This window comes from Botryllus schlosseri, chromosome 10, assembly GCF_051294905.1.
Source record: "Botryllus schlosseri isolate E-star chromosome 10, Bs_hap1, whole genome shotgun sequence".
Taxonomy (NCBI): Eukaryota; Metazoa; Chordata; class Ascidiacea; order Stolidobranchia; family Styelidae; genus Botryllus; species Botryllus schlosseri.
Genome location: NC_137245.1, coordinates 27126271 through 27182545, shown reverse-complemented (window position 1 = coordinate 27182545; position 56275 = coordinate 27126271). Strand labels below are relative to the sequence as shown.

Sequence of the window (56275 nt, the reverse complement as noted above, 5' to 3'; positions counted from 1 at the left end):
TCTCGTTCCAGAAAAGAAAAGCGTAGTTTGTTTACTATTCATCGACCTGATTTGGCAAGAACTCCTGGCGAAAGAGCTCACCGGGAACAATTGACAAATTATATTTTATCTTTAAGAGCTCTTCCTCCGGCGAAGGTTTACTCCTCTTTGTCAAGTGTAAAAACCGCTGCTAAACATTTGACCGATAATTACAAAGGTAAAATTTCTAGTTGTTCAGCTGTAGTTACTAAGCTCTGATAACTAATATAAGCTTATATGCATTATTAGAGTGCTGGCTCATGACCGAGTAGGATGAAAATTTGATAATACAGAAAAGAAATGGAGTGTTAGATGATAGCATAGTACCCGAATTCAGGTTTGAATTACTATTAGGCTACATAGCCTAGTCTGAGATATTAGTGACATTACGAGTTGACATGAATTTTTATCTTGAAGAATTGTGAGTTTGCGGATAAACTCGAAAATTGGAAAGTAAACTAAATACACTATACCTGTTGATTGCGGTTCCAACGTCAAGGTTGTTGTTACAGAAGGACTCTGAAGCTCGTAAAGAGCCCAAGAGGATGATGGCCCTGCCAACAATGGAGGGTCTTATTTTCACCTCGCGTAATTTGATAGGGCTGTGCGAGCAGTTGTTGCGGTAGATGCCTCGTGTGGCTCTTGGCACATTCACCCAAGATGTTTTGGAAGCATTCTTCGGGAATTTGGTTTGGTTGGTAGCCAACTATGCAATAATATGTTAACAAAATCCTAATTTCTCAGAGGCAACGTGGCAGACGCTGTCAAAATCCCGATATTGGCCAGGCTGCCTATGGCATTAATCACCTTTCACAAAGCAAGGTGATTAAACGATCGGCTATCTTCAACAACAACAAAAAAGCGAAGTTCTCGAAACGGTAGTCATATCTTGTTTGTTTTTTTATTCGTACATCATATGAACAATTGAGCAATACAATGCGATTTACAAATATGTCTTCTGTCCAATTTTATCCATTCTTGTAAGAGTTTGCGCTTGAGTGTTTAAGAGAGGAAGGTGTCGTCATAACTTGTAGCAGTCTTTTCATCAGCAACCCACTTCGTCAAAAGCGGGCGATATCGCCACCCAGGAGGCGATTGTCAAGGTTGTAACCAAGCCAATTTCACTAACAGTTTCGCATCAAGTCGAAAAATTTCAAGTGACTGTTCAGTTTCGAGTTCAGAGTCTTGTTCACTTTTTATAACTCTGTTTGGTGACATCGAATGATTCGCATTGTTTTTCCTCACTTTCAGCAGCTTCTGGTAGCAAGTACCAATTACCCAAAAGCGTGATTTGATTACTTAAATTACAATGTAATGTCGGTCTTGGCCGTCTGAGTCTCGAGTCATATGACAAGGTCCAGTCAACTCGAGTCATTACAACCCCGGCGATGGCACGTTAAAACGGCTATATTGGAGTCAAGTCTGAGAAATGACCTGAGTCTGAGAAATGACGAAAAAGGTTGGGAACCACTGGTCTAGAGCATGTAGCCTGTATAAGAGGCATGAACAGAACACTGAAAGAATAGTAAGCAGACAAATTGAAACTGACAAATCAATGAAGTGGCATGCGTCAGTAGGCCCGAGAATCTATAGTGCTAGCTACTATTTCTCAATTGGAACTAATTGCATTTCGACTTGGATGTTGGGACTCATTGAAAGAAGTAGTACGATAGGCACAGTCTTATATCGCAAGGAAGTGCTACAACGTAAAACAAAATCTAGTCGGCATCTTTTGAAAGGAACAGTAGGCACAGTATCATGTTGCAAGGAAAGTGATACAAAGTCAATAAAATCATCTTGTTGTCAACTCAAAATGTAGAGATTAACCAAGTGTTGAACTTTGTGAGAGAGATGCTACCTTCTCATCACCTATTGCGATAGCTGACTGCGGAGTGAAACTGCTCCGGTAGTCACTTTATCGTGCAGACGTTCAAACAGTCTCTTTGCGAAGCTGTGTGAAAAAACTCGGATCATCAATGACGTTACGTAAGTGACGAGCTGTCTTATATCCAACTCAGATGCATCCTCAACACACAGGTCGTAAACCCTATGAATAAAAGATTCATAGTACTGACCACTGAAAATGGCGATTTTGGCATTTTCGAAATTGATGAAAGATGGGTGACGGTTGGCTTCTTTACAGAATGTCAGATAAACATGTTCCACATAAAACATATACTCTTCTGTAGGATACATTAAACACCCAGCCTTCCTCTCCATAAATGAAATAAAGGAGCCACGCGGTTGGTCGTTGCACAGCAGCTTCACAATGTCGAAACGAAAGCGCTCACGTCCAGGAGGTCCTCGTGCCTTGTTCAAAGTGTACCCAGCAATGTACTCAAGAGTTTCACTCTCAAATTGCTGAATTGAACCACCTTTAGTTTCATCTTCTTTGACCGAACCCTTCATTATCATTAATTTCATTGCGTCTAGAAGAAACTTTGACGCCTCAATCCTAGATGTATTTTCATTGAAGTAGTCCTGTGCGTGAACTGCTTCAGTTGGATAATGCCGTATCACAGTTGCTGATTCTGGTTTCGATACAAATTCGCGCCAAAATCCATCAATCTTCTGCTTTCCAAATTCAGAGAGTGTTAGTGCACTACTGACTTGCTGCTGAATGAAGTCAGCAGGCAGACTAGAATCGGAATGGATGGCTCTTGTGCGTTTCCCAATTTTGCTAGCCGGTGCTTCATTTCCTCCACCGTCCTCCATGTCATTGTACAACAGATCTTGGATCACATCGTCAGTCAGAAGTGATTCCCAATCAAATTCGCCTACATCAGCCATGTCCGAAAATTTACAACGATACCCACAATTATTCGAATCCCTGTAGAGAGTATATTGTATAACAACAATTTTCATGTAGTCATGTACCGTATAGCCATATTTAATGCTTTAAAATTGTATTCACTTGCCCATCTCTCTAGCACTGATTATGTAGCATCAACCGAATAACCTTGGTTAGTAACCACACGGAGTAGCTATTCGCTTAACTAACCTCATGGATAGATATTCCTATTCAAATGCAGAAATTACCATCCTCTTCCACAAGCTCCCAGCAAAACAAATCGAGCGGCGTAGACAGTCATCAGAGCGTGACGCCCGGCAGTGTCGCATCTACGGTTTACCTTAGTTATCTATAATTTGACGGTCATTTTTGACCGGCTTGCCAAGCATTAAATTTGGTAAAACGGGTATCAATCGAAAGCTGACCCTGCACTGATGACGAAAATATAAATTTTATTCCGCTCGCCGCCCTGGAACCCCCACAATCAGCCTCGAATTTTTCATTGTTATGGAGGTTGGCATTGGGACGCAACAATGCTTTCTGGCTCTTTTTCTCTTGAGCTACTCTCTCGTTCCGCCAGACAGCATTGTTGCGTCATGAGCCACTCTCTCGTTTCGCCAAGGTCGTATCGATCATTCCTATCTGATACCGGAAACTCTGCATGCATATTTTCTGTACCACCATCATTGCCGTCTGTTGTTATGCATTTTGATTGGATTAGGCTTACCATATTTTGGAAATCTAAAAAGAGGACCCTTTTTCGGAAATTTGCAAGTTGCAAAACCGGAGTAGAATTCTCAAAAACCAGTGAATTTCTCCCACTTTGAGATCGGTTGACTAAAAAAAAAGGTCATCTTTTCGCTCTGAGCTAAAGTCACCGTTTTTCACTCCGAAATACCCGCCAGAGCTTCACTTCTGTGCTAATTTGCGGCATATCACTCGCAATTTGCTCTAAAACTGACCTAAATTTTCAAAAAAGAGGACAAAATCTCAAAAAAGAGGACAAAAGGGCGTCCTCCGAGGACACTTTCAAAAAAGAGGACAAATCCTCTTAAAAGAGGACGTATGGTAAGCCTAGATTGGATGAAAATATAGACTCTCTCTCTCTCGAGTATATGGGGCGGCGAATGAGTATTTCGCATGATTGGTGCGCCGGTTCTTGATACACCCAGGTCTCCAAGTCGTGTCGGCGACGTCCTATCTTTTCACGATATCGCAATCTTGTGTTTTGATGAAAATTATGATAAGATGATGAACGTTACACCATATCTGCGATGCCACGTCCTTGTTCGAATTTTTGTACCGCGGCACATGACCACTACAAGATAACATTGTGAAGTACATTTCTAGTACTTATGAATTGCACTTCCGTCATTATCATTATTTTATCGCCGCAAGATTGAGATATAATGAAAATATAGACGCACAACTTGGCCTACAGCACGTAAACAAAGGAGAGATCAATATGTCAGGTCGTGTACGATAAACTTTAGGGCTGGCTACTATCGATTAGGTAGAAATTGTTTGTATTTCGAATTGATTGTGGGCATGCAGGATGGCTGCTGGATAGCCGGGGAGATGCTGTTGCACACTACAGGTCCGGGATACTTGATATTGCAACTGGTCAATATTTACCTGTGTCATGTTTAGTTTGAATTCCATGTTTGAAGTTTCATACGACGACGAATAAATTCTCTCTCACTGCAGCTCATATAATGACACAACCGCCGAAGTACAACACAGTGACACATATCCAACAAGTTATTTATTTATTGCATCTCAATATACTCAGATAAACGTAAAATACTAAATCCCCTTGAAGCACCCGGGCTCGAAACCATCTCCACAATTTTGTGCTATATGTTTCAGGAACATGCCACGCTTCTTGACGACGAACTGCGACGACTCCAGTTCGTATAACGTCGATAAATTGCCTATGACACCTTGGACCAGCGTCTGAAAGGAGCATGAAATATCAGGTCCCACACAAAAGATAACATAACAGTGATACCGGTAGTACAGTTGGAAAACTGAACAACCTGAAAATGTTACGCTTTTCAATATCAGATTAGAATTAGAATTATAGCTAGTATATTTTCAAAATCAGATTAGAATTAGAATGACTGAATTCGCAAAAACTGAGCATGAGAATGGTAAATGTGTGTACAACAAACTTGGCTCGTTTAGCACTATACAGTTTTCCTGTAGCATTTCAAGAAACCAGAAATTAGGTTACAATTAAAGCATAGAGAAATTTGGCAAATTGGATTAGAATTAGATTACCGACATTTGGCTCTAATTAAAATTATCTCGTCCTAATCTGAATCATTGTGGCCAATAGTGATGTGAATTAGTGTTATTTCGAAATTTCAGTAGTGAACTGATAGTTAATAGTTTCGACTCCAGTCAAGTCGAGTCATTTTCAATTCACCATAGAGTCAAGTCCGAGTCCAATTCAGCTAGTAGAGGGTCGAGTCCGAATCATAGGGTTTTGACGCGAGTCCAAGTCGTGATATAGAATGGCTCGCACTCACAATATAGTAATTTTCCTTAGTCTTCACAGTTCCGGCCCTATTTTCAGAGTTATCAGGAGTGATAGACGAAATACCAATCATGTGGTAACTTTACTATTCTTCGAAGTTACAATGAAATGTCTGTCTTAGCCGTCCTGGTCTCGAGTCAAGTCAATTTACGCATTCGAAAAAATGACTTGAGTCAAGCCGAGTCACCAAAAATCGATTCATGACTCGAGTCATTACAATCCTGATTCAGGAAAACCCAGAAATCGGATCAGAATTAGAATGAGAGCATAGAAACATTTCACAAATTAAAATAAAATTACATAACCAGCATTTTGCTATAATTAGTATAATTAACTAGAATTCATCGAATTGTCCAAGTCTGGGTGATATCAATACCTGATGTCGGTTGATGTTCTGAACTTTACTCCGGGCCTCTCCCGTGTTTTGATCAGCAGTTCCACTTTCCAAAACACTTATCGCTTCTTTCAGTTTGCCCAAGTACAGCAAGCATACCGCTTTATTATTGATAGCCTGGAACAAAAACCGTGATACAAAACAGGCAACATATCACAGATGCGTGTACTCACGGAAATATTATGCGGGTCCAAATCTAACACACTTTGAAAGCGCGAAAACGCATCTCTCCAATTGTTGGTGCCGATGTACATATAGCCTCTGAAAATATATTACATTTTCCAAGATGGAACGAATAATGATCATACACTGAATCCTTTCGAACACATCCATCACATATATAGAATTATTAGGAGGCAGGGTTGTAACGAGGTCACAAGGTTCAAGTCACGTGTCAATTTGAATTCCATAGTTTTGACTCGAGTCAAGTTGAGTCATTTTCAATCCGTCACTGAGACAAGCCCAAGTCAGGAAGAAACGGGTAGAGTCTGGGTCATAGTATCGAGACTCGAGTACAAGTACAAGTCATAGTGTTAACCAGGGTTGTAATGACTCGACTCGAGTCTTACTTGACTCGAGTCACGATTTTCTGATGACTCGACTTGACTCGAGTCATTTTCTCAAAATACGGAAATGACTCCACTTGGACTCGAGTCATTGCGCGTGATTCGAACCAAGTCCTATGACTCAAGACTCAGACGGCCAAGACCGACAATTCATTGTAATTTCGAAGAATAGTAAAGTAACCCCACTATTGGGATTTCGTCTATTGGTACAGGTACTTGAAAATGCGACCAGAAACTGCTAGAAGTGAGGAAAATTATTATATTATAAATGCGAACCATTCGATATCACCAAACAGAGTTATAAAAAGTGGGTTTAACAAAACTTTAACCGGAAACTGAGCAGTCAACACAAAGACTTGGACTCGAGTCATAATACCATGACTCGGACTCGACCCTCTTTTCGCTGACTTGGACTTGGACTTGACTCAGTGGTGAATTGAAAATGATTCGACTTGGCTCGAGTCAAAACTATAAAAGTGGAATCGCGACTCAAGTCGAATTATGACTCTCGTCATGTTGTAATGCCGATGGGAAGTTCGTGAAAGCTACAGAACCGATCACCAAATATGCCATCACAATTGTTGATATACAATGTTCTTTCCAATTCTCTAGTAGTTGCTCCCGATTACCCCTGACGAGTATCAGTCGAAAATATTCGGGTTTATTTGATTTTGAATATACTATACAATTGTATATTGAAACTCTGTACACTTTCATCAAGCTTTTCTGTATTATTTAGATAGTAAAATCATACCCATTCAATAGCAGTTGTTCCTTATAGACGGGGTCGGTGCCGGCCTCTTTCTCCGCTATCAAAAAGTGTCGCTGGGCGACTCGCATGTCGCCGATATGCAGATACAGCCGTCCAATTCCACTGTGTAATTCCACCGCGTCTCTGTAGTAAGAAGGCTGATATAGCAATGGGTCCTCAATGGAATTCAGTCAATTGTAAAATACATTTATTAAACACAAGCTGCAATCGGCGCTGGTCAATGTAGTAAGCAATGCTACACGAGTAGAAGTAGCGATTTCAAAGAGGTGTCCAAACTAGTTAAGTGGAAGTATAAAACGATACGATAAGTCTGTAAATTTCTTCAAGGGGAAGATTTGATCGGAGTTTGCAAACTTTTAGCAGTCAATGGAAACATTCAAAATTTCGAGATGCATGTTAACCATTAACCAAAATCACAAACGACACTACAAATAGGTACAATTTTCAAAAATATATTCAGTCGTCGTGATACACGAGCTATATCACCAGATTCTTACAATTCCACCCATAAAAGAGATGCAAGCATGTTCCCAAATTAATTTATACCTTACAAAACCCAATGCATAAAAAATAAGTAATTTTCTCTAAAAACAGAAGTCAGAGAAAGAGTAGGCAAAAAAGTTATGCAAACTTGAATAGTATATTCATATTGAAATGAACCCGAATTTGTTTGGCTGACACTCGTCAGGGTCAGCAACTAGTAGAGAATTGGAAAGAACATTGTACATCAACAATCGGATTACAACATATGACGTCACCGGCACGAAGTTTTGAATAATCTGGCCGAAGATAGCGCTCAAGCTCACCGTACTAAAAATCTCAACTAATTTCCAACGATTAGCCTACCCCTGACGAGCATCAGCCGAAAATATTCGGGCTCATTTCAATATCAATATACTATAGAATTGTGTATTGAAGTTCAGCCCCTCCAAGAAGCTCTTCTGATAAAAATTATTCCATAACTACCCCATAGTGTTCAACATTCAGAGTCTGAAACGTAAGTAGTTTTGGATAAAAAGCAGTTTAGTGAAGTGCGTGAGTTTAGTGAGTAGAGATAAAAAGATCAAGTATGCAACTGAAGTAGGCTAGCCTACTTTGAAACAGTTGAAGCAGCGTACTTGGTTACTGACAACATCTTGCTGTAACGCGAATTCCTTTCAGTAAGAAGAGTAGGAAACAAACTCACTCTGGGCTGTAGGTAAGAATCCGTTCGTATGTCTTCACAGCCAGGACATAATCTTTCAATTGGATCAACGTGTTACCTAGATTGAAAAGTAGGAATTGGACTGGCGCCCATGGTTGACATGCGACTTGGAGCCTTGCGGCTTGGTTTCAACCCTGGTTTACAGCCTTCTACAGTGGGAAATAGCATCGAAACTATAATTCTCATTGGTAAATAAGCTCCTAGTGACGAGGAGCTTATAAATTCAACATTCTGGAAAAGCATCTCTCATCACACTAGAATCTTAACACACAATTCAGATTCAAGTCTTCGAATCTTTGTGCCTAACCTTAGTCACAACGAAACCAACTGACCTATGCAGTAGAGAATATTGACTTTTCGCTTCGTCCAAAACGATACCGAAGCTTCCACGTCTGAAGGCTCCAGAACCAGAGCCTCTCCCATCTCCGTCTTCCCGCTTTGCAACGAGCAAATTATCTTCTCGCAGGAAGAAAAAATGTGATGCAAACGTCGCAGGCTTTCCTGCGGCTTCTCGACGTAGCGCGGAAATTCCGCGTGCAAAACGCGAAACTCGAACGGCACCATCGAGCCCCGGCGACCTGAAATGCAATGGGAGAATCTCATAGGCATAGGCGCCGAACGCTAATTTTCCTTAGGCATGCGAGTTCGATGACGTCACAAAGGAATGACGTCATGATCCGACGGAATTGATAATTAGGGATAATAGAGCATCAATTCATGAGAGTCAAGTGCCTGCATAAATGCCGATTATGCAATATCTTCGTGTTAACAAACTTGCGCGTATGATAAGCTTGTCAACGAGTCCGGAAGTGCTGTCAATTAGCGAGTTCCTGATCGCTAGCGAACAATTAAATACGCCGCTTACCAACGCGTATTACGTAACCTCGGCGACGATTTGCGCAAGGCAAAATGTCAGAGTTGTTATGGAATCTGTTCTATAATGGCACGGACTTCAGGTTGTTCAAACCTTTCTCGTCTTTTACAACTCAAGCCTTGACAGTTGACACACATCTTCTGATGGTTATGTTTAGGTATTAGCGGAATTCACTTACGCATGCACGGCGCACTCACAATCGCACCTGTCTGCGGACATTCGATGTTATTCAGGTCTGCGATGTCGCTCTTTAATTACAATCGCTAACCAACAAACACCTAACGGCATTGTCACCAAGCCATCGAGAGATTGGAACTAACGCATGGTAGGCTCGAGAGATGGGAGCCAACGCATGCTCGGCTCTAGACGTGATAGTTGGCCAGCGATGATATCTTTCGTACCAGGCCTGTTGCAGATGCGATTGTGTAGGCAAGCGATAATATCGTGCGCGCCAATGCAGATGCGATAGTGCAGGCAGCGATGGCACCGGGCCTACTGCTGATGTGATTTCATGCTCAAGCAAGTGAAACTAGGCATGTCGGAGACACGATAAAGCAGGCAAGCGTCCCAAGAGATGATTGCCGAGTGCACGGCAATCAATGACACAATTTCGCGATCATCTCAGCGGGAGATCGCGTTACATTGTGCACAGACAAATCTCGTTAATTGGCAACGCGCTTGTAGCTAATTGGCCGCGCGCAACGGGTTACCTCACTCACATAAGAGGTAGCAGGTAATGTCGTAAACGGAAATACATTACGATTCGTTCTAAATAACACAATCGGGGTTTATGCCGATTCATGCCAAACCGAATTCTAGGCATGCGGCATGCCTAAAAAAATGTCTAGGCATGCCTGGCATGCCTTGCATGCCCAGGTTCGGCGCCTATGCTCATAGGAGATAGGACCTTCGCGTTCGTAACAGGTCCCTAGAATTGGCAGACTAGAAAACTAACCCTTTTTTCAAATTAGATTAGAATTAGAATTGTACCAACAGTTTTTTCAGCATTAGGTTAAAATTAGCATAGCTGAACTCGCGAAAACTTAGACATTGAACCAAGTTCCATTCTTATCAAATCATAGTCCGTTATTACGAGCATGAGAATAGCAAATGTCTGTACACCAATCTTGGGTCTTTTCGGACAATACAGTTTTCCATGGAGCATTTTCAGCAAAAGCAAAATTTTTGATTAGAATTAAAATGACAGCATAGAGAGAGAGAGAGAGAGAGAGAGATAATTTTATTCATTATCGCAAAATAACAAAACAGGCAACAAAATAGCATAAACTTCAGAAACACGCGGACACATAAAGAAAAAATGGTTACAGTAGCAATTTCAAAGCAAATTAAATGTTTACGATGTACAGTTCATAGAATGAGAAGCCAATATGCTTAATGATTGCAAGATGAAGCTGCAGCGAAGTGATCTGTTGATCATTTAGAAATATTTCACAAATTAGATTAGAATTAGAGCAAAGAAACATTACACAAATTATAATTTCGGCATTTGGCTCTAATTAGAATTATCTAGTTGCCCAAGTCTTGTAGCCTAAAGTGCTAAAAACTTGTAAATCTCGAACTACAAAGGTCGTAAAACAGCCGCTCTAGAGCATAGTTAAAAATCTAGAAAATCTTCAGCTTTTCGAAATATAATTAGAAATAGAATGATAGGATTGATAGCAACATTTTTTTTCCAAATTAGATTAGTATCAGAACCACTGAATTCGCAAAAAAATACAATAAAAACCAAGTTCACTTCATTTCGAATCAAAATCACGACAATTGCAATTGTCTGTACACGGATCTCGGTTAATTTTGTATTATACCATTCTTCTGTAGCATTTTCAGGAAAATCAAAAACCAGATTACAATTTAAGTTATACCATAGAAACATTTCAGGAAAGGAAGGAAGTAGTCTATTTTTGTCCTTGATGTTTTTCCGGCATATACACCGACTCATGATACACATACACACGATCTGCGCATATGCATACCATGAGTGCATGATGTGCATATGCTGCTGGACAAGAGAGGTGCAGATGTAGCCATTACGGCTTTCTAAGTCATACACCACCCCTCCATGCTATCCCAGTAATGCATGGGTGCCAAGCAGGGAAGCCATGGATACCAGTGTTACTAATCAGGTCTTTGGTCTGACCCGGCCGGGGATCGAACCCACGACCTACCGATCAAGAAGCCGGACGCTTCACCATTACGCTATCTTGTTTCACAACTTTACCAGCATTCTAGAGCAATTAGACAACCATAATTATCCAGCAGTTCCAGTCAGGCTGTGATTACAACCAAGGTTCAACATTGATTGTAAACATCTGCCAAAGATTTGATAGGGAAGCAATCACTCATGTCTGCATACCTGGGTAGATTTTGGGGTAGTACTCGTAGTACATGTCGGGATTGTCCAGATTTCCAAAATGAGCCAATTCTATCGCGGCCATTTCGTAGAGTTTCAACTTCACCAGGATGTATATTCGGTAATACCAGAGCTGGTTGCAAGAAAATAAGCAAGATTATTAGTAGCTTTCGAACCATAAATTGGTATCCAACGAATACGGCACAGCACAATGATTCGAGTGCTCGGATCTGAACCGGGTGTTAATTCTAATTATTCGAAGCACGTCGTACCAGGGTTGTAATGACTCGAGTCACGATTTTTTGGTCACTCGACTTGACTCGAGTCATTTTTTCAAATCCGTAAAATGACTTGATCTGAGGCAAGTTGTGTATTGACTCGACTTGTACTCGAGTCATTGGGCATAACTTGAGACTAGGACGGCAAAGACAGATATTTCATTGTAACTCCGTAGAATCGTAAAGTCACCACATTATTGGCATTTCGTCTATCAGTCCTGATACTTGGAGAATAGGGTCAGAAAGTGTTAGGACTGACAAAAATTACGATATCATGAATGAGAGCCATTCTATATCCCTCGAGCAAAACTGAACAATGTACATAATGACTTGGACTCGGACTCCAGTTACAACACTATGACTCGGACTCTGTGGCGAATTGAAAATGACTCGACTTGACTCGAGCCAAAACTATAAAAGTAAGATGGACTTGTGACTTGATTATAACCCTGCTACCACGCACCTGAAATATCCGCCGCACTGACCAGAGATGATAAGTTTGCTTACCAATAACGTGTCCGGTGTGTTTCGAGTTACTTGTGTGGCTTGGCCGAATCCTTGACCCAGATAGGAAAGAAGATTTGCGCAGAGATTGGCAGCTGATCTATGATTGCCTGTTTCCTGAACGAGTGATAAAATGAGTAGGCCTACAGCACTACCGAATGTGACTCCAGTCTTGTAGGGTTCTTCAAAAATACCTTTTTTTTGCGGGTTCCGGGGATTCTCCGAATAAATTATTAGGTTGTGTATACATTGTTTCTTTTATCATTAATTCATTTTGTAAACAACGCACACCACCGAATTTGGCTCGATTCCAACTGCTAGATGCAAACGCACAGGAGTTTGAAAATTTCGAATTTATTAAATTTAAATTAAATATAGGCCTATTATATTTTCAAGTTGTACCGTCAACCCCGTGAAACTGTCAAGTTGTTTAAAAGAACAATGCTTACCAATTATTGCTCACTTCTAGTCGGTAGTTATTGCAATTGAAAATTTTGGATTCGTATGATTGCCTAGTCCAGTGGTTCTCAACCGCCGGTCTGCGAAGACATTCCTGCCGGTCTGCCAGGTATATTACAATTTTATACCATAATTTCAGGATGCAATGTTGAAGGCGTGTCCATTGTTAAAATAAATCAAAAATCAAATTTTAAAATGATTCAGAACTTCATGATGTAACATTACGGCTGGGAACATGTTTGATTTGACTTCAAGTTCAAGACGTGTCATTAGACGACATACGAGCAATAAATACAGAACAGATACGAGCTGACTCATCGCTAAACAGCGCAGTTTGCGCGATCATTCGTTTTTGATACATTCATTTTGTGCAGAACCGTAACTGGGCCCCCCAAACGGTGTCAGCCATTACCGCACCACGACATACCAACGCATAATAAAGTTTGGGCTAACATTGGACTCCGAAAGGTGTGCCAAAATTCGGCAATGAGAAAACCGATTCAGTCATGAATGATCAAAAATTTTTGCTATTGGCGCGATTGAAGCTACATAAACTCTCTGCTTACACTGAGTAGAATGAGTGTGCTCACAAGTACAGGTGAAATCATCCACCCGATCAAAGCCCTCTAAACGTCACTCTCTAGAACTATATAATTGCAGAAAACGGTTGCGTACTGTACATTTTGGCTTCATGTCAACTTTGAAAGTTCACCGGTCCGCAAGACATTTTTGGAAATTTTACCGGTCCGCGAGGTGAAAAAGGTTGAGAACCGCTGGCCTAGACGGTGGGTAAACCTGGAGCTATATTAATGAAAATCTCAAATATCTTCACTTCTACGGGTTGGAATCGAGTCAAATTTGGCATGCAGCGTTTTTTGGGCAACTTAACAATTTAATCAGCGAATCTCCTGAATCCAGAAAAAAAATTTTGAACAGCCAATGGAAAAGCGTCCCCAATTCTTGCATTTTGGAATTGAGATATAAAATTATAATATAATTGGCGGACATAATTGCCATTATTTCGTCACACTTGAGTGCATTTGGTAGGATTATAATTTCCACAACATTCGACAAAATAAGTTTAACATACCATCAATTTTTCGACGCCAATTTTATCCTGGCTGACATCATCCAGAGTGAGGTTCTCCCTTCGGATCACATTCTCCGAGCCCGTCAGCTTCACAACCAGCTGTTTAACAGGATCCTCTGACAAAACATATCCGATTTGGGGCGAACGGAAATTTCATATTCAAAGTGAGAAACACCAACGAATCACAACTTGATTACACATACACAATAGGGCTGTTCAAAGATACCTTTTTTCAAATTTCACTGGCTGCTTGATAAAATGGTTAGGTTGCTTAAAAAACACGGCACACCAAATTTTGGATCAATGTAAGAAAAAGTTTTGGTTCTATTTAACAAAAATAGATATCTTTTTTTTTTGAAATTGTACTGGCTACACCATGAAGTTGTTAGGTTGTCTGAAAAAACGATTCAGAACAAATTTGACGCAAAGCTGTAGGTAGAAACGAAGCCATTTGAGTAAATTCAAAATTTTTAAACTCCTGCGCATTCACATCTACCAGTTGGAATCGAGCCAAATTTGTTGTGCAGGTTTTTTTAGGCAACCTGACAAATTTAATCAGTGAATACCCAGAATCTGGAAAAAAAAGGTCAAGGATCAACGATGAGAGCAGGATTATAACCATCGAATGTATGCAAACGTGTGCGTACTCTACATACGTAATTGATTGCCGCTAATACTTGAAACATAACCGGCGCCATTATAGAACAGATTCTATAACAACTCAGACACTTTGACTTGCTGAAATCGGCGCAGAGGCCATGAAATACGCGTTGATAAACGCGCATATTCAATTGTTCACAAGAGATCAGGTACCGTAAACCGGGGTAACTTTGGACTTAAGGGTAACTTTGGACACTAAGCAATAAAAGATTTAAATGGTTATTGGTGGAAAAGGGTTGCCGCTGGGTGTCCAATTCTTTTTCATAAGGCAACAGTACCACAGGTAGTCCCAATAAAAGGTGGATTCATTTCACTACCAGATAAACTTGACCCAACATTGATAAATTAATGGAGGGGGTCAATTTCATCAAAATTTATTACCGTTAAACTTCTTACAACCAGACATAGTTAGCATGTGATTCATAGATTCAAAACTTGGCAGCACATACCTCTAAGTAGTCTTAATCCATGGCAAAAATCTCAGTTGGCTCACCCTCAGATCAATACAAGAAAATGTGATGTCCAAAGTTACCCCGTAAAAGTTTATCAGAATGGGGTAACTTTGGACAGTGGAAAATGTGATATTTAGAACTCTAGAAAGTGGCTGCTTCATCTGTGTCAAAGTGTATGGTCAACTCTATTCCTTATTACCGGCCTGATGGCTTTTTAAAATGGAATGAGAAGGTTAATAAATTAGAGTTTGCCAGAATATGAAAAAATGGGTAGGCAATGAGCTGAGAGATTGTAATCGATGTAAGCTACTTCAAAAACTTATCACATACTCCTAAAGATGCGCCTGCTGAATATGGGATATCATAAATCACGACAAATAGGCTATATCCATCAAAGAGGAGATAGGAAAGGGAAAGTGTATCTATTAAAGAACAGTAGTATATTTGAAATCAGCAATAAATCACGTTAACGTGTTTAACTTTTGCTGTCGATTGCTGACACTGCCAGTGAGATATCCCTTATCACCATACGTTATTTTATAAGTCCCAATTGGCGAAGGCATGAGGGAAAAATTGAGATAAGAGATGAATAAGGGCCCATTAGCCTTCATAAATTACCTATTTTTTTTGGGGGGGGGATTAGGTAAAAATCATGCAATAGGCCAGACATATACCATTTTGTTTCAGTTTTAGCCACTGCTCTCGTCAACTCTTACCAACTAAGCCTCATTTACGAGGTTTCATAAACAATTGAGTGTAAAGGCATACAAAAAACTACATTGTCCAAAGTTACCCCACATGCAGGGATAACTTTGGACACGGATAATTTACAAAAATAAGGTACTTATTTATGACCATGAAGATTTTGGATTAGGTAGTTCTAATCTATGCTCCATGACCCCTAAAAAAACACAAAACTTGCCTCCCCTACACCCCAGCATTTCCGAGATACCAAACGGAATTGTTCAAAATTGTCCAAAGTTACCCCGGTTTACGGTACTCGCTAACTGACAGCACTTCCAAACACATTGGCAAGCTTATCATACGTGGAAGTTCGTGAACACGAGGAGATTGTGTAATCGTCATTTACACATGTACATAACCCTAATGAATTGATGCTATATTAATAAATTGGAAAAAATCGAAACCCCATTCTCTTTTATTTCAAACCTCTCTCTTATTTTTTGGCTGGCTACGCGCCTGAGTCCGAGTCATGGTATTATCACTGGAGTCCGAGTCCAAGTCATTGTTTTTACTGCTCAGCTTCTAGTTAAGTCTTGTTAAACCCACTTTTTATAACTCTGTTTGGTGATATCGAATGGTTCGCATTTATAATCTACTAATTTTCCTCTCTTTTAACAGTTACTGGTCGCATTTTTAAGTGCCATTACCAATAGACGAAATGAAATCCCAATAGTGTGGCTAAAACTTTACTGTTCGTCGAAATTACAACGAAATGTCGGTATTGGCCGTCTTGAGTTCAAGTCAAGTCATCAGAAAATCGTGACGCGAGTCGAGTCATGACTCGAGTCATTACAACCCTGGCTGAGAGACTTACCGAGAAGTTCGCTGGTGGATAATCCTGGTCTGGTCGTCCTGTCCGGTCCCAGTTTCGGAGCGATCTGATCTGTGAGGCAAGACAGCAGGACGAATGTCGTGGATTCAGACGGAAGCCACGCGTCTCTTCGACGGTCCCGGGCACTGTTGTTGAGCGCGGCAGCAAACGGGTCGTCTACAGAAACAATTCTTGAGGTTGACAAACATACCATACATATTCACAATATCAAATCTGACATATGACATGAAGGACAGAATATGAACAGTGTGTGCTAAATGCTAATCAGTAAGGCAAGTTTTTGCAACTTTTGCAACTTTTTTACAGCTTCCGGCAGCTTCCTACATACTCGTAAGATATGTAGAATGCTGTTTTAAGCTGTTTGAAGGAATCTTATAGTGCAACTTTTTGCAACTTTTGTCCATTTTTTTCATGCAACTTTTTGCAACATTTTGCAACTTTTTCGATTTTTCATGGAAGTATTTTCGATTTCGGTGAAATACACGGCCAAATGCGACTGAAACACCGTAAATTAGCATCGAAGTAACGCTTTTACGGGTATTTCAGGAGCTGAGGCGGAAAATTGACCTTTTTTTTTAGTCAACCGAGCAAAATGTGGTCTTTTGCAACTTTTGTCAAAAATAAATGAATAAATGCAACTTTACACGGATTTAACTGCAACAAAAACTTGCCCTACTAATCAGTAATGGCCTCAGTTTCGCTTTTTCGAAGCACTGTTCGGTACATGCTCGGAGTACATGATCATTAGGGCTCTTCAAAAACAACTTTTTTTCAAATTTTACTGACTGCTTGATGAAATTGTTAGGTTGCCTAAAAAAATGCTGCACACCAATTTCGGGTCAATTCCAACTTACTTATAGGGATTTCTATATAACAAAATATTTTGAATTTATTTATTTATTAAAAATTTTTTTTTTTAATTTTACTGGCTACCCCATGAAATTGTGAGGTTGTCTGGAAAAACGATGCACAACAAATTTGGCTCAATCTCAACCAGTAGAAGCGAATTAATGTTCAAAATTTAAGATTTAAAATCACAACATGTACGGTAGATAGTTCTATAATAAATATTTAAATATCAGGCGAACCCTGAAGCTGAAATACGCAGGTCAAAATTCAAACCAACCTTCGTCCATATCAGTAGTATGTTCATCAAAGAACATTCCCGGTTGGTCATTCGAAAACAAGCTCTCCGTCCCAGCTACCGGCGATTTCTGACCATAATCCATGTGCGACTCCTCACTTATCTCAGCAGGTTTCATTTCCAAGCTGGCCGACACATTTTCAATAGTCAGCCCTTCCGTATCGGATACTAAACCTGAGATTTTATCATCCGAGATAGACGACACCATGTCGGAACGCAGACTTTCGTCGGGACTGACTGAGAACGATGTCACGCTGATAAACGACGGGCTTGCGATGATTGGGTCCTTTAAATCTTTTTCGGAATCCGCGGACTGCGTACAATCGGTATCATCTGTTAACAGACGCGGCCAAACTAGTCAGTAGGCATGTGCACAATGATTTGAGTCAATCAGTGAGAGTTGATATGGTCGAGCACTGAAATTACACGCTCCTTGCCACTAAGAGTCAATTTATCAACATAAATTTAATGAAAATTAAAAAAAATGAATTTGTCAAGTTTGTCTTCAAAAACGACGCATAACAAATTTGATTCGATTCCAAACTGTAGAAGCGGAGTCATTTGAGTTTTTCGTTGATAATTCTTGGATTATCCTTGATCGGCGGATAATCCGAGAATTATCTAAATTACTAAAAACCGCCCACAACGACACGGAATCTTGACGTTAAAGCGGGTCTTCCGTGTGCTGAGTTGTAAAAATGACATTTTTTTGGTCAACAAGACAGTATTTCCTCCAACAATTTTAAAATATGGTAGGCTACCTGCTTTCTCGTGCAATATTACATATTTTGTGAATTGTAAACTGCGTCCTATTTTCGGGATCGCAAGATACGGTAAGCCCAGTATCACGGCATCGGCTATGAAACATGTGAATAGATGACATATGTGAAGCCGTGACCAACCCGTAGCTTTGTCACAAGGTTTAATGAAATAGGTATGGTCGAAAAAATGGTTAAAAAATATCTTTACGTCGATTGGAACTGGGATTACTCACATTGTGGTCGCATGAAAGGTAGGCTACTTATTTGAACTTTCCGTATCATCCATACTCTTCAAAATGTGTGACACTCGAATACTAATACACTAACTTGGAATCAAATCCCTCACATGCTCGAATTTGCCAAGTCCAAATCGTCGTCATTGTGACTTGAGTAGCGGTAGAAGTAACGTCGTAAATTTTAAGTCAAGTACAAGTAGCTATTTCAAAGACATGTCAAGACTGCTTCATTTCCAGTGTTGGGCGGACTCAAGTTATGACATGACTCGAGTCAGACTCGGAGTCACCTTTTTTGTATGACTTGACTTGACTCGAGTCACTCTGCAAAAATGAGTTGACGTGACTCGGCGCTTCAGAAATGTCAATTGACTCGTGACTCGGAGCAAAATTTACGAGTCAATTTCAAGTCATCAAGTAAATGGTGTCGATTAGCCCTTTTAATGGGAGGAGTGGGGATCACTGGTGATCCAAGTTTAAGCTCACCTATCCATTTCTCCCAAGATACATGTCGTAGCAGGTTGCTTTTGGTTTCTATGGTAAGCCAGCTATCTTCTGATTTATATGATACCTAATTTGAAGATATAAGGCATGACAATTTTTGAGTACCGACGATCTTACATGAGAAGTTCGGCCGAAAATACGCATGCCAAAAAGTAGCTATTTCCAGATATTTTCCGAGTGGAAAATATAGTCAAAAATTCTGCCAGAACAGAACTGTCAACTTGTACGGCATTCTGCGTAAATTTTTCACCGTTTCGAACATCAAACCTTGTTCCGGGGAGTTTTCTGAGGATGTTTGTTAATTGTGGTCACGCTTTGATGATTTTCAAGAACATAGTCAAGTTCAAATCCAAGTTCCTGACGGTATATGAGTCATAAACTGGTTTACTATGCCTGCAAGTGGTTGGATATGACAAGAGAAAGTATACCACGTTGTCGCGTGGCATTAACTGGGCGGTGGGGGTCCGATTCGATATTAAACCACTCAAATGAGCAGTGCAAGTTGGCAAAAACTCAAAAAAGTAGAAGTAGGCCTACTTCATTACTAACCACCTTTGTCTGTTAATTCCCGCCCAGCTGAAGGTGTAGGGACATTCGCTTGGTTCAAATTCTCCCTCGAGCCAATTTCAGAATCGTTCAGTTCTTCAACAATGAATGAATCGACCGATTTGCACGGAGGCAATGACTTTGAGTTATCGCTTTCCGCCTCAACTGCTTCATCTGATTTTATTTCATTTTCAGGTTTCTCTGTAACGCCTGCAGTTTGAGATTCCGATAACTTCGAAAATATATCATCTCCCGAAGTAGGTGATCCCTCCGCAAAAACATTACATAACTTGGGCTCGCTGGATTTTCTGTCGCCTTGAGATTTCACCGGGACGTCGGTCTCCGTTCCTGCTGTTTGATCTTCTGTGAAAACGTCAGCCCCGCTCGGAGCGCTCCCGTCGTTGAAAAGGGTACATACTGGGATTGGCTCTGCTGAGATTTTCTCAGAATCATCAGCCATATTTATTATCGATTTTCAATACATACGGAGGCGGTCAAACCATAGGCCGGGTTGAATAACTAGAAAACTTTCTGCTTTTCCGAAGTAGACAAGGATTATAGCAACACAGTTTTTTTTCCAAATTATAATAGATTTACAGAGTTTGAAAAAAAACTTTCAAGTGCAGTTCATATCAAATCAGAGTTTGTCCTCATAAGCCCGAAAATGGCAAATGTCTGCACACAGTGCTTGGCTCATTTTGAACCACACAGTTCTCCATTAGCATTTTCAGGAAAACCAGAAACAAGATTATTATTAAAATCAGATTAACTAAATTAAATTACCGGCATTTCGCTACAGTTACTCTAATTAGACAACTAGAATAGGGTCCATCAAACCACTAGGTGTTGCCAGACTTTTGGTGGTAACCGCCTTTGTTACGTATGCGGTTGCCGTATTCAGAAACCTGTAGGTTACTTTCTCGATTGTTTAAGGGTATTTTATATGGAAATAATGGCTACAACATATTCTACGTGGACCGTGAGCTCGTTATAAAATGAACTAAAACTTCGGAAAGCGTCTACGTAAGGAAATAAGGCCGATTAGATAACTAGGTGAGAGTATGAAATTGTCAACTAAATGTCGGCTACCAGCTCAGCACCAGAAGTTTTCGAAGTTTTACTTTACTTTATAGTGAGCTCACGGTCCACGTAGAATATGTTGTAGCCATTATTTCCATATAAAATACCCTTACACAATCGAGAAAGTAACCTACAGGTTTCCAATAACTGCAACCGCGTACGTAACAACGGCGGTTACCACCGAAAGTCTGGCGACACCTAGTGATTTGATGGACCCTATTATCTAGGTATCCAAGTCTGTGTCAAAGTACGGTAGTCAGCTTTCCTACTTAAGTGAAAGTTGCATTATCAAAGACATGCGAAAACTACTTCAAGCATACCACAAGTCGGAAATGAAAGTTCAGAAAGTGCACAAGTCGAGGTGGGATACTTTTGAAATTACACAACGTATCCTTGCGACAACTAAAATGACTGTCGACAAGGGTTGTAATGACTCGAGTCACGATTTTCTGATGACTCGACTTGACTCGAGTCAATCTGCCTATTGACTCGACTTGAACTCGAGTCATTGCGTATGACTCGACCCAAGTCATATGACTCGAGACTCAGACGGCCAAGACTGACATTTCATTGTAGTTTCGAACTATAGTAAGGTTAGCACACTATTGGGATTTCGTCTATTGGTACTGGTAGGCCTACTTGAAAATGCGACCAGAAACTATTAAAAGTGTGGAAAATTAGAATATTATAAATGCGAACCATTCGATATCATCAAACAGAGTTACGGTATATAAATTGGCTTAACAAGACTTTAACTGGAAACTGAGCACTGTGAGCAGTCAATACATTGACTTGGACTCGAGTCATTATACCGTGACTCGGACTCGACACTCTGCTCTCTGACCTGATTCGAGTCAAAACTATAAAAGTGCGATTGACTTGTCACTCGGAGCCTTGTGACTTGATTACAACCCTGCTGTCGACACCACAAATTGAGTTAATTTCAAGAAGGCTATATACATCCGCCACCATTTTACCTCTAGAAGCTATTTCGTCCAGTTAATAGGATACATTCATTTACAAAAGTGATACAAACATCCGAAAACTACTTTCTGCTTTGCAGAAGTGGAAGCGTAAACATTAAGTAGTCTTCTGTCGAAAACTGTTTAGTAGAAGTGAAAATGGCCCAAAAAAGAACCACTTGATACGATAAGTTGCGCAAGCAGGCAAAAGCTAAATGAGTACCGTACTCCAAAAAAAGTAAAAGTACTTCATTGCTGACCATTTCTGTCAAGAGAAATGTAGATATTGCAATGCCTTGGATCATTCAATGTCGGTTTGGACAAAGTTTCTTTAACATCAGCATCAATCAATGTTTCTGATTTCTGTGATCTTCAAATCAATACTCAATCTAACTGCATTTGCCACAGAACTCATCAGAAAACGCCATAGGCATAAATAACTAAATGACAAAAATATATATTGGATTAACATAAATAACAATCTTACATTACTGACAAATAAAGGTCGTCAATACTATAAATTCCAAGTAGGCGATATGAAAAATCGGACAGTGGTGATGATACTGAATTCATCAACACTACAAATCAAATCATGTCGACAGAATAGGCAAATAGTTTGCCACTGAAGAGGCTAACACATAACTTCACTGATACCGCTCACTCAGATTAAAAGTCTATGGCGCAATACGGTGCCAACCGTATTACTAACTCTGACATGACTCAAGAAATGAGATAACTGTCCTGACATACAGAATTTTCATCACCAGAATGTGTTTTCTTTCCTGAAACCAATTGCTTCTTACTATACGGTACCCTACATAAAATACTTCGATTTTCCTTGCCGTCACATCAGAGCCAACAGAAATCTATCTAGCGACCAAGTAAAGTTTGGCTTTTCTTGCAATATAGCATGAGCACAGTCCAGGCTGCCTTATCACTTGTCTGCAATAGCTAGCAATAGCTAACGGATATGGCCAGACATTTCTAACAATAAACCGAACATTCAAATCCAGCCTAGTCAATTGATGATATTAAAAATACGGTAACTCATTAACTCGAGGTTAAAAAATAGGCCAATGTCTCATTTTCAAAATTTTGCTGATCTCTCATTTAGAGAATCCTATCCAAAAACAGCTAATGCAAACAAACTCAAATACTCAATGATAACAAATCACCACATCATTAATACTGTCATAATGACTGATATACTCAAATAATCAGCTGGATTCAGAATCGAATCACTCATCAGGCACTAGATTTTGCCCAGCCACACTGATAATAGAGATAAAGAACACCAATTACGACATAGAACCAACAGGAACATCATGAAGTTGAACTGCTTCAGACGGTGCTGTTGCAGTGTGAACATAACCTGGTGCAGATTGTGGCATAGCGGTTACATTTTGAACATAACCCGGAGGCATGTTGTAAATAACAATCTGCCCATTTGGCAACTGATAAGATACCATTCTCTGTGCATTCATTGGGGCTGGAACACAGCAAACACCGGCGCAGCAGTAAGCCGAGTGGACCACCAGGGTTACAAGTCCGACAAAACCACTCACAGCAATTACAGAATGAAATGCTATTAAATCTTCACCATCACGAAATCCTCCATCAATCAGAGCTGCAAGCGCTGACAAAATCACTTGAACGATCATGAAATTAGCGGCAATTATAGTCAATGCTAAATTCGCATTAAACACGCATTTGGACGGATTCGATTTAGCCAGCACACCAAAAATGCCACAGATTATCAAGAAAATTCCACACCATATGCCCTGGGAAACATACGTGAAAGTTACACTGTAATACGAAACAGCCCAAACGATGGATAGAGCAGCACAAACGCAGGATATTGCCCCAAAACAGATTTCTATCGTGCCAAGGTAAAACAACATCATCTTGTGCCTTTCCAAGGGATTGCTCTGTTCTGAATACATTCCTAGACGCCGGCTTTGCTCGTGCTGATATAATCCATGATAATCTTGAAGTGTGCTGCTGCTGTTGATGCTACTAGAACTATTTCCTCGCTGATAAGAGTATTAAAAATTCACTGGACGTGACCATTCTGCAGAAAATAAACATGACCTATGACAATGAAATTTACCTGTTCTCAATCATCGGATAAACATCAACTCAAAACTGATAATGGAAATTTGTATGTAACACATCGCGATAAACATTTTTACAGTCCATTCCGGCACATCCCTGTAATCAGTTTTAAGATGAATAATTCTGACTAAAAATATTCCGCCTGCTAACTACAAGAAAGTCGACATAATTTAAGTCAACGATTGATCAACTGATAATTCGCTAATCAACCATCAATTTTGCTGTTAAATTATGTTGTTGAGATTTTATTATGATCAATCAATCATACTATTTTCATCGTTTCAAAACATCACAAGACTGCGATACAATGAAAAGATAGGAAGGTGTTGAAACAACTTGGAGTAGCCTTCAAGATCAGACACCAACCTTAGCATACTGCTGAATTTAGTTCTTTTATTTGGACCAATTGAAGAAAAATTCCGGTAATAGGATTTGTGAAATGTTTCTCTGCTCTAATTCTAATTCAATGTTTGTATACTCTAATTTTAATTCTAATCTTATTTCTGGTTTACCCGAAAAGCTACATGAGAACTGTATTGCGCAAAACGAGCCTGGCTTGCTGTAGGGTAGGGTTGTTCAGAAATAACTTTTTTCCAGATTATGGGGATTCACTGCTCAAATTGTTAGGTTGCCTGAAAACGCTACACACCAAATTCAGCTCTATTCCAACCAGGAAAATTTGACGCAGAGCCAATTGAAAATTTGTTATAAAAAATAAAAATTAAATTTTTAAATTTTACTGTCAACCCCCTAAAATCATCAAGTTGCGTAAAGGAACGATGCATAACAATTTTTGCTCAATTCCAAACAGTAGAAGCGTAGTTATGAAGCGGTTGAAAGTTTCAAATTTGCAAAAAATAGCAGAATTATCAAGGAAAAACTCAAATAACTTCGCTTTTGGAATTGCGTCAAATTCGTTTTGCATCGTTTCAACTCAACTCAACAATTTCATGAGATTCAGAGTAAAATTTGAAAATAAAAATTTAAATAACAAATTCCAATTGCCTCTACTGGTAGGAATTGAGCCAAATTTGATGTGTAAAGTGTAACATTCTTTTAGGCAACCTAGCAAATTAATCAGTGAGTCCCCGGGATCCAGAAAAAAAGGTGTTCTTGAACAGCCCTACTGTACAGACATTTGTCATTCTCGTGCTTATAAGAATGAACTGAAGCCGATTCAATTTCAAAGTTTTCCGCAATTCAGTAATTCCAATTCTGATCTAATTTGGATAAAACTGTAACAATAATTCTAATTCTTATCTGATTTGGAAAAGTTGAAAAATGTTCTAGTTGTTGAGACAACTTTTCTGAGATAACTCGCAACTTGACACATACCAAATATCTCTCCAGATTCGATTGAATAAAAATAACGTCCCCAATGCCCATCGCTCCATACAAATTGACTTTCCTTTTTTCATGCAAGACATAATACATAGGCCTAGTCATAACAAGGAAATGAAAATGTCAAAAGATATATATTCCGCCTCAATTTTCTCCATACCGGGACAGCCCAAAACGACGGGATGAGACAGTGTACTTGTAATCCCAGGTAATATTTAAATCATATAGAACAGCTCCAAGGGTCCTATAATCTGTACAGCATACAAGTACATACAAGCGAGTTAAAATATGATTTTTGTAATATAACTTTGTATTCACAACAACGATTCTGAAAATATCAGAATATGCAATGAGAAAGACGCAAGAAATAAAAGCAATCAGACAATTATAAATCACGTCAAAATCAGGAAGCACAGAGGACACGATACGCAATTGCAGGTCAATATACAAAATATAGCTTCAAGGCCTTCAGGTATAGAATAAGTTGATCAATGTCAATAAGGCAATGATTTCAATTGAATGCAAATATGATCGGAAGTTTAATTGAATGCACTGGTCATATAAATTGCCGACTCTGTATGGCTTAGGAATATGCAATATACTATGTTATCAACATCTAACAACTGAAGATCTAGCCCGTCTTATTTTCAAAGGCTATAATGTAACAGCATCTAACGAATATATCACAGAATGTCAATAAGCTAGAAGTCCTTTATAGTTGGGTGCCTCTTGCACGCTAGTAACCATGGTAATTTTAGAAAAATGATTTTTAGAGATTTTAAAGCAGAAGGACTAATGTAAATCTACAAATGAATATTAATATATTCACATTGAAATATACAGGAATATGTTCGGCTGACACCAGTCAGTAACAAGTACAGAGTTGCAAAGAACATTGCATACCGTATCAAACGATCGTATCGTATCACTTCAAGTCTGCAACCATACAGCATTGTGGTATACATTAGTATACTACATATAACGAAGGTCCGTTTCACCAAGATTCTGAAACATTTCAAGACTAACAAATTGGAGAATTCAGCATTGGACAGAACCGTACGTAGTATATTTTTGCCATTGATATTATTACGGCATAAACATCGACTCATATAACTTGGACATATCAGCAAAGAAACAGAATAACATATGCTCAGATCGCATGAAAGATGCTATTTTGTGGATTGGCAGGTCACATTTCATTGTGTATAATCTGGGAAAAGAGACCAATTGCGCAAGGTTTGCTTTGTAGGGCTTCAAGTGGTACTATTGGGTACAGAATTCATCCTTACAACTGTGCAACATAAATGAAACGCTATAGTGACAATAATAGAATTTTTGTGTCAATTCCAGATCAATTTGTAGTTTCAATTGCACATGCAACAGACGCCGATTCAATAGCCTATTGGTTCATGATAGATAATATACTCAAGACCTTTTGCATACAAATTAATACCGCTGGAAAAACGAGATTTACTTCATTTACATAAAACCTACTCCACAAAACAGATACATTACTTACAAAGGCCTTGTTAAAAGGTGAAACAATCATTTAATATGACTTCGTAGGAGCAGGAGGATCCGTGGTATAGGATGGTGGTTGTTGCATGTTGCCAGCTGTAGAAGGCATTGGCTGCATGCCAGTATTTGGCCAAGATGGCGATATATTCATGGACATATTCTGTTGCATGGGAACTTGCACTTGCTGTGGTGCCATATAAGTCACAGAAGTGTTGGGGTAAATAACAACTTGCCCATTCATCATTTGGGCAGGCATCAAGCCTTGGGGAGTGGCAACAAAAATTTGGGATGGATTACTTGTACGGCCACAGACACCAGCACAGCAATATGCAGAATGTATAATGGTGATGATAAACGCACTAAAACCTGACAAAGCAATCAAGGAATTCAGAGCAACCGCGAGTCCATATCCATATCCATCAACAACCGCCGCTAATGATGAGAGTATAACCATCAGACCCATAAAAACAGTGGCGACTATGCTCATCGCCAAGTTTGCGTTGTACATGCATCTAGACGGCTTCGACTTTGTCATAATCCCAAGCACACCACAAGCAATTAAAACACCGCCGCACCAGATACCATGACCGACACTTGTGAAGATTCCATAACGTCCGACCGCAATCAGTGCAGCAATCGCGAGAACAAACGACAATCCACCGAGTACGACTTCTGCTATCCCCAAGCTGTATAGGGTTGATTTGTATTTATTCAACTGACTATTAGGTGCTGGCTGATACCGTTGTTGGCCAGGAATCGCAGCGATATACTGCTGATTTGCCTGTGGTGGAATATTCATCGTTCAATTTGAGAAATTATCGCGTTGAGGGAGCAACCAAGTAATGTCCAAAAGTTTGCTTGCTTATAGGTTACAGTTGTGTATAGTTTGCTGTTCCGCGTTCCAGGATTTCCGTCTTCCAGTTCAAGCTACTCCGCTTCATAAACAAAACACCACTAACCAGTCATAAATAGTCTAAAACGCCATGTTCCACACAGGCGTCACAATCGTTACCAATTGATCCCAACCACAATACGAGCAATCACAATCATGCTGGCCGATTATAATGCGTCATATAAAGTCGTGTGAGGGAATACGTGCCGAAATCATCGATATTCCGATTCAAAACCTCTTCCCCGGATTTTTCCTAAAAAGATTCGCGCCGGATTCACGTCAGATGACAAAAACTCTTCTAGTTGTTGTTGTCTGATAGATATAGATATGATATTATTTTTCATCTGCAGCTGCACCATCGAGATGCTTTATTGACGACGGAGATGCGATACGACCGTAAGGTCACCTAGTCTACACTAGTGATCATAGCCTTAGGCTATGCTAGTGATGAGCGGATATTGATTTCTGAGAATCCGAATCCGTCCGAATCCCAAAAATCGCATTCAAAAATTCATGCGAATCCTAAAAATCCGAATAACTTTTTCCGAAGAATCCAGACTGTAAAGCCGAGCTAAGATACAGCTAAGGCATAGCCTTTTCAAAGGATAGGCCGGGTTAACTGTTTTATATTTGCTTGGGCCTTTGACAGAACAACTTCAGGGTGCTGCAGCTGTATATGGTATCTGACAACAGTGTATATTCACGCCCATATTCGGATACGGGTGTATATCACGACAGCAACACCAGGACAGCCTCTCAGTTAAGTACCAGACAGCTACAGCCTATATTGGACAACTATTCCGTCTGAGTTATACTTCCCAGAGACATATTCCTCTAAGTGTTACAGTGCTAAGGTGGGTGTCAGATTCCATAGACTACTCCTTGTCGCTTCGACATCTTCCTGTCTTTTCATTGTATCGCATTTTTTGTGGTGTATTGAACTGATAAAATTGCTAGTAAACCAATGATGATGCTATCACTGTCTGTTTTGAGTTTCCAAACTGCAGATTTGTTCTTTTGGCGTGACACCAAAAGTCTTGTCTTGTCGGAACAATCCAAGAATATCCGTAGCAAAAGTTACAACTATCCGACAGTAGCCGAAACAAAATCTCCAATAGAATCCGAATCCGATCCGACTGTCTCAAAATTGTGCAAAATCCGATCCGAATGCTATCCGAGTGCGTCCGCTATGATCATCACTGGTCTGCACCCCTGTATTTCTCCTCCACGCTACCCTAGCGGGATAGCTGCGAATGCCAGTTTTCGAGCCTTTGGACTGACCCGGTCGGGGAACGAAACGAACCCACGACCTACCGATCAAGCGAGCGGCGGTCTGTTCATAGTATCACAGTATCGAATGTCACATTCGATAATCAGTCTTGTGGTGTCTTGAAATGACGAAATTGGTAATAAACTAATACTTGTCTATCTTCATTTTTTCTTTCCATTTGAAGTAGGCTAGGTTTGACCGGTTTTGGGATCGTTATACTTGTAGCCTAGGCCTATTTGTAATTGAGTGAAAATTTACGGCGATACTTTTACTCCTACTGAGTACCAATACTGACTACTTTCACCAGGTCTCCCCAAGACGAAAAATTCGGATTATGCACTATTCAAGTCTCACAACGCGAGGATGGAATACACAGTAATTTTATTCGACAAAAACATGTACACCAAACGGGAACGAGTCACACATGAATATCGTTAGGAAGAAAAATGGAATTTCGCAGTTAACAGTCTTCACAATCGGCCGCTATCATCTCGATTTCGACCTTGGCAAGTTTCGGCAATTTGGCGACTTGGAAAGCAGCTCTGGCCGGATACGGCGCAGTGAGAACTGAAGACAAAAATAAAAATCATGGACGGCAGATAAAGAAAATGACCATGATAATTTATGTATCATAAAATAGGCAAAACATGACGACCAAGCAGGATTGGATTATTTTCCAGGCCTTAGAACGGAATGCAATCTCCTCTCTTATAAAGTGAGATATGCTATGTAGGGTGATGAATTATGATCCTACACTCCCGGTTGGACAACTAGAAAACTTTCAGCTCAGACCAGAATTGGAATTATAGCTAGTTTATTTTTCAAAATCAGAGTGGAATTCGAATGACTAAATTCGCAACAACTTGCAAGTTGAATTAAATTCCGTGTTAAAAAGATACAACAATTAACTTCAGTTCATATTAAATAAGGGTTTGTTCTCAAAAGCATGAGAATGGCAAATGTCTGTACACCAAGTTCGGCTCGTTTCGCAATATGCAGTGTTCCTGTAGCATTTTCAGGTAAACCGGATATTAGACTAGAATTTAAAATGGGAGCATAGAAACGTTTTACAACTTAGATTAGAATAAGATTGATTACCAGACACTTTTGTCAAATCATAGAGGCATGTTTACCGAAACTGAGAACAGCTGACTTTGAAATATTTACTGGAAATCTTGTTGTGTTGACTAAAAAATAAAAAAAAGTTATCACTTTGACTCGACTCCGGAATTACCCACTTTTAACGGCACATCTGTGGCGTTGACTAAAATAATAAAAAAATGTTGATTTTTTGAATTGACTCCCGCGTGAGCTGTCGCCTATCTTTAAGCCCAAAATTTTGTGGTGATTTTGGAGATTTTAGGCTAAAAGGAGGACAAATTGTCAAAAAGGAGGACATTTGGGCGAATGGAGGATATTTCTTCAAAAGGAAGGACGTATGATAACCCTAGTCTAATTAGCCAGCTAGAATTATCTATTCAAGTCTGCCTGTACTTACAAGAGGCATAGACCTCATTCATCCTTGCAAAATCGTTTATATCTTCCAGCAGGATAGTGGCCTTCACAACTGAAACATTAAACCTGGTGTTAAGAAAGGGAAACGGGATGGGTTCGGGATGGTGTTTGAATATGCTTTAATTCAGGATCAGAAAAAAATTCAAAAATCCGCATTCAGATACCCAGATATTGGTTCAAAAAATTTATAACTGGATTCAAACACATAAATCCATATCTAGATATAATATAGTCAACTGGGTTCAATTCGGACACTTTGGTTCCGCTCACTTTTGGTTCATTTAACCGGAGAATCGTTTTTTCGAATCATGGTCACTCATGCGGGGGATTATACGCTGAGTAATATTGGACTTATTGCAATTTATACTTTACTATGAGCTGTTATTTTGATGTTAGTAAAATTGCGTCGAAATGTAGTCTTCACAGAGATGATAGATAAAGCTCTATGACCAGCAGAACTCACATCCTTGTCCTTGTCGCATCCTTTTCAGAAGTAACCTTGGACGACTTCAGACATATCTAATATCCCTCATTTTAGCATTCACATAAAGAAATTGACTATAACTATTCATAGAAACAAACAAAAACTGTCGCCTATTATATTTTTGTGGCATATTTAGAGGTCAATCAGAGCATTGTGGCATAATTATACAACTTTTGAAAAGAAAACACAACTTTGTTTGAATTCCCTAACCCTATTTGTTTTAAATGCAGCCCTAGTACACATGACACTCATGCATACGGACATCAACAATAACAAATCACTCCGTTGAAACAGGTCATTCAACACAATATGACGCAACAATTACATACCATTCTTGAATGTCATACCGGCCTCTGTCAAAACTGCTTGCAAGTTAATCATCGCCTGCAAAGAATACACCGATTCAAGTCCTCAGTCGACTTGAATTACTATTTCGAAGCTTTGTATCCATCTACCCCAGCTAATATTTGCGCATGATTACAGACTTGGAAACAATCTCATGAGGACGAGAATGGCAAATGTCTGTACAAGTGTGCACCAAGCTTGGCTCATTCCACACGATACAGTTCTCCTGCAGCATTTTCAGGTGAACCAGAAATTAGAGTCGAATTAAAAGCAGAGCTTAGCTATTCACAGATTAGGTTTGAATTAGATTACCGGCATTTCACTCTTTAGACAGCTACAATTTATATTGTATAGGCTATGCAAGTACAGTGTCTCCAAAATGTTGATCTCATCTGGAAGATACTGCTTGAGTTCGACAAAGGATATAATTGGTATTGGTTCAAGCACCTAATCAATGCAATGACTACTAATGAGTAATGACATAAAGTGACCTGTTGCGTTTGAGTTTCCACATCGCTTCCCGCGAATTCATTGGTTGCTGGATCAATTCCAATGCTCCCGGATAAATACAGGGTCGGCCCGACTTTGACGGCTTGACTAAAAATCAGGTTTGTATAGAAGTACGAGTTAATCATACACACCGCCAAATGAGCCTACCTGTAAGGACCCAACGGATTGGGAGCATTCGCTGATTTGATAACTTGGCGAACTAACTTGCTGCCTGTCGAAGCCATCGCGGATTGCTGCAAACGTCGAGCAAGCGAAGCGAAACGATCTGACTAACTGCCGCCAAATTGTCGAATGAAAAAGGATAGTAATGAAATCAACCGTCCTTTACAATTAGAGCATTGTGTTGCAACCATTCCAGCCTACGGCGTTTGTCATCCGAATACGGGAGTCCTCTCATGTAAGTGTCAATCAACTCATAATCCTGTATATTTCTCTGAAAAGTCGGCGCCACGGCTATGCAGTATGCACCGATTCATAGACCTTGCCTTGCATACTGCATGGAATATCGCGTGTCATGAGCGGATGTAAGTACTAAGTATAGCACAACTGGTTTATGTTTGCATGTTTGCAGATAAGTATCAATCAAGTGATGACCTACCTATTCTAGTATATTGCTCTGACAAATCGTTGTTACGGCCCCGTCCCTGCACTGTTTCTCTTGTGCGTTATGAGCGGATGTCAATATAGTACTAGTCTTGTTATCAAAGAAGTGCATAGGTGGCACTTTACTGTCAGACTTCTCTCGGATTTTCCTCGATACTCCAATGCATGCATGGTATACTGCCGTATACAAACAACTATACCCGTTTCAACTCTATACATGGTGGTGGTGCTGGTGGTGTTGTACTACTGCCGACAATCAAATAATAGAATATAGTTATTAGAGATGCTATATTGGTGACTGAGACTGGTTATCTATGAATCGATACCCCATCATTCCTGGAATGACATTCCAAGACACTGACGGTTATAAAGTCTGATGTGATTGAGAAGAATTGTTGATATTCTATACCAGCCGCCGGCGACCATTAGCATACAAAGCCAATTGAACTCATTTCACATCACATAAAACAATCCAAGAGCCGCACGCTGTTTCATCGCTAAAATTACGATCACCCCACAGTATCGCTTTACTAGTGAATATTAAATCGAATATACTAAACTAACGATCTGAAATCTTATCTGTGGAAATAGTGGCAACTATGGTATAATATCGAAACAACTTATAAACTTCCACCATCACGCAGCTTGCAGCGCGTCTGATGTCACCGGCGCTAGCGCAGCCAAATACAGGTAATATAATCTAGTTTGGTGAATGTTTCTTTGCTCTAATTCTAATCTAATTCGGTGAATGTTTCTTCGCTCTAATTCTAATCTAATTTGCGAAATGTTCCTATACTCTAATTTTAATTCTAATCTATACTGCTTTTCTGGAAAATTCTGCAGGAGAACTGTATAGTGGGAAACGAGCCAAAGCTTGCCGTACAGATATTATTGTCATTCTCGTGCTTACTGAATTCGCGAAAACTCGGAGATTGAATCGAGTTGAGTTCATTCTCAAGGGCATGAGAATAGGAAATGTATGTACATTGTATAATGCTTGACTCGTTTCGCACTAAACAGTTCTCCTGTAGCAATTACAGAAAGACAAAAAATTAGCATAGAATTAAAATTGGAGCATTCAGAATTAGAGTAAAGAACCATGTCAGAACCAGAGTTGGATCAATTACATTATTTCAGTTCAATTACAATTACAATTACAATTACTTTCATGAATGTTTCAATTACATTACAATTACAATTACGCCATGCTAAAAATATCAAATTACAATTACAATTACTCCTTGCATGCATCAATTACATTACAATTACAATTACAATTACTCCTTGCATGCATCAATTACATTACAATTACAATTACAATTGCTGCTGTTGAACATTTAATTGAATAGTCATAAATTCAACCGTGGTCCTTGACAACCGTAGCGTCGTATTTAACAACAATTCAAGTCTAGTTCAGATTGTGTAGTAATAATTGCGTTGATGTGCGTACATAGTATGCTATGTAAGATGTCACTGTGACGTAATGTAAGCGTGTTTTGTATGCTAGGTAATTATGGCTCGCGTAATTGGAAATGTAAAATGTTATTTACCTAATTTCCTATGGGTTAGGATTGAGGATAGGGTGCAGTATGTCGTTGAAAAAGTATTATAATATATGCATGTGTTGGATTTGCGTATATAGTATATAATTAAAGAAACAATATTATTTTTATCGAGGGACGTAGGAATTAGGATGAGGAGTAAAAACAAAACCGTGCTTTGTCAGATAAGACGTTATATAATATCCAGTGGTCTGGTTAGTTAGCCAGACGAAATAACGATGCATCATCGTGATCTGAAATCGTATTGTAGATTGCCAACCCACGGATAGATGAGCAATATGTGAGTCACGGATGAATGTACCGACAAACGTACTGAAAAGTCGGCTAAAACCAGCAAACTTTATAGTCCTAGAGCTGGCGATCCATGCGTCCAAATTTGATGCATCTGGTCTTCATCGTAAGCTATTGATGTACTAATTCCGAAAATACAAAATAAAATCTCGTCAGGGCAATGTAACTGCTCCAAAATAGCCGTTTAAGGCCGACTGTTCTGAAAAGTGAGAGCGCTGCAGCAGCATGACTACAACAATTACCAGTTACGCCCATAGCGATTGTTCAGAACAATGCCGATTCCCAGACTTTCACGACTATTTTGGGATGGTACCATTGCCTGGAAATATACTTTTATTGCGGAATCAGTGCGACACTAGCTTTCGATTACGACCATACATATCAAATTTCGACTCTTGGATCGCCAGCTATGGGACTATCAATTCTGCTGCTTTTAGCCGGCTCAGCAGTTCGCTTCTCGGCGTATTCAATCGTGAGCCACGTGTTGCGAATCCATCGGTTGGTTAGTAATTTAAAAATTGTATGGAATGGCAGCCGAGGCCAGCATAGCGGTAAAAATAAAAATAAACTCCGCCCGCAAGGGCGCGGTCAATGGCCTTCGCGAATGGATCCACAAAATTCCTTGTCGTTCGTTTAAAGAGAATGCATTATAAGTCAATTGTTTTATGTTGTGCTTGTCAGGTCTCAATAGCAATTTAATGTAATTGAAATTGTAATTGAACAAAATTTTTGTCAAATTACAATTACAATTACAATTACACAAAATAAAAATGCTTCAATTACAATTACATTACAATTACATTGAAAAATGTAATTAATTACATTCAATTACAATTACAAATTACAATTGATCCAACTCTGGTCAGAACTATAGATTACCTGGAAAATCTGCGTAACATCGGCGAGCGACAATATTATGTCAGTTAGTCTTCCTTCGAACATAATGAAATAAACGACGAGGAAAATAAATCACTAGCGAAACATTATTTCACGAAAATTATTCATTCGAAATACATTCAGTGGCTGCTTCAAAGTTAGAGGGCCGCGGGTTTCCGAACACTGTTTGATACAACATTTCTCTACCAGTTGCTGACAATTACCCCTGAAGAGCGTCAGCCGAATATTTGAGTGTATTTCAATGTCAATATATTATTCAATTATATCTTGAAGTTCTGTACCTCCGAGGAACTCTTCAAATACATTGCTTGGCTGATGACAGTTTGTCAGGTTTTATGTCCGTCCCGCGTAACGCGAAACATGTCGCAAGCTTTTCGAAGTACGGAACTTCAATCTTGCAACAATCAATATTTTATTTTATTGCAGTACTGCACTGCACGTGACTTTTCGGGGGGAGCATATACGAATCTGCATGATAGATTTTTAGACTGTTGTTATGAACTAAAATTTGGCTACAAGAAATAATAACAAGGAACTATTACATGCACTTGCAAGCGCAGACGCGAGCAACTGAGAAACAAACAGAATCCACAGTACGAAGTAAACTAATTGCAGTAATCAGCGCAAGGGTCTTAAAGCAATCACCACATTCATTTCACCCAAAGCTTTACGAGTCACTCTCATCACGAGCGAACTTGACTAAATTCGAAATACAGAAATAATTTTGTTGTTGTCACGTTATAATGACAAGTAGCCTACTCGCAGTCGCGAACGGCAATAACAAACGTACAGTTACAGTACAGCAGATAAAAATTCGGCTATAAAATGGCCGAATAACAGCACAGTAAGAAATATTCTCAGGGTGTAAACATAATTTCACCGATATACGTGCCGATGTGACAGTCGCGTGGGTCGCACTTCAATAAATATTATAATATAGGCTTACCATATTTTGGACATCTAAAAAGAGAACAATTTTTCAGAAATTTGAGACTTGCAAAACCGGAGAAAAATTCTCAAAAACCGGTGAATTTTTCTCACATTGGGATCGGTTGACTAAAAAAAAAGGTCATCTTTCTCCGCTCAGAGCTCAAAATAACGTTTTGCTCTCCGCATTGCTAGGTGGATGACTAAAAAAAAAATGGTCAACTTTCCGCTCACAACTTAAAATCACCGTTTTTCACTCCGAAATACCCGCCGGAGCGTCACTTCTGTGCTAATTTACGGCATATCACTCGCATTTTGCTCTAAATCTGACCTAACTTTTCAAAAAAGAGGACAAAATCTCAAAAAAGAGGACAAAAGGGCACTTTCAAAAAAGAGGACAAATCCTCTTAAAAGAGGACGTATGGTAACCCTATTATAATAGCAATCAGTTTCCCATAGTTGCTCGTGGTCATAGAAATCCACTATTATAAAGCTGCAATTGCCGATTCTCTGCCGCTAGAAGTCACATCTCTGCACCCTGTAGGGTTACCATACGTCCTCCTGCAGGACACTTTGTCCTCCTTTATCAAGAAATCGAAAATGCCCTCCGAGGACGCACATGTGTCCTATTTCTTGGCAATTCGTCCTCCAGGTTTGACAGCCAGGGGATTGTACAGCACAACCAAAAAGCGCCATAAATGTCGCGAAATCTGGATTTGGACGGCCAAACATGGTTAATATAACAAACGAAATTACGTCAGAGCGGGTGTTCCGATAGGCGAGTTAGAAATCTAACTTCTTTTAGTCAGCACACCGGTCTCCGGTATTTCCCGTCAAAATTTTAAAATTACCTGTTTTCTCGTCCGATTTTCTTTGATTTGTAAAATTGCCCTCTTTTTCGGATCACAAAATATGATAACCCTGTGAATATTTCATTAGTGTTTTTACAATCCGCCAGTCGACGAGAATGTCCACGTCCAGTTTCCACATTCAACTCAAAATAGAGGCACTAAATACCAGTTAAAGCTCGAGACTAGTGAATAGCGATCTGCTATTTCAACCTCGCCTTCCGTCACATGCTACCTCATTTTTGTTGGTTGTCCTTTCACGCTGTCTCCTATTTCTTTCCATCCTTAAATGCATGCCTCCTGCTTACATCGCCTAGGCCCAGGTGGGTGTTGATTTTCAGGGTTGTAACCAAGTCACAAGTCAATCTCAGTTTAATAGTTTTGACTCGATTCATTTTCAATTCAACACCTAGTCGAGTCCGAGTTCAAGTCCGCTAGTAGAGGGTCGAGTAGAGTTTTTACAGTTTCTGGCCCTATTTCCAAGTATCAGGATTCGGACTGATGGACAAAATACCAATAATGTGGTAACTTTACTATTCTTCGAAGTTACAATGAAATGGCCGTCCTATAGTCTCGAGTCATGCACAATGACTCGAGTACAAGTCGAGTCAATACACAAATTGACTCCAGTCGAGTATCTTTGTGGTGTATTGATCTGATCAAATTGTTAATATTAAAACTGAACTGAACAACGACAAAATTCTAACCGCATTTACTAACGTTCGCTGCTAATGATAAAGTCAGTCGAAAAACTTCGAGTGGTATAAATTTGGCAACATGAGCAAATTGTTTGTTGAAACATGTAATAATATCTGGGAACCAACGAATCACTGCATTTCGGGACGGAGCCAGGAAAAGTTTCATCTCCAGGAATCAGACTTCTACAAACTACCGATCTACTTCGTTGAAGGTCAACTAACTACCGTTTTGAGCAGTTTTAGGGCTGGTTGCGGATTTTGAAAAGCGAGCAGTTGTAGTTCTAGTTACGCATGTTGAAAAATGAGTAGTTCTAGTTCTTAGATGCGTATATTGAAAAATGAATAGTTCTAGTTGTGGATTTTAAAAGCGAGTAGTTCTAGCTCTAGTTGCGCATTTAAAAAAACCATTGGTCGCCGGACAACTAGAGAACACGTGCCGTCGTTTTGCATGAATCGTTATACCGGTGTTCTGTTGTGTTATGTTATTGCAGCCATTGCTAGCTTAGATTCATCACTACTAACAGTGGCGTATAGCCAATGGGTGGGTTTTGAGAGTCGAAACCCCTCCTATTATAAACTTATAATAATGTTGACGTGGAAATCCGATCCGATTCAGATAATAGATAAATTAGTAAGTTGCTTTGGAATTGAATCGAGTTATAGTTGTGTTTTGGTTCGTTAGTTGCTGATTATTAAAGGTGGTTGGTTCTATAAAGCATACTTCTAGGTGCGACTTCTGAAGCGTGAGTATTTCTAGTTCTAGCTGTGACTTTTGAAAAGCGAGTAGTTCTGGTTCTAGTTACAGTTGCGACTTTTTGAAAGTGGGTAGTTCTGGTTCTAGTTCAAGTTGCGTCGTTTGAAGTGAGTAGTTCTTGTTCTTGCGGCGATGTTTGAAAGGTGAGTAGTTCTAGTTATAGCTCTAGTTGCAAACTTTGAAAAGTGAGTACTTTCAGTTCTAGTTCCAGTTTTGAAAATAGAATAGTTCTTGTTACGAATTTTGAAAACCCAGAGTTCGTAAAAGTCTGCCCGCAATTAAAACACGCACGAGCTGAACTTCAGAACAGGACACAATATTACATCGATAACGTCATTCATAGCAGGAACAGCGAGCCTTCAGGAACTGCTGGAGTTCACACCAGTGCGTTGAAAAAAGCTTTCCATAAATATCTGAAACACAGAAATTTGCGAGGAGTGATATTGCCACGACCACGTATAAACTACACTTCATCGTCCAAAAAGGCAAATAATAATAAGAATATACAGTCGAGTCAGCTTAATACAGACACTGGATAACCCAGACAGAATGCTCGCGAACAGAACAAAAATAAAAAAGCACGTAAAAATCTCGAAGTAGAAGTGATACGGTAATTGCTTTACAAGCGTACCTGTATGTATTCAAAATTTGGTCTCACTGCCCTGTTCTTGTCCCAGCATTGCGCCATGAGTTCATACAAAACATCGGGGCATTCGTGCGCCTTTGGGGGTCGGTAACCAGATCGCAGTTTGTCCAGAAAATCGTCAGGAGAATCCCCTGAACAACAGCACATGTCCTCGGGGTGGAATCAAACTAGCGTATGTCCATTTTTAAAACTTTGAGATTCATTTGTCAAATTGATATAAAATCAGGTTTTTGTAAACATTTTTTCTGCCATATCTTGGCAATGTATGCTAGTCATATTGTGTCAAAGTTAATCGTGGGCAAGATATGGCCGAAAGAAAATGAAAACTTTACATAAAAATATTTAATTCTTCTTCAAATTAACCCTGGCAATTAGCGAGTTGTCTACAAAAACTATTCTAAACAAATTTGGCTCAATTCTAGTCCGTAGATGTCAAGTTATTCGGGATTTCCATTAACATTTCTCGGATTATCCACAGTATATACTATTTTTTCAAATCCAAGATTTTCAACTCCAATAATTTCGCTTCTCCGAGTTGGAATTGAGCCAAATTCGCCGTGTATCGTTTTATTTGACGACTTGACAATTACACGGGGTAGACAGTAACATTTGGAGCAAAATTAACAATAAATTCAAAATTTTTCAACTTTAATAGATTCACTTCTACTTATAGTTGGAATTGAGCTAAATTTTGTGTCCAACATTATTTTAGCAAACCTAATAATTTTAGCTAATAGCCGAAAAAGTTATTTTTGAACAACCCCGCGGTGTATATAGTATATTGCTCACCTCTCTCGGGATATGGATTTTCCCCTTTCTCAAAAATCTGCGCTATCAATACGCCGTAACTCCAAACGTCAGACTTGATATCGAACGCATCCTCTTCAACACACTCGGGAGATAACCAATATATCGCGTCTAAATCACAGGGAATATTGCACTCAAGTCTGATTGAATATTAACACTGGATAACACGGATTACACATTGTTAAGTCATTGCTAGTGGGGTTCTCCCGAGCCCCAGGGGTTCGCTGCGCCAGTCTCAGGGGTTATAGTCGAAGGTCACGTTACTCATCTAACTCATACAGCATATATCACAATGATTTCATGTAATTATTCATTACAATATTTTGTTTGCTGTGAAAATTATGTTTTAATGGCCCTGTTCTTTTAACAGTGTGGTTAACGCAAAGTTCATTTTGTGCACCAGCATTGTATGCAGTCGACTGCGGTTAATTAGGACACCGGACAACCGCTTCAGTCATCTAAAATGGGTTGCCCGACATATGAGCATGCGACACAATGGAAAACGACAGTTCAGCATGGAACACATCAGCATGCGTGACTTCAGCATGTGATTGTATAACCCAAAAACTTACCCTAACCCGAAACATAGCCTAACCTAACCTAGCCTAGCCTAACCTAACCTAAAGCCTAACCGTAACCCAACCATAAATCCAACCCTAACCTACCCCTAACCCGTAATTTAACCCACATGCTCATGTGTCGCATGCCAAATTGTCGCATGCTTAAGTCTCGCATGCTGTAATGTCGCATGCTCATATGTCCACGGACCTCTAAAATGCTCGGGATCGGAACAAAAGTAAAGAAAAACGGTTAACCTGGTGTGAATACACCCTTCTCGTTGAGTGATACACTGATAGTACATCACCTGAATCAAGTTCTTTTGGAGATGCGCATAAACCATATTCTGCAACCTTGAACGTATAGTCCGTGCCGACCGCTATGTGCTTGGCTCGCAAATACCTGTGCGCAAAAGGTATGGATTCCAAATACGCCATGCCCGTAGAAACCTGGTAATGCAGCAGTAAATCGTCTTTATTTTGTGATATAGCTCCTAAATAGTGAGATTGTTGCTGCGCTGCTGGTAGTATCGCTAATTCAGAGTTGGAAAACTGGAAAATTATCAGCTTTTTCGAATTAGATTAGAATTAGAATTATAGCTACACAGTTTTCTTCAAATTAGACTAGAATTAGAATTATTGCATTATAGCCACAGTTTCTTCCGAATTAGAATCAGAATGATATCTACACAGTTTTTGCCGAATTAGATTAGAATTGGACTGATAGCTACAGTTTCTTCCAAATTAGCTTAGAGTTAAAAGAATTATAGATACAGTTTCTTCCAGCTTCACAGTTTCAGTTAAATTAGCTTACAATTAGACGAAATATAGCTACAGTTTTTACCGAATTAGAATTTGAATGATAGCGACCTACTTTTAGCCAAATCAGATTAGAATTAGAAGAATTATAGCTAGTTTCTTCCAAGTTAGAATTACGATGATAGCTACAGCTTTTTCCAAATTAGATTAGTATTAGAATAACTGAATTCCCGAAAACTTGTAAACTGAATTACATTCTGAAGTAGAAGGAATATAACAATAATCGAGTTCAGTTCACACCAAATCAGAGTCAGAGTCGATTCTCGTTAAACACGGGAATGGCAGATGTCTGTACGCCAAATTTGACTCGTATCGCACGGCACAGTTCTCCTGTAGCATTTTCTGGAATACCGGAAATTAGATCAGAACCAAAATGAGAGCGTAGAAACATTTCACAGATAAGATTAGAATTCGATTACCGACATTTCACTGTAATTAGTCTCCAATGATGATGATTTTATGCACACGAACATTTGTTTGGGATTAGAGAAAATGCGATAGAGGGTCTCTCTTGCCTGAGTGGTTATGTTGATTATATCTGTGATGTCGAGCGTGTTCATTGTAAGATAATTGAGCAAAGTCCCTCCGTTCAAATGTTCCCAACAAATCTTCAGTGGTTCTTTCGATATCTGTAACGGATAATACATATTCAATACATATCGACCCTGATGCGCATGTCAGCATTTTTACTGGCAGAGGCCATCTGTGTTACTCCGAGTAGGCTCACGCAAGTAAGTGTTACCCACCTGTACTATATACTCACGTGCAGAGTTCTACAGCTATCAAATTTTCATTTTTTCCAAATTAGACTAGAATTAGAGCTAAAGTTACACATATTTTTCCAAATTAGGTTAGAATCAGAATTATAGCTACACGCACATGAATTCAAAATTTTTAAATTCATGTGCCACGAGCCAAATTTGGTGTGCAGCGTTTTTATAGCAAACCTAACAATTTAATCAGTGAATCCCCGGCATTCGAAAAAAAGTTGTTTTTGAACCAGCCTAATGTACGTGTATTTGATATTGCTAATTCTGCTTGCAATTTAGTAGAAATTTACTGCGTTCCTTCTATTTCCACTTGCGTTTTCACTTCTTCGTGAAAAGACAGGCGGAAACAGCTGCAACAAGACAGACAGGACGATAAACTAAAAAATATAAAAATAACTAAAATAAACGGACGAAGAGCGACTGAAAATTTCGTATGTACTCACGCATCCGAAAAATTTCACAACACTTTTGTGGTGGATTTTCTTCAAGCTTTCTACGTTTGGCAGCGCGTGTTTTTGATATGTAGTGATAGATAAATGAAATTTGCCCTTCCACACGCCTGAAAGAATATAACGTTGAACAATTGAATAGTATATCCATATTGAAATAAACCCGATTAATCGTCAGAAACTCGTAGAGAATTGGAAGGAACATTGTGTGTCAACAATCGTGTATAACAGTCGACTCCATTAATCTGGACACACGCGATACCGGCTTCGTGGCCGCTTTTAATAGGGTACAATTGCGTGCACCTTGTAGAACAGATTGGTATAGAAAAGTTAAGCAGAACAAGTGAAATTGCTCACTAGAGTAAACGAAGAAAAAGTAAAGACGCTTATTCCTTGACAGTTTGACAGTTAGTTAGGTTGGCGGGGATATCAAAAATACTATAGTTGAACTCCATATGCGTGTTACATAGTAATGCAATATATGACAGGGGTCACCAACACGCGGCACGCGAGGTAGTATTTTGCGGCCCGCCACCAGATTTGAGATTGCGGAAAAGCGCTAAGGAAAGCATTTTGAAACGCTGAAATTCATCAGTTTAAAAATATTGTTGTTGCTTGTTGGTGTTCAAAATAAGCTATTCTTCTGCGCCCAACAAGCATCACTGTTCCTCATTAACTGATACGGCTTCGGCGATGGTAATAGCATTCCATGGAAGAATAATTAGCTGATATGAATGGGCACTGCCAGACACACTGCCAAGAGCGAGACGTATGCGTGTTAAGCGATGTGTAGGCTACCCATTACTGCAGTATAACGCAGCTGTCATCCATTAAATACCTAACAGTACCGTATTTTGAATGCGATGTAGACCTTTACGCACGACCATGAAGCGAACAATCGTGGGCGGATCCCAAACCGTTTGAATTAAGCGGAGTCGACTGTATATATAACATTGACGCGTGGCGAGATAGCGCAGTGGTATAATCCGCGGCTGCAACACCAATGGGTGTGGGCTCGAGTCCGACCGAGGTCGACTTCCGAATTCGATACCTAAGTGTTGGAGGTTTACCTAGGCTCCTCCTCGCCACCTCATCCGCGTCAGCGGTGTCTTACAAAAGCCTAGAGGTGGGCCGTGCTATAAGTCGGCAGTTACGGAAAATAAGAAGAATATCGGCCTGGTGTAAATGACCATAGTAGTCGACAAACACCATGAATACCCCAAAACAAACAAAAACCTAACAGTACCGTATTTTGAATGCGATGTAGACCTTTACGCACGACCATGAAGCGAACAATCGTGGGCGGATCCCAAACCGTTTGAATTAAGCGGAGTCGACTGTATATATAACATTGATGCTGACAATAATTCGAATTGTAAAACTTACATTCGTGTGTGACGCTAAACTGATGGTGTTGGCGTATTTTCTCCTGTAGTTCGAAATCGTTCTCCTCCACCGCCACCGCGCTAGGCGCGAGAGAAGTAGTTTGTGGAATGTCGCGGACAGTGCAAGGGGTGGTCAGCCGACAGCATAGGCCGTGGGCACCCTCTGAAAATATCGAACAGAACATAGTTGGGATACGAGAATTCTTTTAGTTTACAAACTTAGATTAGAATGTCTGCGTTCGCAAAAATATGGAAATTGATTGGAATTGCGAATTACAATGAAATGCAATAAAAATCAAGTTCAGTTCATATCAAACAGGGTTGTAATGACTCAAGTCATGACTCGACTCGAGTCACGGATTTTGGTGACTCGACTCGAGTCAATTTGTGTATTGACTCGACTTGTACTCGAGTCATTGTGCATGACTCGAACCAAGTCCTATGACTCGAGACTAGGACGGCCAAGACAGCCATTTCGTTGTAACTTTGAAGAACAGTAAAGTCACCACACTATTGGTATTTCAACAGCTTCTTTGAGGTACAGAACTTCAATATACAATTGAATAGTATATTCATATTGAAATGAACCCGAATATTTTCGACTGACACTCGTCAGGGGTAATCTAAATACTAGTTGCTGACGATTACCCCTGACGAGTGTCAGCCGAAAATATTCGGGTTCATTTCAATATGAATATACTATTCAATTGTATATTGGTATTTCGTGTATCAATCCTGATACTTGGAAAATGGGGCCAGAAACTGTTAGGACTGAGGAAAATTACGATATTAAGAATGCGTGCCATTCTATATCACTTGAGCATAGTTTAAAAAAATGGGTTGAACCAGATTGAACTCAAAACTGAACAGTGAACATAATGACTTGAACTCGGACTCAGTCAAAACTCGATCATCTACTCACTGACATGGACTCGGACTTGACTCGATGGTGAATTGAAAATGACTCGACTTGACTCGAGTCAAAACCATAAAAGTGAGATGAACTTGTGACTCAGAACCTTGGGACTTGGCTACAACGCGTCAACGAAGAACAACTACCATATGATCAGGACTGAATACAAGAAAACGCATTGTTCTATCACGTATGCCGACCCCAATTGTGGAACAGCATCTCGCCGGCTATCCGACAGTCGTCGAGCATGTCCGCATTCAAGTCGAAATACAAGAAACTTCTTCTACATGAATACTAGTCAGTCTTCAGGATTACCGGACCACGACCTAACATCGACCTCGCCCTCCGCCACATGCCACCTCATTTTGTCGCTTGCGTCTTATATTCTCTGCATTATACTTTTCATTCAGTTTGCAAGCCTCTTATTTGCTTCGCCTAGGCCCTAGGCCAGGGGTTCTCAGCCCTTTCTTGGCCGTGGCTCATTTTCCGGCTTGAAAATGTGCTGTGGCCCACCTCTTATCTTAGAGTCATAATCCTGTTTAATGCGTGGTAATCGACTGCGCCGATATGCCTATTTATTTAAAATATGCACATTTTTTCTCTTAATTTACTGCTGATATTTAAATCTAGACCTCTCGGGATATGAACTCGGGAGCGAAGCGCGAATAAAATTTTAGAGTTGAATAAACATCATCCAACAAACGACCAACGAAATAATCTTGGGCCCCTTCGAGCTTCCCCAATTGGGGGTTTGGGTGCGGCAGTTACGGCAATGGTAGATCATAGGCTAAAACTCATGTGTATATTATGATTGTCCGCTGCTCCATTCGCGTTGCGAAACACAATGATCAAATCCATGCATCCACTGTGTGATTGGGGTTTTAGTTCCACTATTGTGGGGAATAATATAAACATTCCGGGCCAGCTTCAAACAATTCATTAATGAATTTGGTGCTAGTACTACAGAGAAGTGGAGAAAGTGTTTTAATATGCATGCTGTACAATGTACATTGTATGTCTTGTACCAAACCAACTGAAGTTGCGATGTCAGAATATTCAATCCAATGATACTATCAATTCACGTCACTCTTTCATTATGTTCAATGATTTCCATGCCGGACATTTTAAACCGACTGCAAATATTAATGCACTCGGCGAAATCCTCAATCCCTTACGATTCGTTGCGGTGGTGCAGTATACCCTCACCAGAAGTTGCTAATAATTTTCAATTATGGCTATTTTTGTCATACAATAATCCGATCTGCCGAAGTACAGTAAATCTATACATCAATTACATTTTATTCCGAGTTTATTGCACACCCTTTTAACGGCATACGATATATGACCCCGCCGGAATACTTGGTTACTTCAGCATTACCTTCCAGTTATCATATACTCGAAATTACTTTAGTTGCTGTTAGCCGTATGTTGTCACAGCCAGTGAAAAATGTCGCCGTTTGTCTCTCCCGTTTTCGACTTGTACATGCTGACTCCTTACGTGCCACTACGTCTCCTCTGAGTCGGATGAAAAGTTTATGAATATAATTCTAGCGTTTAACATAACAAATATAACTAAACTTACATTAATTCTAAAATTTCCGAAATAGCTTTGTGGCCCACCTCAAAATGCTCTGTGGCCCACCAGTGGGCCATGGCCCATCCTTTGAGAACCCCTGCCCTAGGCTAAGGTGGGTGTCTCATCTTTAAGGCTACTCCTAGTTGTTTCGACACCTTCCTATCTTTTCATTGTATCGCAGCCTTGTGATGTTTTGAAACGATGAAAATATTTATAAACCTGATTGATTGATTGATAACGCTGACATCATATCAGATTTCATTCTACTAAGCACGAGAATGGCAAACGTCTGTACAGCAAACTTGGCTCGTTTCGAACGACACAGCCTAATTGGAGTGAAACGTAATTCTAATCGAATTTGTAAGATGTTTCCATGCCTTAATTTTAATTCTAATCTAATATCTGGTTTTCCTGATAATGCTACAGGAGAACTGTATGATGCGAAACGATCCAAGCTTGCTGTACAAGCATTTGTTATTGTCATGTTTGTGTGAATCGACTCTGAGATGATGCAAACTTGGCTTGATTCAATCCCAAGTTTTCGCGAATTCAGCAATTCGAGTTCTAATTTAATTTCGAAAAGAGGGTCCAGCTATAATTATAATTCGAATCCAATTTGGAAAAAAAAACTATGTAGCTACAATTCTAATTTGGAAAAGATGAAAATTTTCTGGTTGTCAAACATTTCTACAAAGTTCTGCTGTAGCGTTTTCGGGAAAACCCGAAATTCGATTAGAATAAAATGTCCAGAAACATTTCACAAATCAGATTAGAATTAGATTAGCGGCATTTCCCTCGAATTAGAATACTCAGACAACTCGAATTATCTAGGATTATCTCAATCCAAATTTATACTCATCCGCCTAATACCTCGGAAATATTCAATCAGCGACGACAATTTCGAAAACTCCACCCCGTCCGTAATAAAAAACGCATCGTTGCCGTACCGAATCCGATAATGCTTCACGTACAACGTTTTCGACTCGTTCTCGTTGAGCAGCGACAGTGAATAGGAATCTTAAGACAAGAATCATGCGCTGATAACATCGATCGTGTTGTTACGCGCTCAGTGTAAACGGAGCCTTACTTTCGGATGTCTCGCTCTCTCGAATTAGAAACGCTCCGACTACCTTCATTTTCAGCAAGAGATTCTCAGAGTCTTTACGCGTTATTGTGCCGAAAAACCACCTGAAAACAGAAATCAAGCCCAAAATCAAAAGGGTTGCTGACATATTTTATACCCCTTTGAAGATTTTGAAAAATCTATGCCATCTTTTGAAAAAGAAGACGTAATTTTAATTGAAAATCAGGTTTATACTGTGAGTGTTAAGTTAGATTGATGAAATGATATAAATAAAACGCACAATAAACATGATAGCATATTCATATATAGTTAATGTGATGATTGACCTCATTCTTGAAAAGTCAATGCCCGCTAATTATAGTAAACTATGGTTAGAATAATGAAATGATACAATTACGACACACAATAAACATAATAGCTTATTAATATTAAGTTAATGTGATGATTGAGCTTGTTTTTGGAAAATCAATGCCCGTCCCCTGCATTTCTCAATCTTTAGAATAAATTACGAAATTTGAATTGAAAATCTTGTTTTCACAGTGACCGGCAGTTATAATGATGAAATCGTGCAATTGCAACACAAAATACATACGATAGTACATTAATATCCAATTAATGAGATGGTTGAATAATATTCATATTGCAATACATCGTTCAATTGTCAATTCTCAACTACTTGCTGACGATTACCGCTGACGAGTGTGAGTCAAAAAAATGCGGGTATATTTCAAAATGAATAATGAATATACTATTCAATTGTATTATGGATGTTTTGTACCTCCAACAAGCTGTTCATATATACATACATTATCTGATTAAAAATATTTATTGCCAATGTGTTGGCAACTCCTGAAATAAACAGAGATTAATCTGGGCCTAAGCTTGACCTCTCGCTTTGTAACGAATCTGAGAAGCAGACGAAATTCCTTGGGATGTAGCCCTTTTCTCCGTTGTCTAGTCTCGTGACGTAGCACCAATCATTCTCTCTAAATGCAAGACACTGTAAATGAAATCGCTGCGTGCTCATTGCAGATTTTGTAACCGCTCCAAACTTGCGGAGAGTTATGAATGCCACGTTTTAAATTAAGCTCAAATTCTTCAAAATCGTCCGAAAGGAAATTCCGTTAATGCAGGTTGCTATATTGATGTAAACGGAGTAAACCAAGGACTGTCTAAAATGCAGCATATAAAGTAGGTGGTGAAACTATAGGTTACAAAACAGTGGTCGCCTGCGATTAGGGAGACAAACCTATACATGGAAGAAACACAAGCTAACAACTAGCGACCATACATAACACAATGGAACTAACACGGCGTACTAACAACAAACCAACTACCGTATCAACGGGTGAGCCTAAAGTGACTTGACATAACAACCTCCCCATTGAACTTACAGTCCTTTGATGACGTCAAATTCTTCATATTGTCGGAATGTCAAGTCGCCGGCGTTTCGTGAATCATAATCGTAGAGCGCAGCCACTCTCCTCCCTGTAATAAATCAAGCGTTTTTCTGCCATTCGTTAAGATACGCCAACCGAAAGCGATCGATAATACGACAACGCGGTGAGATTGAACTCATGTGTGAAAAGTTCAAATATGTACCTTTTATACGACTACACAAAGAATAGAACGCCAGTTCCGCTTCGAATCAAAGATAATTTGGTATATTTTCGACCATACCTATTTCATAGGACTTTGTGACAATGCTGTGGGTTGATCACTACTTCGCAAATATGGTAATTCCAATACCGTGATTCTCAACTTTTATGTCTTCGCGGACCCCCTTTGGACTGTTACGTGCCCCCGTGGACCCCCCCCCCCCGACATACACACACACATAGCTTTAGTTCAAATGTAGCTTTATTATCGTGCAACCGCCATCTGTTTAGTGCAAATATTACCTGCAGGCTAGTGATAAACAACAGAAAGACCTTTCTTGAAAATATCATACTATTTCTGTTGAAATACGGAACGAATTATTTCAAAGCGAATTCTGTAGCTACATTTCTTGAAATACGCGGCCGTGTCCTGAAAATCGATGTGATGTAGTCGATTTGATTTGAACGAGTGGCGAAAATCTATCTCCACCAAGATAGGTGAAGGCGAATACACGTAACGTATCCGACGACGGCTTTGGGTATGATCGCAACATGTATGGCGCCAATATTACGCCCAGCCTAGTCATTTCCATACCCAGCAGAAGTTATTCCGGAATAGCGTTTATGTAGGCCTACATCACAAGAGAAAATGCATTTCTGCACGAAATAAGATTTCCAATACCCTAAAAACATCTCTAATCAGTTATCCGCTTTTATCAGTAGGCTATTGGCAATATTACACTAAAAACGAGTTCGCACAGTAGAATATTTCATCCCAGACAACCATTTTACAAGTCTGAAGGTTTCGCGGACCGCCTTAAAATGCTTCGTTAGGAGGATAAATTTCCCGTATATATATGTCCACTTTTCGGATCCGTAAATATGGGGGCGAAAATTTGTGTCGAGCTTGATAAGGGGGCGACGACTCTAACAAAGGCTGGGAACCACCGCATTTACGCATTTACGAAAAGTATATTAGCAATTATATGGAGTTAAAACTAGCGGTAAATTGTAATCAGCAATGATTGTTGGGAGTGTATTGGCACATCCCAACGTTTAGTCTTTTAAGACGTTGATAGTCACAATCGCGCAATATCTAATTTTAGCCGAGCAATCAAGGCCGCCGGAAGGAAATGGCGGCTGCGAATTAACCGCCGTCGATCGATTTATTGATCCGTAAAAGTAATCTTTGAAAAACGTCCATCACGAACAGTATGACATCGCAATTTGCAAATTCTAAATTCAATTTGATTCGAAAAACACGATGTAGCTATTATTTTAATTCTAATTTAATTTGGAAAAACTGAGCAGTTTTAGTTGTTGAACTCGTTCGCTGTCTTGGGCAGCACAGTTAGCGCTGCTTTACTGCAAGAAGACATGAACATGTTTGCAGATTGACGTTATATAACGGGATTAATACTCATTGCAATTCATAAGTATATATATAGGTACATATTACAGATTACAGCGCATTCCAGTTTGGACCGAACGGAACGGGCTGCCGAACTAGATTACGCGCCAGACATTACCGCGGGCGGTACGCATTTTGCTGGCAATGGCTTTCAGTAGGGGCGATCCAGAAGAGAAAGTCGAGCATATACATTAGGCTTGTTCGAAAATTACTTCTTTTTTTTCAAATTTTTGCAACCATCATCTAAAATTGTTACGTTGTCTAAAACCGTTGTACACCAGATTTGGCACAAATCCAACGAGTAGAAATGTAGCTATTAGAGTTGGAAAATTGTGAATTTATTATAATAAAATGAGTAAATTTTTTCAAGTTTACGGGCTAACCCATGTAATGGTTAAGCTGTCTACGAAAACTATGCAAAATAAATTTTACTCATTCTTGAATTACCCACAGCAAAAAGGCCTACCATTTTTTCAAATCCAAGATTTTCAAGCTTCGCGTCTAATAGTTGCAACCGAGCGAAATTTCCAATGTGTCATTTTATTGGACAGCGACGCCTAACAATTGTTGCTCACTTCCAACCGATAGAGCGAAGTTATTGCTGTTGAGGACGGCTGGTCATCCCGGAATGGTCAATAAAAGACGCAAATAACTTCCCTTCTACGGTTTGGAATTGCATCAAATTTTAGTTGAATCGTTTTTGCAGTACCTCAACAATTTCATGGGGTTGACAGTAAAATTTGACATTTTAAAAATCGCTTATAATAAATCCACAATTTTCAAACTCCTGTGCGAGCCGAATTTGGTGTGCAGCGTTTCTTTAGGTAACCTGATAATTTAAGCAGTGAATCCTGGAATCCGTAAAATAAAGTTATTTTTGAACAACCCTAATGCACCCCGGCTCCTGTCGCATGGCATTTCAAAGCATTGCTTTCCACACAACCGGGATGCTACCAATTCCCACACAGACGCTAGATTCCCCGCGGCAATCATTTCCGAACGCTTACAAATCCCCATTTACTATCCCATGGGGGTACTGCATGCTACTACAAGGAGATACTATCAAATCAACAACAATGACGTAACGCCTTGATCCTCGCAACATGTTATATGTAACTAACCTGCGGTTAGGTACGCCACACGTGCCGGGACTCTGACAGCTAGACGAAGTCACTAGTTGCTTAATTTCACTAATTAGGGCTAATTCCTGGTAATCTAGTTCGAATCTAATTTGTGAGATGCTTCTATCCTCTCATTTTAATTCTAAGCTGATGTCTAGTTTACCTGAAAATGCTACAGGGGAACTGATTGTCCAAAACGAGCCATGGTGTTCAGACATTTTCCATTTTCATGCTTATTAGAAGCAACTCTGATTTGATACGAACTGAAATTGATTTATTGTCCGAGTTTTCTTGAACTCGGCAATTCTAATAAAAATCTAATCTGACCTGGAAAGGCTGAAAATTTTAGAGTTTTCCTGAACTTGATTTTTGTTGCATTTCTTTCCATTTCGGAATTGAATTCAATCTCCAAGATTTGCGAATTCAGCAATTCTAAGTCTAATCTAATTTGGTAGAAACTGGGTAGCTATAATTCTATTTCTAGTGTAATATGGAAAAACTGTACCTATCATTTTATTTCTAATCTAATTTGAAAAACCTGTAGTTATAATTGCAGTTCGAATCTAATTTGGAAGAAACTGTGTAGCTATAATTATCATTCTGAAGAGCTTCTTGGAGGTACAGAACTTCAATATACAATTGAATAGTATATTCATATTGAAATGAACCCGAATATTTTCGGCTGACACTCGTCAGGGGTAATCGTCAGCAACTAGTAGAGTATTGGAAAGAACATTGTATATCAACAATCGTATCACAAAATATCACGTCACCAGCATGAAATTTCGAATGAGAGAGCGTTCAATGTACTATTTTTAGGTGATACACGAACTCCCTTTTGTTGACAGAGTTTTGGCTGGTGTATTTTGATAAGAGTCGACTCCACAATTCCATTTGTGTGCCTTGGAGTCGACTTTTATCAAAATACACCAACCAAAACTCTGTCATCAAAAGGAGTTCCTGTACCACCTAAAAATAGTACATTGAACGCTCTCTCATTCGAAATTTCATGCTGGTGACGTCATATTTTGTGATACGATTGTTGATATACAATATTCTTTCCAATTCTCTACTAGTTGCTGACGATTACCCCTGACGAGTGTCAGCCGAAAATATTCGGGTTCATTTCAATATGAATATACTATTCAATTATCATTCTAATCAAACTTGGAAGAAAACTGTTGCCATAATTCTAACTAAAGTCTAATTTGGATAAAACTATGCAGTTATAATTATAATTCTAGCAGCAATTGGAAAAGCTGAAAATATTCGTTGTTGTCCCAACTCTGCTGTAAAACAAACGCGAAACGAACCTTTGGAAAACTGCGTGGTTTCATGCCGATCGTCCGAGCCTTCGTCGTCTGATGGCGGTCTGAAAAAGGTGCGATAGGTTTCGTACATCGAGCTCCTCAATCGCCTTGGATAGACGCTCAGTCACTCACATCAGGGTGATCTCTGGTCTCGCTTTTTTGCTCGTCACGTGCTCCTCGTCGCTTAATTTCTCCAGGCAACAGCCCATGTCTTTCACTACGGACGGTGTAACTACTATTTTACAGATCAAAACCGGAACATTTTATTTAATTCTGAAATTAAAAGAATTGCATGGCTGTTTTTCGTCAATAAGGCCCGATAAAACCAATATCTAGCAACTTCACCGACAACCCCGATATATTCAGCCGAAATTCAGAAGATATGGCATCTAGCTTAAGACGCATTCCCAAAACTTCAGAGCAATTATTGAACTGTTTTACAGCCATTGCGACAACTAGAAAATTTTCAGCTTTTCCGAAATTAGATTATAATTAGAATTATAGCTGTACACAGTTATTTCGAAATTTGATTAAAGTTAGAATTGTAGCTACACAGTTTCTCCAAATTAGATTGGAATTAGAATTATAGCTGTACACAGTTATTTCGAAATTAGACTAAAATTAGAATTATAGCTGCACACAGTTATTTCGAAAGTAGATTAAAATTAGAATTCTGCTTTCAAAAGTACGTTCATGGTAAACGATTTGTGCCCAATACTATCACGACGATATGTTTTCTGTTCTGTCCAGGGGCAGAACCACTTTCCATTTAACGGCATTGGAATCGACGTTAGTTAAACTGAACAATCCGGTCCTATGCCGACAGAAAGAACATTTGTATAACCTTAAGATTTCCCACTAGTTGCCGCTGCGTAGGTTTTTTTTTGTGTGTGTGTCTTGCCAACAAACAGCGTTTCCTGTTCCTGTGTAATATTACATTTGCTATGTTAATCATATCATTTGTGTCTCACGCTCGCATTACCGTTTTACTATAGATTACTAATCTACGGATAGATATTCTACTCCCGTGGTTACGCTCCGGCAAGCAGTTACACTTATTGCTGAGCAATCTAAAAGCAGCATTATTGGTGGTGTTATAGCTTGCGACCCGAGGGCTGAAATTTAATGAGACTGGTCTTAATCGAGAGCTACTGTCGCACTGATTCTGAAAATTAAAATTAAAATCTTGTCCGGGAAATGGAACCACGTCAAAACAGCCCTTAAAGTCTGAAAATCGGCATTGTTCCGAACAATCTCTTGGCGAAATTGGCCATTGTTATGTTCACTGTGTTGCGGCGGTGCCATTGTTGGAACAATGCCGATTTTCAGACTTTGAGGTCTGTTTTCAGGTTGGCCACCGTCAATACTATTTTATTCAAATCCAAAATTTTTCGACGGCAATAACCCCGCTTCCACTGATTGGAATTGAGTCAGATTTGGTGAGCATCGTTTCTATGGACAACCTAACAACTTCATGGGGTGGACAGAAAATTATGATTTTTTTATATAATAAATAAAAAACTTTCTTCTCCTGTAGCAATGCGGCTACTGGTTGGACTTGTACCAAATTTGGTGCGCAGGCTTCGATTACGTAACCTAACGATTTTATCAAGTAGCCAGTACAATTTGAGAGAAAAAAGTCATTCTTGAACAACCCTAATTTACACACATCATTTAAACTTTTGTCACGTCATTATCAGCGAAACACGAACATAATGCTCGACCGGACGCCTAATATTCATCCAGAAATGCTCCTTGCTAACAAGCAAAAAAAACTAATAACAATCTACGTAACTTTAGTATAGACTGAATAATTTCAGTTTAACAGCCGTTGTGATCATATCTCATCAAATCCCGTCCACATTAATGTTAGCTGTCGTAGTGACGCCGCGTATCATGGGACTGGTAGCGTTCAAAGCGAGCACGTAAATCGATGCTTGAAACTCCCATTACTAAACCACTGATTCATACAAAACAAGCCGAGCTTGCTAACAAGATTAATGTAGGTCACTTTTTTCTACACAGATAGATCTTCTGTACGCCTCAAATCGATTGAGTGATATCTATTCGATGGAAGCTACTAGTAGAGCTGGGCAAAATCGATTACACGAGTGATTACGAATCAACTATTAGGCATCGAGCGAAGTAGAGTATTCTGTCACTAACTAACACGCCATGACAGTATGGATGATTTGGAATGTTACAGACCTGGACAATTAGATAATTCTTTCATACGACTAAATTGGCGAAATACCAGTGATCTAATTCTAATCTAATTTATCGTTCTTCTGAAAATGCCTCTGGCCGCGGAATTTTGCAGTAAGTTAACAAGAATATCCCTCTCGCGCAGGGAAATCCAGTGTCAAGCCGCCATTGCATTGCTTACGCCAGAGGTTCCCAAACTAGGGGTCGCGACCCCATTGGGTTCGTTTGCCTATTCTCTGGGGCCGCGAAGACGTTAATTAAATACCAATGACCAATTGACCATACAATGTCAGTTAGGCGGATGCTATCGGCGGCTCATTTCTGTATACTATAAATTACTTCATTTTTCAAAATAAAAGAAAAAACTACCACTGAGGAATGTGAACCCGCCTAACAAGGTGTGAGCGTCAGTTTAAAGCGCCACCTTCTATAACGTGAGAAACCGAGTATGGCCATTGGTACGAAGATTAAAGTGTCGGGAGCATAGAAACTAATAGGACAGTAAATTTTCCTTTAGGGAAAATTACAAGTGACCGGCAGTGCTACGCGTGAACAGAACAGTACAATACATACACAGAGCACAGCACAGATCGTTATCTGTATTTCGCATGACGCAGAAATTCACATGAGTTCATAATTGCATAATTGCTCCTACTGCGAACATATATAGTCGCCGGCTTTCCCACATAGGCCACGAGTAGGTTTGAGTGAAGGTGCGGATCAGTTTTTAGTAATCAGAACGCCAAATCTCGAGATCGGGTCGCGGAACATTTTCAAATCGAAATTTGGAGTCGCGACCATAAAAAGTTTGGCAACCCCTGGCTTACACCGTACCGTCATAGTATAGTTATTGCGACGAATGACACCCATGCAGGCACGATTGCAACATTACCTCCATCGGCAAGAGTTTTCAGCCATGAAGGAGAACTGTAAAGTGCGAAACGAGGTCAAGCTCGGTGTACAGACGTTAACCATTCTCGTGCTTAAGGGGCACTGCGCTCTAAATATGATGTGGTCTCAAATTGAAGGTAAAAACGAACAAAAAGTTTTGGCCGCAGCCATTTCCTTCAGAACGCCGCCGTAATGGAGCTACAATTTATTGAAATTTCTACAAGACCAGCCGCCGCGCCTGCTTAACCCGTTACATGGCACGATATCTTCACCGTCGCACTTGCTCGACGCGATTAGGCAGTCACCCAGAGAACGAATTTTAGATAGTTGTCAGCCGATGTTATGAAGGAAATGTGTCTAAGTTTCGTTCTCTGCGTGACTG

The 56275-nt window shown here is 39.6% G+C and overlaps 3 protein-coding genes across 4 annotated transcripts; all 3 read right to left on the bottom strand.

Moving 5' to 3' along the window:
* Positions 1-4558: 4558 nt before the first annotated feature.
* Positions 4559-20382, bottom strand: LOC145448251 (trafficking protein particle complex subunit 12-like). 2 transcript variants are annotated; one of them, XM_080326614.1, is made up of 12 exons: positions 19743-20382; positions 17678-18028; positions 16534-16707; positions 13864-13979; positions 12318-12431; positions 11536-11665; positions 8620-8865; positions 8270-8345; positions 7066-7206; positions 5919-6006; positions 5728-5862; positions 4559-4765 (listed from the first exon to the last, which is right to left on the bottom strand). In XM_080326614.1, the coding sequence occupies exons 1-12, from the start codon at positions 20197-20199 to the stop codon at positions 4616-4618; spliced, it is 2178 nt and encodes a 725-aa protein (XP_080182740.1). In that variant the 5' UTR covers positions 20200-20382; the 3' UTR covers positions 4559-4615. The 2 variants fall into 2 exon arrangements, with proteins under 2 accessions (XP_080182740.1, XP_080182742.1); XM_080326616.1 differs by having other exon boundaries at positions 19746-20373.
* Positions 20383-29296: 8914 nt separating this feature from the next.
* On the bottom strand, positions 29297-32057 carry LOC145448968 (rutC family protein HP_0944-like). Its single transcript, XM_080327426.1, has 5 exons — positions 31919-32057; positions 31753-31858; positions 31246-31300; positions 30416-30484; positions 29297-29484 (listed from the first exon to the last, which is right to left on the bottom strand). The coding sequence occupies exons 1-5, from the start codon at positions 31993-31995 to the stop codon at positions 29378-29380; spliced, it is 414 nt and encodes a 137-aa protein (XP_080183552.1). The 5' UTR covers positions 31996-32057; the 3' UTR covers positions 29297-29377.
* Positions 32058-38574: 6517 nt separating this feature from the next.
* LOC145448255 (proto-oncogene tyrosine-protein kinase Src-like) lies at positions 38575-53108 on the bottom strand. The gene is made up of 13 exons (XM_080326620.1): positions 52930-53108; positions 52801-52859; positions 48752-48845; positions 48245-48343; positions 47361-47461; positions 47144-47290; positions 43786-43947; positions 42394-42509; positions 41696-41809; positions 40670-40811; positions 39787-39915; positions 38983-39128; positions 38575-38764 (listed from the first exon to the last, which is right to left on the bottom strand). The coding sequence occupies exons 1-13, from the start codon at positions 53004-53006 to the stop codon at positions 38711-38713; spliced, it is 1440 nt and encodes a 479-aa protein (XP_080182746.1). The 5' UTR covers positions 53007-53108; the 3' UTR covers positions 38575-38710.
* Between the last annotated feature and the right edge of the window lie 3167 nt (positions 53109-56275).

Excerpts from the sequence above, each read along its gene's own strand:
- LOC145448251 (XM_080326614.1), bottom strand. The coding sequence starts at position 20,199 with ATGGCTGATGATTCTGAGAAAATCTCAGCAGAGCCAATCCCAGTATGT. Across the intron at positions 13,980-16,533 it reads ATCCACCAGCGAACTTCTCG|AGGATCCTGTTAAACAGCTG; the intron begins GTAAGTCTCTCA and ends ATGTTTTGTCAG. Across the intron at positions 12,432-13,863 it reads TTGGCGTCGAAAAATTGATG|GAAACAGGCAATCATAGATC; the intron begins GTATGTTAAACT and ends TCACTCGTTCAG.
- LOC145448968 (XM_080327426.1), bottom strand. The coding sequence starts at position 31,995 with ATGGCTTCGACAGGCAGCAAGTTAGTTCGCCAAGTTATCAAATCAGCG. Across the intron at positions 31,859-31,918 it reads AATCCGTTGGGTCCTTACAG|TCAAGCCGTCAAAGTCGGGC; the intron begins GTAGGCTCATTT and ends CCTGATTTTTAG. Across the intron at positions 31,301-31,752 it reads TGGAAACTCAAACGCAACAG|GCGATGATTAACTTGCAAGC; the intron begins GTCACTTTATGT and ends TATTCTTTGCAG.
- LOC145448255 (XM_080326620.1), bottom strand. The coding sequence starts at position 53,006 with ATGGGCTGTTGCCTGGAGAAATTAAGCGACGAGGAGCACGTGACGAGC. Across the intron at positions 47,291-47,360 it reads AGAGAGCGAGACATCCGAAA|ATTCCTATTCACTGTCGCTG; the intron begins GTAAGGCTCCGT and ends TCTTGTCTTAAG. Across the intron at positions 43,948-47,143 it reads GCTGATTGAATATTTCCGAG|AGGGTGCCCACGGCCTATGC; the intron begins GTATTAGGCGGA and ends CGATATTTTCAG.